The 69,777-nt window shown below is 47.7% G+C and overlaps 2 protein-coding genes across 2 annotated transcripts; both read right to left on the reverse strand.

The window, feature by feature from the left end:
• Positions 1-42,444: 42,444 nt before the first annotated feature.
• LOC138370050 (salivary glue protein Sgs-3-like) lies at positions 42,445-42,975 on the reverse strand. Its single transcript, XM_069333826.1, has one exon. The coding sequence runs from the start codon at positions 42,973-42,975 to the stop codon at positions 42,445-42,447; it is 531 nt and encodes a 176-aa protein (XP_069189927.1).
• A 10,629-nt stretch (positions 42,976-53,604) lies between these two features.
• Positions 53,605-54,294, reverse strand: LOC138370051 (cell surface glycoprotein 1-like). The gene has a single exon (XM_069333827.1). The coding sequence runs from the start codon at positions 54,292-54,294 to the stop codon at positions 53,605-53,607; it is 690 nt and encodes a 229-aa protein (XP_069189928.1).
• Between the last annotated feature and the right edge of the window lie 15,483 nt (positions 54,295-69,777).

The raw sequence follows: 69,777 nt of genomic DNA on the forward strand, positions 1-69,777 counted from the left end.
CCGCTTTCAGTACTTGGCATATGTTGGGTATAAAAAGTCATAATTTCAAACTGCGAATACGTGCAGAGAGCCAGAATTTGGCTCCAAAATATGGCTCAGGCCTCGAAATTGGAATGTTTGGGATATTTTAAAAACTGCAGGGGGGGTTTGGGACAAATGTGACCAAACGCCACTTTCCGTACTTAGCATATGTTGGGTATGAAAAGTCGTAATTTCAAATTGCGAATACGTGCAGAGAGCCAGAATTTGGCTCCAAAATATGGCTCCGGCCTCAAAATTGGGATGTTTGGGATATTTTGAAAACTGCAGGGGAGTTTGTGCAAAATGTGACTCACTACCGCTTTCAGTACTTGGCATATGTTGGGTACAAAAAGTCGTAATTTCAAACTGCGAAAAGGTGCAGAGAGCCAGAATTTGGCTCCAAAATATGGCTCATGCCTGGAAATTAGGATGTTTGGGATATTTTGAAAATTGCAGGGGGGATTGGGACAAATGTGACCAAACGCCGCTTTCAGTACTTGGCATATGTTGGGTATAAAAAAGTCGTAATTTCACACTCCGAATACGTGCAGAGAGCCAGAATTTGGCTCCAAAATATGGCTCAGGCCTCGAAATTGGGATATTTGGGATATTTCGAAAACTGCAGGGGAGTTTGTGCAAAATGTGACTCACTGCCGCTTTCAGTACTTGGCATATGTTGGGTATAAAAAGTCGTAATATCAAACTGCGAATACTTGCAGAGAGCCAGAATTTGGCTCCAAAATATGGCTCAGGCCTCGAAATTGGGATGTTTGGGATATTTTGTAAACTGCAGGGAGGTTTGGGACAAATGTGACCAAACGCCGCTTTCAGTACTTGGCATATGTTGGGTATAAAAATTCGTAATTTCAAACTGCGAATATGTGCAGAGAGCCAAAATTTAGCTCCAAAACATGGCTCAGGCCTCGAAATTTTGATATTTGGGATATTTTGAAAATTGCAGGGGAGTTTGTGCAAAATGTTACTCTCTGCCGCTTTCAGTACTCTGCATATGTTGGGTATAAAAAGTCGTAATTTCAAACTGCGAATACGTGCAGAGAGCCAAAATTTGGCTCCAAAATATGTCTCAGGCCTCGAAATTGGAATGTTTAAGATATTTTAAAAACTGCAGGGGGGTTTGGGACAAATGTGACCAAACGCCACTTTCAGTAGTTGGCATATGTTGGGTATGAAAAGTCGTAATTTCAAACTGCGAATACGTGCAGAGAGCCAGAATTTGGCTCCAAAATATGGCTCAGGCCTCGAAATTGGGATGTTTGGGATATTTTGAAAACTGCAGGGAGGTTTGGGACAAATGTAACCAAATGCCGCTTTCAGTAATTCGCATATGTTGGGAATAAAAAAGTCGTAATTTCAAACAGCGAATACATGCAGAGAGCCAAAATTTGGCTTCAAAATATGTCTCAGGCCTCGATTTTGGGATGTTTGGGATATTTTGAAAACTGCAAGGAAGTTTGTGCAAAATGTGACTCACTTCCGCTTTCAGTACTTTGCATATGTTTGGTATAAAAAGTCGTAATATCAAACTGCGAATACGTGCAGCAAGCCAGAATTAGGCTTCAAAATATGGCTCAGGCCTCGAAATTGGGATATTTGGGATATTTTGTAAACTGCAGGGAGGTATCGGACAAAAGTGACCAAACGCCGCTTTCAGTACTTGGCATATGTTGGTTATAAAAAGTCGTAATTACAAACTGCGAATACGTGCAGAGAGCCAGAATTTGGCTCCAAAATATGGCTCAGGCCTCGAAATGGGAATGTTTGGGATATTTAGAAAACTGCAGGGGGGGTTTGGGACAATTGTGACCAAACGCCACTTTCAGTACTTGGCATATGTTGGGTATAAAAAAGTCGTAATTTCACACTGCGAATACGTACAGAGAGCCAGAATTTGGCTCCAAAATATGGCTCAGGCCTCGAAATTGGGATATTTGGGATATTTCGAAAACTGCAGGTGAGTTTGTGCAAAATGCGACTCACTGCCGCTTTCAGTACTTGGCATATGTTGGGTATAAAAAGTCGTAATTTCAAACTGCGAATACATCCAGAGAGCCAGAATTTGACTCCAAAATATGGCTCAGGCCTCGAAATTGGTTTGTTTGGGATATTTTGAAAACTGCAGGGGGGTTTGGGACAAATGTGACCAAACGCCGCTATCAGTACTTGGCATATGTTGGGTATGAAAAGTCGTAATTTCAAACTGCGAATACGTGCAGAGAGCCAGAATTTGGCTCCAAAATATGGCTCAGGCCTTGAAATTGGGATGTTTGGGATATTTTGAAAACTGCAGGGGAGTTTGTGCAAAATGTGATTCACTGCCGCTTTCAGTACTTGGCATATGTTGGGTATAAAAAGTCGTAATATCAAACTGCGAATACTTGCAAAGAGCCAGAATTTGGCTCCAAAATATGGCTCAGGCCTCGAAATTGGGATGTTTGGGATATTTTGTAAACTGCAGGGAGGTTTGGGACAAATGTGACCAAATGCCGCTTGCAGTACTTGGCATATGTTGGGTATAAAAATTCGTAATTTCAAACTGCGAATATGTGCAGAGAGCCAAAATTTAGCTCCAAAACATGGCTCAGGCCTCGAAATTTTGATATTTGGGATATTTTGAAAATTGCAGGGGAGTTTGTGCAAAATGTGACTCTCTGCCGCTTTCAGTACTTGGCATATGTTGGGTATAAAAAGTCGTAATTTCAAACGGCGAATACGTGCAGAGAGCCAGAATTTGGCTCCAAAATATGGCTCAGGCCTCGAAATTGGGATGTTTGGGATATATTGAAAACTGCAGGGGAGTTGCGCAAAATGTGACTCACTGCCGCTTTCAGTACTAGGCATATGTTGGGTATAAAAAATCATAATATCAAACTGCGAATACGTGCAGAGAGCCAGAATTTGGCTCCAATATATGGCTCAGGCCTCGAAATTGGGATGTTTGAGATATTTTCAAAACTGCAGTGAGGTTTGGGACAAATGTGACCAAACGCTGCTTTCAGTACTTCGCATATGTTGGGTATAAAAAGTCGTAATTTCAAACTGCGAATACGTGCAGAGAGCCTGAATTTGGCTCTGGCCTCGAAATTGGGATGTTTGTGATATTTTGAAAACTGCAGGGGTGTTTGATGCAAATAGGACCAAACGCCGCTTTCAGTACTTGGCATATGTTCCGTATAAAAAGTCATAATTTCAAACTGCGAATACGTGCAGAGAGCTAGAATTTGGCTCTAAAATATGACTCAGGCCTCGAAATTGGGAAGTTTGGGATATTTTGAAAATTGCAGGGGAGTTTGGGACAAATATGACCAAACGCCGCTTTCAGTACTTTGCATATGTTGGGTATAAAAAGTCGTAATTTCAAACTTCTAATACGTGCAGAGAGCCTGATTTTTGGGTCCAAAATATGGCTTAGGCCTCGAAATTGGGATGTTTGGGATATTTTGAAAACTGCAGGGAGGTTTGGGACAAATGTAACCAAATGCCGCTTTCAGTAATTCGCATATGTTGGGAATAAAAAAGTCGTAATTTCAAACAGCGAATACATGCAGAGAGCCAAAATTTGGCTTCAAAATATGTCTCAGGCCTCGAAATTGGGATGTTTGGGATATTTTTAAAACTGCAAGGAAGTTTGTGCAAAATGTAACTCACTTCCGCTTTCAGTACTTTGCATATGTTTGGCATAAAAAGTCGTAATATCAAACTGCGAATACGTGCAGCAAGCCAGAATTAGGCTTCAAAATATGGCTCAGGCCTCGAAATTGGGATGTTTGGGATATTTTGTAAACTGCAGGGAGGTATGGGACAAAAGTGACCAAACGCCGCTTTCAGTACTTGGCATATGTTGGGTATAAAAAGTCATAATTTCAAACTGCGAATACGTGCAGAGAGCCAGAATTTGGCTCCAAAATATGGCTCAGGCCTCGAAATTGGAATGTTTGGGATATTTTAAAAACTGCAGGGGGGGTTTGGGACAAATGTGACCAAACGCCACTTTCCGTACTTAGCATATGTTGGGTATGAAAAGTCGTAATTTCAAATTGCGAATACGTGCAGAGAGCCAGAATTTGGCTCCAAAATATGGCTCCGGCCTCAAAATTGGGATGTTTGGGATATTTTGAAAACTGCAGGGGAGTTTGTGCAAAATGTGACTCACTACCGCTTTCAGTACTTGGCATATGTTGGGTACAAAAAGTCGTAATTTCAAACTGCGAATAGGTGCAGAGAGCCAGAATTTGGCTCCAAAATATGGCTCATGCCTGGAAATTAGGATGTTTGGGATATTTTGAAAATTGCAGGGGGGATTGGGACAAATGTGACCAAACGCCGCTTTCAGTACTTGGCATATGTTGGGTATAAAAAAGTCGTAATTTCACACTCCGAATACGTGCAGAGAGCCAGAATTTGGCTCCAAAATATGGCTCAGGCCTCGAAATTGGGATATTTGGGATATTTCGAAAACTGCAGGGGAGTTTGTGCAAAATGTGACTCACTGCCGATTTCAGTACTTGGCATATGTTGGGTATAAAAAGTCGTAATTTCACACTGCGAATACGTCCAGAGAGCCAGAATTTGACTCCAAAATATGGCTCAGGCCTCGAAATTGGTTTGTTTGGGATATTTTGAAAACTGCAGGGGGGTTTGGGACAAATGTGACCAAACGCCGTTTACAGTACTTGGCATATGTTGGGTATGAAAAGTCGTAATTTCAAACTGCGAATACGTGCAGAGAGCCTGAATTTGGCTCCAAAATATGGCTTAGGCCTCGAAATTGGGATGTTTGGGATATTTTGAAAACTGCAGGGAGGTTTGGGACAAATGTGACCAAACGCCGCTTTCAGTACTTGGCATATGTTGGGTATGAAATGTCGTAATTTCAAACTGCGAATACGTGCGGAGAGCCAGAATTTGGCTCCAAAATATGGCTCAGGCCTCGAAATTGGGATGTTTGGGATATTTTGAAAACTGCAGGGGAGTTTGTGCAAAATGTGACTCACTGCCGCTTTCAGTACTTGGCATATGTTGGGTATAAAAAGTCGTAATATCAAACTGCGAATACTTGCAGAGAGCCAGAATTTGGCTCCAAAATATGGCTCAGGCTTCGAAATTGGGATGTTTGGGATATTTTGTAAACTGCAGGAAGGTTTGGGACAAATGTGACCAAACGCCGCTTTCAGTACTTGGCATATGTTGGGTATAAAAATTCGTAATTTCAAACTGCGAATATGTGCAGAGAGCCAAAATTTAGCTCCAAAACATGGCTCAGGCCTCGAAATTTTGATATTTGGGATATTTTGAAAATTGCAGGGGAGTTTGTGCAAAATGTTACTCTCTGCCGCTTTCAGTACTTGGCATATGTGGGGTATAAAAAGTCGTAATTTCAAACTGCGAATACGTGCAGAGAGCCAAAATTTGGCTCCAAAATATGTCTCAGGCCTCGAAATTGGAATGTTTAAGATATTTTAAAAACTGCAGGGGGGTTTGGGACAAATGTGACCAAACGCCACTTTCAGTACTTGGCATATGTTGGGTATGAAAAGTCGTAATTTCAAACTGCGAATACGTGCAGAGAGCCAGAATTTGGCTCCAAAATATGGCTCAGGCCTCGAAATTGGGATGTTTGGGATATTTTGAAAACTGCAGGGAGGTTTGGGACAAATGTAACCAAATGCCGCTTTCAGTAATTCGCATATGTTGGGAATAAAAAAGTCGAAATTTCAAACAGCGAATACATGCAGAGAGCCAAAATTTGGCTTCAAAATATGTCTCAGGCCTCGATTTTGGGATGTTTGGGATATTTTGAAAACTGCAAGGAAGTTTGTGCAAAATGTGACTCACTTCCGCTTTCAGTACTTTGCATATGTTTGGTATAAAAAGTCGTAATATCAAACTGCGAATACGTGCAGCAAGCCAGAATTAGGCTTCAAAATATGGCTCAGGCCTCGAAATTGGGATATTTGGGATATTTTGTAAACTGCAGGGAGGTATCGGACAAAAGTGACCAAACGCCGCTTTCAGTACTTGGCATATGTTGGTTATAAAAAGTCGTAATTACAAACTGCGAATACGTGCAGAGAGCCAGAATTTGGCTCCAAAATATGGCTCAGGCCTCGAAATTGGAATGTTTGGGATATTTTAAAAACTGCAGGGGGGGTTTGGGACAAATGTGACCAAACGCCACTTTCCGTACTTAGCATATGTTGGGTATGAAAAGTCGTAATTTCAAATTGCGAATACGTGCAGAGAGCCAGAATTTGGCTCCAAAATATGGCTCCGGCCACAAAATTGGGATTTTTTGGATATTTTGAAAACTGCAGGGTAGTTTGTGCAAAATGTGACTCACTACCGCTTTCAGTACTTGGCATATGTTGGGTACAAAAAGTCGTAATTTCAAACTGCGAATAGGTGCAGAGAGCCAGAATTTGGCTCCAAAATATGGCTCATGCCTGGAAATTAGGATGTTTGGGATATTTTGAAAATTGCAGGGGGGATTGGGACAAATGTGACCAAACGCCGCTTTCAGTACTTGGCATATGTTGGGTATAAAAAAATCGTAATTTCACAGTCCGAATACGTGCAGAGAGCCAGAATTTGGCTCCAAAATATGGCTCAGGCCTCGAAATTGGGATATTTGGGATATTTCGAAAACTGCAGGGGAGTTTGTGCAAAATGTGACTCACTGCCGCTTTCAGTACTTGGCATATGTTGGGTATAAAAAGTCGTAATTTCATACTGCGAATACGTCCAGAGAGCCAGAATTTGACTCCAAAATATGGCTCAGGCCTCGAAATTGGTTTGTTTGGGATATTTTGAAAACTGCAGGGGGGTTTGGGACAAATGTGACCAAACGCCGTTTACAGTACTTGGCATATGTTGGGTATGAAAAGTCGTAATTTCAAACTGCGAATACGTGCAGAGAGCCTGAATTTGGCTCCAAAATATGGCTTAGGCCTCGAAATTGGGATGTTTGGGATATTTTGAAAACTGCAGGGAGGTTTGGGACAAATGTGACCAAACGCCGCTTTCAGTACTTGGCATATGTTGGGTATGAAATGTCGTAATTTCAAACTGCGAATACGTGCGGAGAGCCAGAATTTGGCTCCAAAATATGGCTCAGGCCTTGAAATTGGGATGTTTGGGATATTTTGAAAACTGCAGGGGAGTTTGTGCAAAATGTGACTCACTGCCGCTTTCAGTACTTGGCATATGTTGGGTATAAAAAGTCGTAATATCAAACTGCGAATACTTGCAGAGAGCCAGAATTTGGCTCCAAAATATGGCTCAGGCCTCGAAATTGGGATGTTTGGGATATTTTGTAAACTGCAGGGAGGTTTGGGACAAATGTGACCAAACGCCGCTTTCAGTACTTGGCATATGTTGGGTATAAAAATTCGTAATTTCAAACTGCGAATATGTGCAGAGAGCCAAAATTTAGCTCCAAAACATGGCTCAGGCCTCGAAATTTTGATATTTGGGATATTTTGAAAATTGCAGGGGAGTTTGTGCAAAATGTTACTCTCTGCCGCTTTCAGTACTTGGCATATGTTGGGTATAAAAAGTCGTAATTTCAAACTGCGAATACGTGCAGAGAGCCAAAATTTGGCTCCAAAATATGTCTCAGGCCTCGAAATTGGAATGTTTAAGATATTTTAAAAACTGCAGGGGGGTTTGGGACAAATGTGACCAAACGCCACTTTCAGTACTTGGCATATGTTGGGTATGAAAAGTCGTAATTTCAAACTGCGAATACGTGCAGAGAGCCAGAATTTGGCTCCAAAATATGGCTCATGCCTCGAAATTGGGATGTTTGGGATATTTTGAAAACTGCAGGGAGGTTTGGGACAAATGGAACCAAATGCCGCTTTCAGTAATTCGCATATGTTGGGAATAAAAAAGTCGTAATTTCAAACAGCGAATACATGCAGAGAGCCAAAATTTGGCTTCAAAATATGTCTCAGGCCTCGATTTTGGGATGTTTGGGATATTTTAAAAACTGCAGGGAGGTTTGGGACAAATGTGACCAAACGCCGCTTTCAGTACTTGGCATATGTTGGGTATAAAAATTCGTAATTTCAAACTGCCAATATGTGCAGAGAGCCAAAATTTAGCTCAAAAAACATGGCTCAGGCCTCGAAATTTTGATATTTGGGATATTTTGAAAATTGCAGGGGAGTTTGTGCAAAATGTGACTCTCTGCCGCTTTCAGTACTTGGCATATGTTGGGTATAAAAAGTCGTAATTTCAAACTGCGAATACGTGCAGAGAGCCAGAATTTGGCTCCAAAATATGGCTCAGGCCTCGAAATTGGGATGTTTGGGATATTTTGTAAACTGCAGGGAGGTATCGGACAAAAGTGACCAAACGCCGCTTTCAGTACTTGGCATATGTTGGTTATAAAAAGTCGTAATTTCAAACTGCGAATACGTGCAGAGAGCCAGAATTTGGCTCCAAAATATGGCTCAGGCCTCGAAATGGGAATGTTTGGGATATTTTGAAAACTGCAGGGGGGGTTTGGGACAATTGTGACCAAACGCCACTTTCAGTACTTGGCATAAGTTGGGTATAAAAAAGTCGTAATTTCACACTGCGAATACATACAGAGAGCCAGAATTTGGCTCCAAAATATGGCTCAGGCCTCGAAATTGGGATATTTGGGATATTTCGAAAACTGCAGGTGAGTTTGTGCAAAATGTGACTCACTGCCGCTTTCAGTACTTGGCATATGTTGGGTATAAAAAGTCGTAATTTCAAACTGCGAATACATCCAGAGAGCCAGAATTTGACTCCAAAATATGGCTCAGGCCTCGAAATTGGTTTGTTTGGGATATTTTGAAAACTGCAGGGGGGTTTGGGACAAATGTGACCAAACGCCGCTCTCAGTACTTGGCATATGTTGGGTATGAAAAGTCGTAATTTCAAACTGCGAATACGTGCAGAGAGCCAGAATTTGGCTCCAAAATATGGCTCAGGCCTTGAAATTGGGATGTTTGGGATATTTTGAAAACTGCAGGGGAGTTTGTGCAAAATGTGATTCACTGCCACTTTCAGTACTTGGCATATGTTGGGTATAAAAAGTCGTAATATCAAACTGCGAATACTTGCAGAGAGCCAGAATTTGGCTCCAAAATATGGCTCAGGCCTCGAAATTGGGATGTTTGGGATATTTTGTAAACTGCAGGGAGGTTTGGGACAAATGTGACCAAACGCCGCTTTCAGTACTTGGCATATGTTGGGTATAAAAATTCGTAATTTCAAACTGCCAATATGTGCAGAGAGCCAAAATTTAGCTCAAAAAACATGGCTCAGGCCTCGAAATTTTGATATTTGGGATATTTTGAAAATTGCAGGGGAGTTTGTGCAAAATGTGACTCTCTGCCGCTTTCAGTACTTGGCATATGTTGGGTATAAAAAGTCGTAATTTCAAACTGCGAATACGTGCAGAGAGCCAGAATTTGGCTCCAAAATATGGCTCAGGCCTCGAAATTGGGATGTTTGGGATATTTTGAAAACTGCAGTGGAGTTTGTTCAAAATGTGACTCACTGCCGCTTTCAGTACTTGGCATATGTTGTGTATAAAAAGTCGTAATATCAAACAGCGAATACGTGCAGAGAGCCTGAATTTGGCTCCAAAATATGGCTCAGGCCTCGATATTGAGATGTTTCTGATATTTTGAAAACTGCAAAGAGGTTTGGACAAATGTGACCAAACGCCGCTTTCAGTACTTCGCATATGTTGGGTATAAAAAAGTCATAATTTCAAACTGCGAATACGTGCAGAGAGCCAGAATTTGGCTCCAAAATATGGCTCAGGCCTCGAAATTGGGATGTTTGGGATATATTGAAAACTGCAGGGGAGTTTGAGCAAAATGTGACTCACTGCCGCTTTCAGTACTAGGCATATGTTGGGTATAAAAAATCATAATATCAAACTGCGAATACGTGCAGAGAGCCAGAATTTGGCTCCAATATATGGCTCAGGCCTCGAAATTGGGATGTTTGAGATATTTTCAAAACTGCAGTGAGGTTTGGGACAAATGTGACCAAACGCCGCTTTCAGTACTTCGCATATGTTGGGTATAAAAAGTCGTAATTTCAAACTGCGAATACGTGCAGAGAGCCTGAATTTGGCTCTGGCCTCGAAATTGGGATGTTTGTGATATTTTGAAAACTGCAGGGGTGTTTGATGCAAATAGGACCAAACGCCGCTTTCAGTACTTGGCATATGTTCCGTATAAAAAGTCATAATTTCAAACTGCGAATACGTGCAGAGAGCTAGAATTTGGCTCTAAAATATGACTCAGGCCTCGAAATTGGGAAGTTTGGGATATTTTGAAAATTGCAGGGGAGTTTGGGACAAATATGACCAAACGCCGCTTTCAGTACTTTGCATATGTTGGGTATAAAAAGTCGTAATTTCAAACTTCTAATACGTGCAGAGAGCCTGAATTTTGGTTCCAAAATATGGCTTAGGCCTCGAAATTGGGATGTTTGGGATATTTTGAAAACTGCAGGGAGGTTTGGGACAAATGTAACCAAATGCCGCTTTCAGTAATTCACATATGTTGGGAATAAAAAAGTCGTAATTTCAAACAGCGAATACATGCAGAGAGCCAAAATTTGGCTTCAAAATATGTCTCAGGCCTCGAAATTGGGATGTTTGGGATATTTTTAAAACTGCAAGGAAGTTTGTGCAAAATGTGACTCACTTCCGCTTTCAGTACTTTGCATATGTTTGGTATAAAAAGTCGTAATATCAAACTGCGAATACGTGCAGCAAGCCAGAATTTGGCTTCAAAATATGGCTCAGGCCTCGAAATTGGGATGTTTGGGATATTTTGTAAACTGCAGGGAGGTATGGGACAAAAGTGACCAAACGCCGCTTTCAGTACTTGGCATATGTTGGGTATAAAAATTCGTAATTTCAAACTGCGAATACGTGCAGAGAGCCAGAATTTGGCTCCAAAATATGGCTCAGGCCTCGAAATTGGAACGTTTGGGATATTTTGAAAACTGCAGGGGGGGTTTGGGACAAAAGTGACCAAACGCCACTTTCCGTACTTAGCATATGTTGGGTATGAAAAGTCGTAATTTCAAATTGCGAATACGTGCAGAGAGCCAGAATTTGGCTCCAAAATATGGCTCCGGCCTCAAAATTGGGATGTTTGGGATATTTTGGAAACTCCAGGGGAGTTTGTGCAAAATGTGACTCACTGCCGCTTTCAGTACTTGGCATATGTTGGGTACAAAAAGTCGTAATTTCAAACTGCGAATAGGTGCAGAGAGCCAGAATTTGGCTCCAAAATATGGCTCATGCCTCGAAATTAGGATGTTTGAGATATTTTGAAAATTGCAGGGGGGATTGGGACATATGTGACCAAACGCCGCTTTCAGTACTTGGCATATGTTGGGTATAGAAAAGTCGTAATTTCACACTCCGAATACGTGCAGAGAGCCAGAATTTGGCTCCAAAATATGGCTCAGGCCTCGAAATTGGGATATTTGGGATATTTCGAAAACTGCAGGGGAGTTTGTGCAAAATGTGACTCACTGCCGCTTTCAGTACTTTGCATATGTTGGGTATAAAAAGTCGTAATATCAAACTGCGAATACTTGCAGAGAGCCAGAATTTGGCTCCAAAATATGGCTCAGGCCTCGAAATTGGGATGTTTGGGATATTTTGTAAACTGCAGGGAGGTTTGGGACAAATGTGACCAAACGCCGCTTTCAGTACTTGGCATATGTTGGGTATAAAAATTAGTAATTTCAAACTGCGAATATGTGCAGAGAGCCAAAATTTAGCTCCAAAACATGGCTCAGGCCTCGAAATTTTGATATTTGGGATATTTTGAAAATTGCAGGGGAGTTTGTGCAAAACGTGACTCTCTGCCGCTTTCAGTACTTGGCATATGTTGGGTATAAAAAGTCGTAATTTCAAACTGCGAATATGTGCAGAGAGCCAAAATTTGGCTCCAAAATATGTCTCAGGCCTCGAAATTGGAATGTTTAAGATATTTTGAAAACTGCAGGGGGGTTTGGGACAAATGTGACCAAACGCCGCTTTCAGTACTTGGCATATGTTGTGTATAAAAAGTCGTAATATCAAACAGCGAATACGTGCAGAGAGCCTGAATTTGGCTCCAAAATATGGCTCAGGCCTCGATATTGAGATGTTTCTGATATTTTGAAAACTGCAAAGAGGTTTGGACAAATGTGACCAAACGCCGCTTTCAGTACTTCGCATATGTTGGGTATAAAAAGTCGTAATTTCAAACTGCGAATACGTGCAGAGAACCTGAATTTGGCTCTGGCCTCGAAATTGGGATGTTTGTGATATTTTGAAAACTGCAGGGGTGTTTGATGCAAATAGGACCAAACGCCGCTTTCAGTACTTGGCATATGTTCCGTATAAAAAGTCATAATTTCAAACTGCGAATACGTGCAGAGAGCTAGAATTTGGCTCTAAAATATGACTCAGGCCTCGAAATTGGGAAGTTTGGGATATTTTGAAAATTGCAGGGGAGTTTGGGACAAATATGACCAAACGCCGCTTTCAGTACTTTGCATATGTTGGGTATAAAAAGTCGTAATTTCAAACTTCTAATACGTGCAGAGAGCCTGAATTTTGGTTCCAAAATATGGCTTAGGCCTCGAAATTGGGATGTTTGGGATATTTTGAAAACTGCAGGGAGGTTTGGGACAAATGTAACCAAATGCCGCTTTCAGTAATTCGCATATGTTGGGAATAAAAAAGTCGTAATTTCAAACAGCGAATACATGCAGAGAGCCAAAATTTGGCTTCAAAATATGTCTCAGGCCTCGAAATTGGGATGTTTGGGATATTTTGAAAACTGCAAGGAAGTTTGTGCAAAATGTGACTCACTTCCGCTTTCAGTACTTTGCATACGTTTGGTATAAAAAGTCGTAATATCAAACTGCGAATACGTGCAGCAAGCCAGAATTTGGCTTCAAAATATGGCTCAGGCCTCGAAATTGGGATGTTTGGGATATTTTGTAAACTGCAGGGAGGTATGGGACAAAAGTGACCAAACGCCGCTTTCAGTACTTGGCATATGTTGGGTATAAAAATTCGTAATTTCAAACTGCGAATACGTGCAGAGAGCCAGAATTTGGCTCCAAAATATGGCTCAGGCCTCGAAATTGGAATGTTTGGGATATTTTCAAAACTGCAGGGGGGGTTTGGGACAAATGTGACCAAACGCCACTTTCCGTACTTAGCATATGTTGGGTATGAAAAGTCGTAATTTCAAATTGCGAATACGTGCAGAGAGCCAGAATTTGGCTCCAAAATATGGCTCCGGCCTCAAAATTGGGATGTTTGGGATATTTTGAAAACTGCAGGGGAGTTTGTGCAAAATGTGACTCACTGCCGCTTTCAGTACTTGGCATATGTTGGGTACAAAAAGTCGTAATTTCAAACTGCGAATAGGTGCAGAGAGCCAGAATTTGGCTCCAAAATATGGCTCATGCCTCGAAATTAGGATGTTTGGGATATTTTGAAAATTGCAGGGGGGATTGGGACAAATGTGACCAAACGCCGCTTTCAGTACTTGGCATATGTTGGGTATAAAAAAGTCGTAATTTCACACTCCGAATACGTGCAGAGAGCCAGAATTTGGCTCCAAAATATGGCTCAGGCCTCGAAATTGGGATATTTGGGATATTTCGAAAATTGCAGGGGAGTTTGTGCAAAATGTGACTCACTGCCGCTTTCAGTACTTGGCATATGTTGGGTATAAAAAGTCGTAATTTCAAACTGCAAATACGTCCAGAGAGCCAGAATTTGACTCCAAAATATGGCTCAGGCCTCGAAATTGGTTTGTTTGGGATATTTTGAAAACTGCAGGGGGGTTTGGGACAAATGTGACCAAACGCCGTTTACAGTACTTGGCACATGTTGGGTATGAAAAGTCGTAATTTCAAACTGCGAATACGTGCAGAGTGCCTGAATTTGGCTCCAAAATATGGCTTAGGCCTCGAAATTGGGATGTTTGGGATATTTTGAAAACTGCAGGGAGGTTTGGGACAAATGTGACCAAACGCCGCTTTCAGTACTTGGCATATGTTGGGTATGAAAAGTCGTAATTTCAAACTGCGAATACGTGCGGAGAGCCAGAATTTGGCTCCAAAATATGGCTCAGGCCTTGAAATTGGGATGTTTGGGATATTTTGAAAACTGCAGGGGAGTTTGTGCAAAATGTTACTCACTGCCGCTTTCAGTACTTGGCATATGTTGGGTATAAAAAGTCGTAATATCAAACTGCGAATACTTGCAGAGAGCCAGAATTTGGCTCCAAAATATGGCTCAGGCCTCGAAATTGGTATGTTTGGGATATTTTGTAAACTGCAGGCAGGTTTGGGACAAATGTGACCAAACGCCGCTTTCAGTACTTGGCATATGTTGGGTATAAAAATTCGTAATTTCAAACTGTGAATATGTGCAGAGAGCCAAAATTTAGCTCCAAAACATGGCTCAGGCCTCGAAATTTTGATATTTGGGATATTTTGAAAATTGCAGGGGAGTTTGTGCAAAATGTGACTCTCTGCCGCTTTCAGTACTTGGCATATGTTGGGTATAAAGTCGTAATTTCAAACTGCGAATACGTGCAGAGAGCCAAAATTTGGCTCCAAAATATGTCTCAGGGTCGAAATTGGAATGTTTAAGATATTTTGAAAACTGCAGGGGGGTTTGGGACAAATGTGACCAAACGCCGCTTGCAGTACTTGGCATATGTTAGGTATGAAAAGTCGTAATTTCAAACTGCGAATACGTGCAGAGAGCCAGAATTTGGCTCCAAAATATGGCTCAGGCCTCGAAATTGGGATGTTTGGGATATTTTGTAAACTGCAGGGAGGTATGGGACAAAAGTAACCAAACGCCGCTTTCAGTACTTGGCATATGTTGGGTATAAAAAGTCGTAATTTCAAACTGCGAATACGTGCAGAGAGCCAGAATTTGGCTCCAAAATATGGCTCATGCCTCGAAATTAGGATGTTTGGGATATTTTGAAAACTGCAGGGGGGTTTGGGACAAATGTGACCAAACGCCGTTTACAGTACTTGGCATATGTTGGGTATGAAAAGTCGTAATTTCAAACTGCGAATACGAGCAGAGAGCCTGAATTTGGCTCCAAAATATGGCTTAGGCCTCGAAATTGGGATATTTGGGATATTTCGAGAACTGCAGGGGAGTTTGTGCAAAATGTGACTCACTGCCGCTTTCAGTACTTGGCATATGTTGGGTATAAAAAGTCGTAATTTCAAACTGCGAATACGTCCAGAGAGCCAGAATTTGACTCCAAAATATGGCTCAGGCCTCGAAATTGGTTTGTTTGGGATATTTTGAAAACTGCAGGGGGGTTTGGGACAAATGTGACCAAACGCCGTTTACAGTACTTGGCATATGTTGGGTATGAAAAGTCGTAATTTCAAACTGCGAATACGTGCAGAGAGCCTGAATTTGGCTCCAAAATATGGCATAGGCCTCGAAATTAGGATGTTTGGGATATTTTGAAAACTGCAGGGAGGTTTGGGACAAATGTGACCAAACGCCGCTTTCAGTACTTGGAATATGTTGGGTATGAAAAGTCGTAATTTCAAACTGCGAATACGTGCGGAGAGCCAGAATTTGGCTCCAAAATATGGCTCAGGCCTTGAAATTGGGATGTTTGGGATATTTTGAAAACTGCAGGGGAGTTTGTGCAAAATGTGACTCACTGCCGCTTTCAGTACTTGGCATATGTTGGGTATAAAAAGTCGTAATATCAAACTGCGAATACTTGCAGAGAGCCATAATTTGGCTCCAAAATATGGCTCAGGCCTCGAAATTGGGATGTTTGGGATATTTTGTAAACTGCAGGGAGGTTTGGGACAAATGTGACCAAACGCCGCTTTCAGTACTTGGCATATGTTGGGTATAAAAATTCGTAATTTCAAACTGCGAATATGTGCAGAGAGCCAAAATTTAGCTCCAAAACATGGCTCAGGCCTCGAAATTTTGATATTTGGGATATTTTGAAAATTGCAGGGGAGTTTGTGCAAAATGTGACTCTCTGCCGCTATCAGTACTTGGCATATGTTGGGTATAAAAAGTCGTAATTTCAAACTGCGAATACGTGCAGAGAGCCAAAATTTGGCTCCAAAATATGTCTCAGGCCTCGAAATTGGAATGTTTAAGATATTTTGAAAACTGCAGGGGGGTTTGGGACAAATGTGACCAAACGCCGCTTCCAGTACTTGGCATATGTTGTGTATAAAAAGTCGTAATATCAAACTGCGAATACGTGCAGAGAGCCAGAATTTGGCTCCAAAATATGGCTCAGGCCTCGATATTGAGATGTTTCTGATATTTTGAAAACTGCAGGGAGGTTTGGACAAATGTGACCAAACGCCGCTTTCAGTACTTCGCATATGTTGGGTATAAAAAGGTCATAATTTCAAACTACGAATACGTGCAGTAAGCCAGAATTTGGCTCCAAAATATGGCTCAGGCCTCGAAATTGGGATGTTTGGGATATTTTGAAAACTGCAGGGGAGTTTGTGCAAAATGTGACTCACTGCCGCTTTCAGTACTAGGCATATGTTGGGTATAAAAAATCGTAATATCAAACTGCGAATACGTGCAGAGAGCCAGAATTTGGCTCCAATATATGGCTCAGGCCTCGAAATTGGGATGTTTGGGATATTTTCAAAACTGCAGTGAGGTTTGGGACAAATGTGACCAAACGCCGCTTTCAGTACTTCGCATATGTTGGGTATAAAAATCGTAATTCCAAACAGCGAATACGTGCAGAGAGCCAGAATTTGGCTCCAAAATATGGCTCAGGCCTCGAAATTGGGATATTAGCTCTTTCGCGCATTTGATGAGTTCTAGGTCGTCACCGAATTTTCTTACGTTTCCGCATAACAGACTACGCGTGTAGTCCTGCGAAAAAATATTTGTATAAATTCCATTTCCTAACCAATTTTGATGGGGATACTCTCAAATTGTTCGCCATGAAATTCCCGTTCTCCCTCACCGACCACATGGCATCTCGGCCTACCCGGTCACGTGGTCAGCCCATCGTTTTTTTGACACCCCAAGTGCCTACACTACGCTCCCCTCTCGCGGCAAACGTGACCTGTTTTACGCATTTATTTCTGTTCTCGTGTACCTACAACCCATTCAATACCTTCAACATGGATGCTGCACCAGGAACAAGCAGTGGAACGCAAAAAAGAGGTAGGAAATCGAAGAAAGATGACGAGATCGCCATGATTTACGATCTGTATCGTGGGGTCAAGCTCACTCCATCCAAGATTCCCGACCTTGTTGAAGCGTTTTCAGGGTCTTCGGATGATGATATTGAGGCTGACGAACCTGAATGTGACGTGCTATATGAGGTTTCCTCAACTGAGGAGGATAGTTCGAGTGAGAGTGAGGATGAGAGTGATGAAGAAGCCCTAGCCCCGCCACGCGGAAAGCGCACGTGTCCGGTACCAAAGAGGGCTAGGCTGGGTGATGAGTGGAATCGTAGCAATACTCCTCCCATCGTTGATGACTTTTCTGCAAACCCAGGCCTAACAATTCCACTACCTGCTACTCCATTGCAGTTTATACAATTATTTTTCACTAGAGCAGTGGTGGAATATTTAGCGTATGAAACCTATTTGTATACCACACACATCATACATCTGATGGCTGCCTCAGCAAGAAAAACATGGAAACCAGTGTCTGTGAAAGAAATGGCCCGATATTTGGCCCTGTGCCTACTGATGGGGATAGTGAAGCAGCCTACAATGAGGATGTACTAGCAGACGAATCAGATGTGGCATTGTCGATTCTTCAACTTGTTTCTGTCGTCTGCGCAGTTCCAACATATTTGTAAGTTCTTCCACATGTATAGCAAAAAAGGTGCTCCAGTGAATAATAGTGACAGATTGATAAAAGTTAGACCACTAATGGAATATTTTACCGAGAAATTTGCGTCTGTATATATCCCCAAAAAAGAATTGAGTCTCGATGAGGGTACAATGCCTTGGCGTGGCCGCCTCTCTTTCAAGGTCTATAATCCAAACAAGCCTGATAAATATGGTGTAAAATTTTATATGTTGGCCGATGGGACATCAGGCTACATATATAAATTTGATGTGTATTGTGGAATTGGAAAAACGACAGTGGAAACCGTCATGGGGTTGATGGCGCCCCTAGTCAACAAGGGTTATCATCTGTATATGAATAACTACTATAACTCAGTAAGCCTAACAGAAAAATTACGTGAAGTGGGTGTTTACACATGTTGCACACTTAGACTCCAACGTGGCGCCCCCAAAGTATCTGCAACCACAAGTTTCAATTGAAATCATTTCTATGACAATCTTCTATCACATTAGCATATAATAAAGGATCTGATTAAGCGGATTTACCAAAATATATTTAGTTTTACTAATACAAATAGTCAAAGTTCCCCCCCAAAATTATGCAAATGTATCAAGTTTATTACTAATTATAAAATCAATAAATGAACTTAGGAAAAAAGTTTCATACATACTAAAGAGACATAAACTTTAATATAAGGTGTAAGTTTCATGTAAATTGAATATAAAATGAAAGAGTGGAGATACGTTTAGTTACTTGAAAATAAATAATTAAAAAATGAAGTCTGAGATGCTGTCATCTGTGGACGAGGATGACATCAACCAATTTCCTACAAAATTGGCACCATCACAAATAGGCTTACGTGCAGTCAGGTGTATAAGTACCATGCAAATCGTCCGATAAACAAATAATTAATAACAAAAAATTGATTTTTTATATTTTTATTTTTTTAATAAAACTAATTATTAATTTTTGTATTATATGCTATTGTGATTGCTGAGAGTCATAGACATGATTTCAGTTGACACTTGTGTTTGATGTTAACTTTTTAACATTTTGGAAAACTGGTGACACATAATTCTATATTTTGTTTTCTCCCTTCCTATTTATGCTGAAGATGAAGACCAGATGAAGCCCTTTTCATGTACAACTAGTCAAAAAAGTTTGATTGAAATCGAACTAATTTTCATTTATTGCATATTTTCGGCATATTTTAAAGTTATGCCCTCCTTAAGTCAATACGTTACATCAACAATATAGAGATAGACTTAAGGCTCTCAGAACTGTAGTGGAGTACAGCCCTAAATGCGGTGTAAATATTAGAATAGTAAAAATTATGTACTTAGCATATATAAGGTCACTAATAGATTATCATGCACCAGTTTTGGTCCTGCAAAATGGCAAAAGTATTGATAGATTGGAAAAAATGCAAAATGAAGCACTCAGAATTATACTTGGCTGTCCTATAACTACCAAATTCCTCAATATTTGGAAATAGTTAAATATACCTAGCATTCAATATAGAATATTTGAAATCAGTCTTATGATGGGACTAAAGCTTCTGCATGATAACAAAAGCAACATTGTGTCAGTTGAACTGTTAGAACACACACACGCAATGGAATTAGCGAATCTAAATGGATTCAATTAACAGCCACACATATTAAAATGATAGGACTGCACGATGTTTATACAGATGAAAATGTACAGCACTTCCCTCCACCCTGGCAGATAGTACCTTTTGACATCGTGACGCCTGCATACCCCACCAAGAAAGTAATCACAAACAACCCTCATGCTCAGCTTGCTGCTAAATTAAGCACCACAGAACACATTCACAATATACAACCTCAAAACAACATCGCACAGACCATATACACTGACAGATTACTCAATACAACTACAGGAAGGACCGGTAGTGCGGTTATTGTTCATCAGCTCCATGGTAGCCCAATTCAAAGGAATATAAGAGTTAGTAACTGGGCATCCACAATGCAAGCTGAGTTGGTAGCGATACTGGTAGCACTCGAAATTATTGACAGCACTGAAGTAGATAGCTTAATTATTCTCGACTTCCTTTCCTGACTACGAGCAATAAATAGTTTGCAATCAAGTAATAACGTGCTTGTCTCAGAAGCCAGACATAGATATATAAGCATACCTAACAAGGTGGTAAATATAAAATTGTTGTGGATTCCTTCTCACATTGGCCTGCAGGAACATAATAAAGTTGACGCCCTTGCTAAGGTTGCAGTATTGAACGGATTCTTGAGCTATAAAGTCGGTCCATTAAAAGTGTCATTTAGACGAGAACTCCTGGATGAGTTTGAAGAAAGTTTAACTGTGTAAACTGGAACTAGCAGGTCCATTGTTTATCACAATGAAATGTATCAAGTAAAATATGTGTATGGCGCAAGTAACAACATCAGCAGACTAACAGACGTTGTCACAGCTCGAATAAAACGTGGCTACAAGTATCTCTAGCAGTTCGGCTTGTATAGGGATCTAGATGAAGTAAAGTGTAAAGTGAGTGGATAAAGACAGGGACACACACTCGAACACTATATCTTTGATTGTAGTAAAATGGAACCATTTAGAGACAAAACTAAACTCACGTTGTATGAAATAGCAACCTATCTTATTACTAAGGATAAAATACCTGAAATCCTTGCACTGTATCCATGTTTCGCTCTCAGTAGATAAACGACATATGAGATTAAGAAACAAGTAATGCATTGTGAAGACTAATATTAACAAACAGCAGCTCCCCTATGACTCTCTAATATCTCCATAGTTCGAACAATTATGTATTAGCGATAAGACCCACCATTAATGAATAATGACTTACAGTAAAAATATAGCTATTGAAATAGAACATTCTATGTAACTAGCTGGCATTGTAATTATAAAGGGTGAAGGATAGATGTGTGAAGGAAAATGTTAATGTAATAATCTCCGTTGAGGTCTGATAAAGATCTTTTGTGCTCTTTGTAATCCTTTTTGCGCTATGGCTCAGAGATGAGAATGGGGTTCGCAATAAACTAGCCGCCATCGGCGGCAACAATCAAATCACACTGTTCACCACTTTGAAACCTAGTTGAATGCTTCCAGAAACTAGAGGAGTATATCACGGCAAGGTTGTAGACTCCTTAAAGCCGACTGAGCCCATTTTATAGTAAATCCATGTGTTAGCTTTCAAATTGTAAGACTGGTGGAGTAGGCCCAATATGTCATTTCCCATAGAGTCCTCCCCACCATTCCCCACTCCACCATCCCCTCTTCCTTCCCACCATGCCTCACTCCCCTATCCCTTTGTCTTCCCCCACCATTCTCCATCCCCCATCCCTTGTCCAGATCATCCCAAACTACCCCGTCCCTTTGTCCTTCCCCACCATAACATCCTCCCTTGTCCCCTCGTCCTCCTCACCATCTATCACTTCCGTCCCCTCATCATCCCCACCATTCCCCACTACCTCGTCCGATGCCATCCCAAATGGTCTGATGTTCCCATCACTGAAATATAGGAAAAATAGTTAAAACAAAAATGAAAATATGAAAAAATATATAAATAAACTGTACACGCGAAATGAAGGGACTGGTAAACAACACAGCTCAATTCCAACACAATTCTCACAAAATAATTAAATCAAAATGAAAATAAATCAAAATCTATGAAAATTCAATTTATCAATGCAATCAGAAACATTGAAATTGAATTCTTACGTATCTAGTATAGCATGAGTGTTGCTCTTACACACAACAGATGGTGCTGTTTTTCAAGAAAAACATAGTTTTACCGGTCACAGGTGTGGCTTCTATACTTATACTTACGAAATGAACGGTATGGTAAACAACACAGCTCAATTCCAGCACAATGTCACACAAAATAATTCACTATAAATAAAACAAATTGAAATCTATGAAAATAAAATTTATCAATGCAATCGGAAACATAGAAATAGAATTCGTGACATATTTATTATAGCGTGCATTTTTCCATTATGTGCAACAGATGGCGCTGTTTTTCAAAAATGCATGTTGTTACCTGTCACAGGGGTGGCATCCATATAGGAGGTATATAAAAAGACGTGCCAATTCGAATGCAATATTGTGCCAAAATTTCAAAGCAATTAATGGAGAACTTTCGGAGATTACAGCGTGTGTTGCTCTTATGTCCAACAGATGGCGCTGTTTTTCAAAAAAAGCATGTTTTTTTCCTGTCACAGGTGAGGCATGTATATAGTAGATATATAAAATGGACGCGTCTATTCGAATGCTATGTTGTGTCAAAATTTCAACGCAATCGGTAAAGAAGTTTCGAAGATTTCCCTCGCATGAAAAACACATGAAAAACACAGTTTTTCAGAAAAAGCATGTTTTTTTTTAAGATGTCACAGACGTGACATCTATATAATATGTATATAAAAACCTACTCGGATGCGAATGGAACGTTGTGTGAAAATTTCAAAGCAATCGGTGAAGAACTTTCGGAGATTAGCGATTTTGAACAAACGAACATTTCCATTTTTATTTATATAGACTAACTGTACCCGCCACACGTTGCTGTGGCTCAGTTTGGTTAAATGGAAAAGAAAAAAAAAAGTAAGCGCACGTTTCTAATATGTTTAACTTCACAATGCTTGTGGGTATACAATATTTTTTGTTGTTCCATTGTCTGTGGAGATATAGAGATTGTCTGGTTTGCCGACTCTAGAACACTCAACATATAATTGTTCATGTGAGATGCCATCCGTGTCTAAATATAAACCGCACAATTCTAAAGATTGGCCCAGAGCTATGTTGATTTTAACTGTAAACACCAATCGAACTGGAAATTACAATCTCTTAAATTGAAATGGCATATCTGATGGAATCATAGGAATGCGAGGAATGAGGACATCTTCACCTTTGAAAGGTCCTGTCAAGATTGTTGCTTCTACGACGTTGCTGATTAAATTTTTTACTGCAAGGGGCGTGGCAATGCAAAGTTTTTTTCTGGTTGATATATCGCAACATGATAATTGGCACGCCGATTTTGAATTGCCGTATGTGTGATGGTATCCCTGGCAGATCAAGTGAATAAAAAAATTCTGTTGGATAATTAGCCGCTTCATCTGCTTCCTCAACAGTATCGATGGAATTGTATGTGACTGCCTCGCTTTGAATGTTAGATTGAACAATATTGTTAAGTTCGTAGACGTCTTTGTTCTTGGCCGCAAGAATAGCTTGTTCATTCAGCGAATCGTGATTCTTATAATTGGTTTGAATAATGGGAAATACTTTCTCAACCAATTCTACACTAAATTGTAAAAGTTATGTGGTAATGAAATTCGTCCTGAGGTCAGATCAACCGGCACGTTTCCGTTCTCAATTTCCAGAAATTGGTGTGAGAACATCTCAGCTGATGGATGATTTTGCAGCTGGACACGTGTATTTGTAGCTAATTTTAACGTTTTTACGTGGCGTCACAAAGTGGAGTATTTCAGGCAAGCATTTATTTCGTCTGCTGGTGTCGATCGAGGAATTACAGGTAATGTTTGCCTGAAATCTCCTGTAAATTATATTCATGTGTTCCCAAATGGTCCGATGTTTCAACGCCAATCTTGCAATGATCAATCTACCCAACTAAAATTTATTTACCCAAATAAAGAGCAACATTAAGCAAACTTGGAGAACAATTTCACAAATATTTGGATCAAAGAAGTCTTTAAATAACAAAGCGACTCTCCTGTCTAATAACGATGGTCAGCTTTCAGCCTCTGATTCTGCTATTGAGTTCAATAGGTTCTTCTCTTCCATTGGTTCATCCCTTGCTAATGATATTCCATCTTCCAGTACTGACATTAAGGACTATCTTACAGGTAACTATCCACAGTCTCTGTACCTAAAGCCTATTAATTCCACTGACGTCAATGAGATAATCCTTTCCCTTAAAACCAAGTCTGGTGCCCTTGAGGAGATACCAACTTTAATCTACAAAAAAGACTCCAGATCTTTAGCCCCTGCTATTGCTTTGCTCTTCAACAAGTCACTTGAACTCCAAACCTTTCCAGATATTCTAAAAAAAAGCGAGAGTAACGCCTGTCCACAAATGTGGTGATCTCACAGATGTTAACAACTACAGACCTATATCAATCCTGCCAAACTTGTCAACAAATTTTGAAAAACTAATCTATACGCAGCTTTACTCATATCTAGCCAAACTCAATATACTTAGCCCTTGCCAATATGGCTTCAGGCCCAAAAAAAGCACTAACGATGCACTTATTAGTATGCTTAACTCGATTCATACAGCTCTTGATAAAAATGAGTTCCCTGTTGGGTTATTTGTGGACCTGCGTAAAGCTTTCGATACTGTCAACCACCAAAACCTTCTTCTTAAATTACATCATTATGGTGTCAGAGGACACTCCCTACAATACCTCAAATCCTACCTTACTGACAGGCTCCAATGTGTTTCTGTGAATAATACAATTTCTCCCACCCTACCCATCAATATTGGTGTTCCCCAGGGCAGCATACTTGGCCCTCTCCTCTTTCTCATCTACATTAATGACCTTCCAAATGCCTCCCAACACCTCAAACCAATTCTATTTGCTGACGACACAACCTTCATTTACTCCAGTCCTGATCCCCTTGCTCTAAATGCCACAGTAAATACTGAGCTAAATAAAGTCCATCTGTGGCTAACTGCCAACAAACTCACCCTTAACATTGACAAAACTTTCTATATTCTGTTTGGCAATAAATCCTCTAATCAAATAAATCTCAAAATAAACAATACCCAAATTTGTAACAAATTAGATGGCAAATTCCTTGGCATTCTCATTGACCACAAGCTGAATTTCCAGGGACACATTCTAAACATATCAAAAAAAGTTTCAAAAACTGTGGGCATTCTTTCTAAGATCAGATATTATGTACCACGCCCTGCCCTGGTGACTCTCTATTACTCCCTTATCTATCCATATCTCAACTATGGTATTTGTGCTTGGGGCTCTACTACCCAAAATCACTTACGTCCTCTAATTACTCAACACAAAGCTGCTATTAGGACAATATCCAATTCTGGCCCCAGACATCACTCGGTACCCCTACTTAAATCTCTGAATATGTTAGACATTAAGTCACTGCACATTCTCTCATGTGTATTATACATATATAAATCGCTAAACTATAATGCCAATCCTGATCTCAAAAGCTTCATAGAAGGTTGTAACCGAACCCATGAGCACCACACCAGAAATAAATACAGTTTTGATATTCCTAGAGTACGACTTAATCAAACCAGAAATGCTCTACAAATCAAGGGGCCCAGAATGTGGAATGACCTTCCCAACCATGTTAAAGACTGTACCTCTCTCAACCAGTTTAAGTTAAAAACGAAGCTATACCTAATAAATTCCCCGTAACCTACCTTACCCCTCTGTTGTCAACCCATGAATGTTTTTTGTTTAGTTTTTTTGTTTTTCAAATCAACGCTGTTTGAATGTAATTTTCTGTAATAATTTGTAATTGTATTTGTGCTGCTTTTTCAACAATGTTCCCCCCTCTTTTACCTTTATTTTTATTTGTTCTCAACACACTTTATTCTTTTTACCCATTAGTTTTAAGCTTTAGTCATTAATGTTTTTCCTGCCCGAAACGCTTTGCGTAATAGTGGCTTTAGGCATTGTATGTACTAGCTCTATCTATAAAGCCAACAAACTTTGTAAAATCTCTTTATGTATGTACCTTACCTAAATAAAAAAATATTATTATTATTAATTATTATTAATCAAGAGCCTCGAGCGATTTTTTGTGGGCCATTGTGCATTCATCCCAAACAATAAGTTTACATTTCTGCAATACTTTTCCCATGCCGGATGCATTGGAAATGTTGCACGTGGGAGTTTCAATGAGTTGCATGTTCAATGGCAATTTCAAAGCTGATGTAGCAGTTCTTCCACCTGGTAGCAATGTCGCAGCTTTTCCGGACGATGCAAGAGCTATGGTTATGCCATTTTGAGATCGAAATGCTGCCAGAATCAATCTAATTAGGAAGGTTTACAGTTCCTCCTGGCGCATCTAAGATGATTTCTCTGAACCCGTTATTGACAGTTGGAATTGTTTGATTGTAAATGCCTTTTCGCTCATGCGTTAGCTTAGGAATATTTGATTACACATACGACAACAGATCACCAGTTTTGTAATTTTGTTCACGGCGCAATTCTACATCGAACGAAGCAGCAGGAGATCGATTCGATGAAGGCATTTCCAATTGATTTAGAACTTTGTTCGCGATTTCTAAGTACAAATCCTCAATCATTATCAACGCTTCGTTGTAGATTTCTGCTGTGAAATTCATGTTCATATTTGAATTTTCCTTGAGTATTTGACGGACAATATCTTCAGCCATGTGCGATATATAATTCTCCCATAACTCTGTTGGGGATGAAGTAGAGCAGGCGGTCAATATGATTGCAAACAATGCACGAATTTGATTTGGATGTGACGTGTTGGACGAGTTATTAATGCATACATCCCAGTGTCGGTCGTTCTCCAATAAATTCAGAGCGTTATATGCACTACAGAAAGTGGCATGTGTTACGTCGTTGACAAATCTCAATGGCTGGAAAGACGTTGGACCGGGCACATTTACCAATAGCATGCAAAGAAAGAAGCATTCATCTTGATTGGGATGCATGGCGTACAGTCTTCCTATCGTATTTTATCTGAATATGCTAGGTTATCCGTCGACCCGCTTTCCTTGTTTGTGTCGTTAAAATAATTTTCTACTGGCATTCAATGTGTAATACGCAGGCACTTCCGAATACAGCAGTGTTTTCGCAAACGCGTCATTTTGACATCACGTGAAGAAAGCAATTAACGTTGTTGCCGGTGGATTCATAGCTGTTTGTTGCACATTTGCAGCTGTGAAATAAACGTGTTGTCCATTTTGTTGTTTTCAAAACTAAGACAAAAAATACTAACGAAATATTTCCATTCAAACGCAGATCAATCGACACAGCTCAATTTTACCATCAATTGCATTGAAAAATAAGAACAGTTAAAAAAACGAAAAGAAAAGCAATGAAAAAATGAAAAAATATGCTATACCCACGAAATGAACAGTGTGGTAAAAAACACAGCTCAATTCCAACGCAATGTCAAACTAAATAATTAAATCAAAATGAAAATGAATCAAAATCTATGAAAATTAAAAAATGGCAACATACAAAAACATCGTGTGTTGCTCTACGTGCAACAAATGGCGCTATTTTTCAAACACGCATGTTTTTACGTGTCACAGGTGTACCATCTAAATAGTAAGTATGTAAACATGCACATATTCGAATGGAACGTTGTATCAAAATTTCAAAGCAATCGGTGAAGAACTTTTGGAGATTACAGAGTGTGTTGCTTTTACGTCCAATAGATGGGGCTCTTTTTAAAAAAAAACATGTTTTTTCCAGTCACAGGTGAGGCATGTATACAGTAGATATATAAAAACCCTCGCAAATTCGAATGCAATGTTGTGTCAAATTTTCAAAGCAATCGGTAATGAGGTTTCTAAGATTTCTCTCACATGAAAAACACACGAAAAACACAGCTTTAAAAAAAAACTTGTTTTCCCCGTCATCGACGAGGAAAACTATATAAAACATTAATCTATATAGAATGTATATAAAAACCCAAAACTCATCTCAAGATATTAAAAATATAACTTTATTCCGTGTTGATCCATATACAAGCCGAAATGCCAGGAGTATTATTAACTAAGTCGCACCCCGAGCTGTGATGCCTTCTGTGTGATTAATTGTCCTGAGGGCGGTGGGTGGTCCTGAGGGCGGTGGGTTGTCCTGAGGGCGGTGGGTTGTCCTGAGGGTGGTGGATTGTCCTGATGGCGGTGGGTTATCCTGAGGGTGGTGGATTGTCCTGAGGGCGGTGGGTTGTCCTGAGGGTGGTTTGTTGTCCTGATGGCGGTGGGTTATCCTGAGGGTGGTGGATTGTCCTGAGGGCGGAGGATTGTCCTGAGGGCGGTGAGTTGTCCTGAGGGTGGTGGATCATCCAGAGGGCGGTGGATTGTGTTGAGGGTGGTGGATTGTCCTGAGGGTAGTGGGTTGTCCTGACGATGGTGGGTTGTCCTAAAGGTAGTTGGTTGTCCTAAGAGCGGTGGATTGTCCTGAGGGTGGTCGGTTGTCCTGAGGGTGATGGATTGTCCCGATGGCGGTGGGTCGTCCTGAGGGTATTTGGTTGTCCTGAGGGCGGTGGGTCGTCTTGAGGGTAGTGGGTTGTCCTGAGGAATGTTTGTTTTCCTGAGGGCAGTGGGTTGTCCTGAGGGCAGTGGGTTGTCCTGAGGGCGGTTGGTTGTCCTGAGGGTGGTTGGTTGTCCTGAGATTGGTGGGTTGTCGTGAGGGTAGTTGGATGTCCTGGGAGTGGTTGGTTGTCCTGAGGGCGGTTGGTTGTCCTAAGGTCGGTTTGTTGTCCTGACAGTAGTTGATTGTCCTGAGGGCGGTTGGATGTCCTGAGGGAGGCTGGTTGTACTAAGGGTAGTGGGTTGTCCTGAGGGCAGTTTGTTGTCCTGAGGGCAGTTTGTTGTCCTGAGGGCAGTGGGCTGTCCGTAGGGTGGTTGATTGTCCTGAGGGCGGTGGGTTGTCCTGAGGGCGGATGGTTGTCCTGAGGGCGGTTGGTTGTCCTAAGGGTGGTTGCTTGTCCTGAGGGTAGTAACTTTTCCTGAGGGTAGTTGATTGTCCTGAGGGTATTGGGATGTCCTGAGGGCGGTTGGTTGTCCTGAGGACGGTTGGTTGTCCTGAAGGTGGTTGGTTGTCCCGAGGGTAGTTGGTTATCCTGAGGGCGGTGGGTTGTCCTGAGGGTGGTTGGCTGTCATAAGGGTGGTGGGTTGTTCTGTGGGTAGTGGGTTGTCTTGAGGGTAGTTTTTTGTCCTGAGGGTGGTAGGTTGTCCTGAGGGTAGTTTGTTGTCCTGAGGGTAGTGGATTGTCCTGAGGGTGGTAGGTTGTCCTGATTGCGGTAGGTTGTCCTGAGGGTGGTGGGTTGTCCTGAGGGAAGTTTGTTGTCCTGAGGGTAGTGGATTGTCCTGAGGGTTGTAGGTTGTCCTGATTGCGGTAGGTTGTCCTGAGGGTGGTGGGTTGTCCTCAGGGAAGTTGGTTGTCCTGAGGGCGGTGGGTTGTCCTGAGGGTAGTAGGTTATCCTGAGGGCGGTTAGTTATCCTGAGGGTGGTTGGTTGTCCTGAGGGCGGTGGGTTGTCCTGAGGGTAGTAGGTTATCCTGAGGGCGGTTTGATGTCCTGAGGGCAGTGGGTTGTCCTTAGGGTGGTTGATTGTCCTCAGGGCAGTTGGTTGTCCTGAGGGCGTGGTTTATCCTGAGGATGGTGGGTTGTACTGATTGTGGTTGGGTTTCCTGAGGGTAGTGGGTTGTCCTGAGGGTAGTTGGTTGTCCTGAGAGTAGTTCATTGTCCTGAAGGCGGTTGGTTGTCCTGAGGGTAGTGGGTTGTCCTGAGGGTATTGGGTTGTCCTGAGGGCGGTTGGTTGTCCTGAGGGCGGTGGGTTGTCCTGAGGGTAGTGCGTTGTCCTGAGGGGGGGTTGGTTGTCCTGAGGGCAGTGGGTTGTCCTGAGGGTAGTGCGTTGTCCTGAGGGTAGTTTTTTGTCCTGAGGGTGGTAGGTTGTCCTGAGGGTAGTTTGTTGTCCTGAGGGTAGTGGATTGTCCTGAGGGTGGTAGGTTGTCCTGATTGCGGTAGGTTGTCCTGAGGGTGGTGGGTTGTCCTGAGGAAAGTTTGTTGTCCTGAGGGTAGTGGATTGTCCTGAGGGTGGTGAGTTGTCCTGACGGTAGTTGGATGTCCTGAGAGTGGTAGGTTGTCCTGAGGGCGGTTAATTGTCCTGAAGTCGGTTTGTTGTCCTGACAGTAGTTGATTGTTCTGAGGGCGGTTGGATGTCCTGAGGGAGGCTGGTTGTACTGAGGGTAGTGGGTTGTCCTGAGGGCAGTTTGTTGTCCTGAGGGCATTGGGTTGTCCTTAGGGTGGTTGACTGTCCTGAGGGCGGTGGGTTGTCCTGAGGGTGGATGGTTGTCCTGAGGGTGGTTGGTTGTCCTGAGGGTGGTGGGTTGTCTTGAGGGTAGTTTGTTGTCCATGAGGGTAGAGGATTGTCCTGAGGGCGGTGGGTTGTCCTGAGGGTAGTAGGTTATCCTGAGGGCGGTTTGATGTCCTGAGGGCAGTGGGTTGTCCTTAGGGTGGTTGATTGTCCTCAGGGCAGTTGGTTGTCCTGAGGGCGTGGTTTATCCTGAGGATGGTGGGTTGTACTGATTGTGGTTGGGTTTCCTGAGGGTAGTGGGTTGTCCTGAGGGTAGTTGGTTGTCCTGGGGGCGGTTGGTTGTCCTGAGAGTTGTTCATTGTCCTGAAGGCGGTTGGTTGTCCTGAGGGTAGTGGGTTGTCCTGAGGGTATTGGGTTGTCCTGAGGGCGGTTGGTTGTCCTGAGGGCGGTGGGTCGTCCTGAGACTAGTGGGTTGTCCTGAGGGTAGTTGGTTGTCCTGAGGGCAGTGGGTTGTCCTGAGGGTAGTGCGTTGTCCTGAGGGGGGTTGGTTGTCTTGAGGGTGGTAGGTTGTCCTGAGGCTGGTTGGTTGTCCTGAGATTGGTGAGTTGTCCTGAGGGTAGTTGGATGTCCTGAGAGTGGTAGGTTGTCCTGAGGGCGGTTAATTGTCCTGAAGTCGGTTTGTTGTCCTGACAGTAGTTGATTGTTCTGAGGGCGGTTGGATGTCCTGAGAGAGGCTGGTTGTACTGAGGGTAGTGGGTTGTCCTGAGGGCAGTTTGTTGTCCTGAGGGCATTGGGTTGTCCTTAGGGTCGTTGACTGTCCTGAGGGCGGTGGGTTGTCCTGAGGGTGGATGGTTGTCCTGAGGGCGGTTGGTTGTCCTAAGGGTGGATGCTTGTCCTGAGGGTAGTAAGTTTTCCTGAGGGTAGTTGGTTGTTCTGAGGGTGGTGGGTTGTCCTGAGGGTATTGGGATGTCCTTAGGGCGGTTGGTTGTCCTGAGGACGGTTGGTTGTCCTGAAGGTGGTTGGTTGTCCTGAGGGTAGTTGGTTATCCTGAGGGCGGTGGGTTGTCCTGAGGGTGGTTGGCTGTCCTGAGGGTGGTTGGTTATCCTGAGGGTGGTTGGTTGTCGTGAGGGTAGATGGTTGTCCTGAGGGTGGTTGGTTGTCCTGAGGGTGGTGGGTTGTCTTGAGGGTAGTTGTTTATCCTGAGGGTGGTAGGTTGTCGTGAGGGTAGTTTGTTGTCCATGAGGGTAGAGGATTGTCCTGAGGGTGGTAGGTTGTCCTGAGGGTGGTAGGTTGTCTTGAGGGCGGTACGTTGTCCTGAGGGTGGTGGGTGTTCCTGAGGGAAGTTGGTTGTCCTGAGAGCAGTGGGTTTTCCTGAAGGTAGTAGGTTATCCTTAGGGCGGTTAGATGTCCTGAGGGAGGTTGGTTGTCCTGAGGGCTGTTGGTTGTACTGTGGGTAGTGGGTTGTCCTGAGGGCGGTTTGTTGTCCTGAGGGCAGTGGGTTGTCCTTAGGGTTGTTGATTGTTCTCAGGGTAGTTGGTTGTCCTCAGGGTGGATGGTTGTCCTGAGGGCGGTGGGTTGTCCTGAGGGCGTGGTTTGTCCTGAGGACGGTGGGTTGTACTGATTGTGGTTGGTTTTCCTGAGGGTAGTGGGTTTTCCTGAGGGTAGTTGGTTGTCCTGAGGGTGGTTGGTTGTTCTGAGAGTATTTTATTGTCCTCAGGGCAATTGGTTGTCCTGAGGGTAGTGGGTTGTCCTGAGGACGGTCGGTTGTACTGAGGGCGGTTGGTTGTCCTGGGGGAGGTCGGTTGTCCTGAGGGTGGTTGGTTGTCCTGAGGGTGGTGGGTTGTTTTGAGGGTGGTTGGTTGTCCTGAAGGCGGTGGATTGTCCTGAGGGCGGTTGGTTGTCCTGAGGGTGGTGGGTTGTTTTGAGGGTGGTGGGTTGTCCTGAGGGTGGTGGGTGGGCCTGAGGGCGGTTGGTTGTCCTGAAGTCGGTGGGTTGTCCTGAGGGCGGTGGGTTGTCCTGAGGGTGTTGGTTGTCCTGAGGGCGGTGGGTTGTCCTGAGTGCGGTTGGTTGTCCTGAGGGCGGATGGCTCTCCTGAGGGCGGTTGGTTGGCCTGCGGGTGGTTGGTTGTCATGAGGGTGGAAAGTTGTCCTGAGGGCGGTTGGTTATCCTGAAGGTGATTGGTTGTCCTGAGGGTAGTTGGTGGTCCTGAGAGTAGTTGGTTGTCCTGAGGGCGGTTGGTTGTGCTGAGGACGGTTGGTTGTCCTGAGCGCGGTGGGTCGTCCTGAGCCTAGTGGGTTGTCCTGAGGGTAGTTGGTTGTCCTGAGGGCAGTGGGTTGTCCTGAGGGTAGTGCGTTGTCCTGAGGACGGTTGGTTGTCCTGAGGGTGGTAGGTTGTCCTGAGGGTGGTGGGTTGTCCTGAAGCTAGTTGGTTGTCCAGAGGGTGGTGGGTTGTCCTGAGGGTAGTTGGTTGTCCTGAGGGAGTTGGTTGTCCTGAGGGCGGTGGGTTGTCCTGAGGGCAGTTGGATATCCTGAGGGTAGTGCTTTGTCCTTAGGGTAGTTGGGTGTCATGAGGGCGGTTGGTTGTCCTGAGAGTTTTTGGTTGTCATGAGGGTGGTGGGTTGTCCTGAGGCAAGTTGGTTGTCCTGAGGGTGGTGGGTTGTCCTGAAGGTAGTTGGTTGTCCTGAGGGCAGTAGGTTTTTCTGAGGGCGATTGGTTGTCCTGTGGGTGCTTGGTTGTCCTGAGAGTAGTTGGTTGTCCTGAGGGTGGTGGGTTGTCCTGAGGATAGTTGGTTGTCCTGAGGGCGGGTGGTTGTCCTGAGGGCGGTTGGTTGTCCTGTGGGTAGTGGGTTGTCCTGAGGGTAGCTGGTTGTCCTGAGGGTAGTTCATTGTCCTGATGGCAGTTGGTTGTCCTGAGGGTAGTGGGTTGTCCTGAGGGTAGAGGGTTGTCCTGAGGGCGGTGGGTTGTCCTGAGGGTGGTTAGCTGTCCTGAGGGTGGTTAGTTATCCTGAGGGTGGTTGGTTGTCGTGAGGGTAGTTGGTTGTCCTGAGGGTGGTTGGTTGTCCTGAGGGTGGTGGGTGTTCCTGAGGGAAGTTGGTTGTCCTGAGGGCGGTGGGTTTTCCTGAGGGTAGTAGGTTATCCTGAGGGCGGTTAGGTGTCCTGAGGATGGTTGGTTGTCCTGAGGGCTGTTGGTTGTACTGTGGGTAGTGGGTTTTCCTGAGGGCGGTTTGTTGTCCTGAGGGCAGTGGGTTGTCCTTAGGGTTGTTGATTGTCCTCAGGGTAGTTGGTTGTCCTCAGGGTGGATGGTTGTCCTGAGGGCGGTGGGTTGTCCTGAGGGCGTGGTTTGTCCTGAGGATGGTGGGTTGTACAAATTGTGGTTGGTTTTCCTGAGGGTTGTGGGTTGTCCTGAGGGTAGTTGGTTGTCCTGAGGGTGGTTGGTTGTCCTGAGAGTAGTTCATTGTCCTCAGGGCAATTGGTTGTCCTGAGGGCGGTGGGTTTTCCTGAGGGTAGTAGGTTATCCTGAGGGCGGTTAGGTGTCCTGAGGATGGTTGGTTGTCCTGAGGGCTGTTGGTTGTACTGTGGGTAGTGGGTTTTCCTGAGGGCGGTTTGTTGTCCTGAGGGCAGTGGGTTGTCCTTAGGGTTGTTGATTGTCCTCAGGGTAGTTGGTTGTCCTCAGGGTGGATGGTTGTCCTGAGGGCGGTGGGTTGTCCTGAGGGCGTGGTTTGTCCTGAGGATGGTGGGTTGTACAAATTGTGGTTGGTTTTCCTGAGGGTTGTGGGTTGTCCTGAGGGTAGTTGGTTGTCCTGAGGGTGGTTGGTTGTCCTGAGAGTAGTTCATTGTCCTCAGGGCAATTGGTTGTCCTGAGGGTAGTGGGTTGTCCTGAGGGCGGTCGGTTGTACTGAGGGCGGTTGGTTGTCCTGGGGGCGGTGGGTTGTTTTGAGTGTGGTTGGTTGTCCTGAAGGCGGTGGGTTGTCCTGAGGGCGGTTGGTTAACCTGAGGGTGGTGGGTTGTTTTGAGGGTGGAGGGTTGTCCTGAGGGTGGTGGGTGGGCCTGAAGGCGGTTGCTTGTCCTGAAGGCGGTGGGTTGTCCTGAGGGAGTTGGTTGTCCTGAGGGCGGTGGGTTGTCCTAAGGGCAGTTGGTTATCCTGAGGGTAGTGCTTTGTCATTAGGGTAATTGGGTGTCATGAGGGCGGTTGGTTGTCCTGAGAGTTTTTGGTGTCCTGAGGGTGGTGGGTTGTCCTGAGGCTAGTTGGTTGTCCTGAGGGTGGTGGGTTGTCCTGAGGGCGGTTGGTTGGCCTGCGGGTGGTTGTTGTCATGTGGGTGGAAAGTTGTCCTGAGGGCGGTTGGTTATCCTGAAGGTGATTGGTTGTCCTGAGGGTAGTTGGTTGTCCTGAGGGTAGTTGGTTGTCCTGAGGGCGGTTGGTTGTGCTGAGGACGGTTGGTTGTCCTGAGCGCGGTGGGTCGTCCTGAGACTAGTGGGTTGTCCTCATGGTAGTTGGTTGTCCTGAGGGCAGTGGGTTGTCCTGAGGGTAGTGCGTTGTCCTGAGGACGGTTGGTTGTCCTGAGGGTGGTAGGTTGTCCTGAGGGTGGTGGGTTGTCCTGAAGCTAGTTGGTTGTCCAGAGGGTGGTGGGTTGTCCTGAGGGTAGTTGGTTGTCCTGAGGGCAGTAGGTTGTCCTGAGGGAGTTGGTTGTCCTGAGGGCGGTGGGTTGTCCTGAGGGCAGTTGGTTATCCTGAGGGTAGTGCTTTGTCCTTAGGGTAGTTGGGTGTCATGAGGGCGGTTGGATGTCCTGAGAGTTTTTGGTTGTCCAGAGGGTGGTGGGTTGTCCTGAGGCTAGTTGGTTGTCCTTAGGGTAGTGGGTTGTCCCGAAGGTAGTTGGTTGTCCTGAGGGCAGTAGGTTTTCCTGAGGGCGATTGGTTGTCCTGTGGGTGCTTGGTGGTGCTGAGAGTAGTTGGTTGTCCTGAGGGTGGTGGGTTGTCCTGAGGATAGTTGGTTGTCCTGAGGGCGGGTGGTTGTCCTGAGGGCGGTTGGTTGTCCTGTGGGTAGTGGGTTGTCCTGAGGGTAGCTGGTTGTCCTGAGGGTAGTTCATTGTCCTGATGGCAGTTGGTTGTCCTGAGCGTAGTGGGTTGTCCTGAGGGTAGAGGGTTGTCCTGAGGGCGGTGGGTTGTCCTGAGGGTGGTTGGCTGTCCTGAGGGTGGTTAGTTATCCTGAGGGTGGTTGGTTGTCGTGAGGGTAGTTGGTTGTCCTGAGGGTGGTTGGTTGTCCTGAGGGTGGTGGGTTGTCTTGAGGGTAGTTGTTTGTCCTGAGGGTGGTAGGTTGTCCTGAGGGTAGTTTGTTGTCCATGAGGGTAGAGGATTGTCCTGAGGGTGGTAGGTTGTCCTGAGGGTGGTAGGTTGTCCTGAGGCGGTAGGTTGTCCTGAGGGTGGTGGGTTGTCCTGAGGGAAGTTGGTTGTCCTGAGGGCGGTGGGATGTCCTGAGGGTAGTAGGTTATCCTGAGGGCGGTTAAATGTCCTGTGGGTGGTTGGTTGTCCTGAGGGCTGTTGGTTGTACTGTGGGTAGTGGGTTGTCCTGAGGGCGGTTTGTTGTCCTGAGGGCAGTGGGTTCTCCTTAGGGTTGTTGTTTGTCCTCAGGGAAGTTGGTTGTCCTCAGGGTGTATGGTTGTCCTGAGGGCGGTGGGTTGTCCTGAGGGCGTGGTTTGTCCTGAGGATGGTGGGTTGTACTGATTGTGGTAGGTTTTCCTGAGGGTAGTGGGTTGTCCTGAGAGTAGTCGGTTGTCCTGAGGGTGGTTGGTTGTCCTGAGAGTAGTTCATTGTCCTTAGGGCGGTTGGTTGTCCTGTCGGTGGTTGGTTGTCCTGAGGGTAGTTGGTTGTCCTGAGGGCGGTGGGTTGTCCTGAGGGAGTTGGTTGTCCTGAGGGCGGTGGGTTGTCCTGAGGGGAGTTGGTTATCCTGAGGGCAGTGCTTTGTCCTTAGGGTAGTTGGGTGTCATGAGGGCGGTTGGTTGTCCTGAGAGTTTTTGGTTGTCCTGAGGGTGGTGGGTTATCCTGAGGCTAGTTGATTATCCTGAGGGTGGTGGGTTGTCCTGAAGGTAGTTGGTTGTCCTGAGGGCAGTAGGTTTTCCTGAGGGCGATTGGTTGTCCTGTGGGTGGTTGGTTGTCCTGAGGGTAGTTGGTTGTCCTGAGGTTGGTGGGTTGTCCTGAGGATAGTTGGTTGTCCTGAGAATAGTTCGTTGTCCTGAGGGCGGTTGGTTGTCCTGATGGCAGTTGGTTGTCCTGAGGGTAGTGGGTTGTCCTGAGGGAAGAGGGTTGTCCTGAGAGCGGTCGGTTGTCCTGAAGGTGGTTGGTTGTCATGAGGGCGGTTGGTTGTCCTGAGAGTTTTTGGTTGTCCTGAGGGTGGTGGGTTGTCCTGAGGCTAGTTGGTTGTCCTGAGGGTGGTGGGTTGTCCTGAGTGCGGTTGGTTGTCCTGAGGGCGGTTGGCTGTCCTGAGGGCGGTTGGTTGTCGTGAGGGTAGTTGGTTGTCCTGAGGGTGGTTGGTTGTCCTGAGGGTAGTTTATTGTCCATGAGGGGTAGAGGATTGTCCTGAGGGTGGTAGGTTGTCCTGAGGGTGGTAGGTTGTCCAAAGAGCGGTAGATTGTCCTGAGGGTGGTGGGTTGTCCTGAGGGAAGTTGGTTGTCCTGAAGGAGGTTTGTTGTCCTGAGGGCAGTGGGTTGTCCTTAGGGTTGTTGATTGTCCTCAGGGTAGTTGGTTGTCCTCAGGGTGGATGGATGTCCTGAGGGCGGTGGGTTGTCCTGAGGGCGTGGTTTGTCCTGAGGATGGTGGGTTTTACTGATTGTGGTTGGTTTTCCTCAGGGTAGTGGGTTGTCCTGAAAGTAGTTGGTTGTCCTGAGGGTGGTTGGTTGTCCTGAGAGTAGTTCATTGTCCTGAGGGCGGTTGGTTGTCCTGAGCGTAGTGGGTTGTCCTGAGGGCGGTCGGTTGTACTGAGGGCGGTTGGTTGTCCTGGGGACGGTCGGTTGTCCTGAGGGCGGTGGGTTGTCCTGAGGGCGTGGTTTGTCCTGAGGATGGTGGGTTGTACTGACTGTGGTTGGTTTTCCTCAGGGTAGTGGGTTGTCCTGAAAGTAGCTGGTTGTCCTGAGGGTGGTTGGTTGTCCTGAGAGTTGCTCATTGTCCTGAGGGCGGTTGGTTGTCCTGAGAGTAGTGGGTTGTCCTGAGGGCGTGGTTTGTCCTGAGGATGGTGGGTTGTACTGATTGTGGTTGGTTTTCCTCAGGGTAGTGGGTTGTCCTGAAAGTAGTTGGTTGTCCTGAGGGTGGTTGGTTGTCCTGAGAGTAGTTCATTGTCCTGAGGGTGGTAGGTTGTCCTGAGGGTGGTGGGTTGTCCTGAAGCTAGTTGGTTGTCCAGAGGGTGGTGGGTTGTCCTGAGGGTAGTTGGTTGTCCTGTGGGCAGTAGGTTGTCCTAAGGGAGTTGGTTGTCCTGAGGGCGGTGGGTTGTCCTGAGGGCAGTTGGTTATCCTGAGGGTAGTGCTTTGTCCTTAGGGTAGTTGGGTGTCATGAGGGCGGTTGGTTGTCCTGAGAGTTTTTGGTTGTCCTGAGGGTGGTGGGTTGTCCTGAGGCTAGTTGGTTGTCCTTAGGGTGGTGGGTTGTCCTGAAGGTAGTTGGTTGTCCTGAGGGCAGTAGGTTTTCCTGAGGGCGATTGGAATTGTCCTGTGGGTGCTTGGTTGTCCTGAGGGTAGTTGGTTGTCCTTAGGGTGGTGGGTTGTCCTGAGGATAGTTGGTTGTCCTGAGGGCGGGTGGTTGTCCTGAGGGCGGGTGGTTGTCCTGAGGGCGGTTGGTTGTCCTGTGGGTAGTGGGTTGTCCTGAGGGTAGCTGGTTGTCCTGAGGGTAGTTCATTGTCCTGATGCCAGTTGGTTGTCCTGAGGGTAGTGGGTTGTCCTGAGGGTATAGGGTTGTCCTGAGGGCGGTCGGTTGTCCTGAAGGTGGTTGGTTGTCCTGAGGGTGGTGGGTTGTCCTGAGGGTAGTTGGTTATCCTGAGGGCGGTGGGTTGTCCTGAGGGTGGTTGGCTGTCCTGAGGATGGTTAGTTATCCTGAGGGTGGTTGGTTGTCGTGAGGGTAGTTGGTTGTCCTGAGGGTGGTAGGTTGTCCTGAGGGTAGTTTGTTGTCCATGAGGGTAGAGGATTGTCCTGAGGGTGGTAGGTTGTCCTGAGGGTGGTAGGTTGTCCTGAGGCGGTAGGTTGTCCTGAGGGTGGTGGATTGTCCTGAGGGAAGTTGGTTGTCCTGAGGGCGGTGGGTTGTCCTGAGGGTAGTAGGTTATCCTGAGGGCGGTTAAATGTCCTGAGGGTGGTTGGTTGTCCTGAGGGCTATTCGTTGTACTGTAGGTAGTGGGTTGTCCTGAGGGCGGATTGTTGTCCTGAGGGCAGTGGGTTCTCCTTAGGGTTGTTGTTTGTCCTCAGGGAAGTTGGTTGTCCTCAGGGTGTATGGTTGTCCTGAGGGCGGTGGGTTGTCCTGAGGGCGTGGTTTGTCCTGAGGATGGTGGGTTGTACTGATTGTGGTAGGTTTTCCTGAGGGTAGTGGGTTGTCCTGAGAGTAGTTGGTTGTCCTGAGGGTGGTTGGTTGTCCTGAGAGTAGTTCATTGTCCTTAAGGCGGTTGGTTGTCCTGTCGGTGGTTGGTTGTCCTGAGGGTAGTTGGTTGTCCTGAGGGCGGTGGGTTGTCCTGAGGGAGTTGGTTGTCCTGAGGGCGGTGGGTTGTTCTGAGGGGAGTTGGTTATCCTGAGGGCAGTGCTTTGTCCTTAGGGTAGTTGGGTGTCATGAGAGCGGTTGGTTGTTCTGAGAGTTTTTGGTTGTCCTGAGGGTGGTGGGTTATCCTGAGGCTAGTTGATTATCCTGAGGGTGGTGGGTTGTCCTGAAGGTAGTTGGTTGTCCTGAGGGCAGTAGGTTTTCCTGAGGGCGATTGGTTGTCCTGTGGGTGGTTGGTTGTCCTGAGGGTAGTTGGTTGTCCTGAGGTTGGTGGGTTGTCCTGAGGATAGTTGGTTGTCCTGAGAATAGTTCGTTGTCCTGAGGGCGGTTGGTTGTCCTGATGGCAGTTGGTTGTCCTGAGGGTAGTGGGTTGTCCTGAGGGAAGAGGGTTGTCCTGAGAGCGGTCGGTTGTCCTGAAGGTGGTTGGTTGTCATGAGGGCGGTTGGTTGTCCTGAGAGTTTTTGGCTGTCCTGAGGGTGGTGGGTTGTCCTGAGGCTAGTTGGTTGTCCTGAGGGTGGTGGGTTGTCCTGAGTGCGGTTGGTTGTCCTGAGGGCGGTTGGCTGTCCTGAGGGCGGTTGGTTGTCGTGAGGGTAGTTGGTTGTCCTGAGGGTGGTTGGTTGTCCTGAGGGTAGTTTATTGTCCATGAGGGTAGAGGATTGTCCTGAGGGTGGTAGGTTGTCCTGAGGGTGGTAGGTTGTCCAAAGAGCGGTAGATTGTCCTGAGGGTGGTGGGTTGTCCTGAGGGAAGTTGGTTGTCCTGGGGCGGTTTGTTGTCCTGAGGGCAGTGGGTTGTCCTTAGGGTTGTTGATTGTCCTCAGGGTAGTTGGTTGTCCTCAGGGTGGATGGATGTCCTGAGGGCGGTGGATTGTCCTGAGGGCGTGGTTTGTCCTGAGGATGGTGGGTTTTACTGATTGTGGTTGGTTTTCCTCAGGGTAGTGGGTTGTCCTGAAAGTAGTTGGTTGTCCTGAGGGTGGTTGGTTGTCCTGAGAGTAGTTCATTGTCCTGAGGGCGGTTGGTTGTCCTGAGGGTAGTGGGTTGTCCTGAGGGCGGTCGGTTGTACTGAGGGCGGTTGGTTGTCCTGGGGACGGTCGGTTGTCCTGAGGGCGGTGGGTTGTCCTGAGGGCGTGGTTTGTCCTGAGGATGGTGGGTTGTACTGATTGTGGTTGGTTTTCCTCAGGGTAGTGGGTTGTCCTGAAAGTAGTTGGTTGTCCTGAGGGTGGTTGGTTGTCCTGAGAGTAGTTCATTGTCCTGAGGGCGGTTGGTTGTCCTGAGAGTAGTGGGTTGTCCTGAGGGCGTGGTTTGTCCTGAGGATGGTGGGTTGTACTGATTGTGGTTGGTTTTCCTCAGGGTAGTGGGTTGTCCTGAAAGTAGTTGGTTGTCCTGAGGGTGGTTGGTTGTCCTGAGAGTAGTTCATTGTCCTGAGGGTGGTAGGTTGTCCTGAGGGTGGTGGGTTGTCCTGAAGCTAGTTGGTTGTCCAGAGGGTGGTGGGTTGTCCTGAGGGTAGTTGGTTGTCCTGAGGGCAGTAGGTTGTCCTGAGGGAGTTGGTTGTCCTGAGGGCGGTGGGTTGTCCTGAGGACAGTTGGTTATCCTGAGGGTAGTGCTTTGTCCTTAGGGTAGTTGGGTGTCATGAGGGCGGTTGGTTGTCCTGAGAGTTTTTGGTTGTCCTGAGGGTGGTGGGTTGTCCTGAGGCTAGTTGGTTGTCCTTAGGGTGGTGGGTTGTCCTGAAGGTAGTTGGTTGTCCTGAGGGCAGTAGGTTTTCCTGAGGGCGATTGGTTGTCCTGTGGGTGCTTGGTTGTCCTGAGGGTAGTTGGTTGTCCTGAGGGTGGTGGGTTGTCCTGAGGATAGTTGGTTGTCCTGAGGGCGGGTGGTTGTCCTGAGGGCGGGTGGTTGTCCTGAGGGCGGGTGGTTGTCCTGTGGGTAGTGGGTTGTCCTGAGGGTAGCTGGTTGTCCTGAGGGTAGTTCATTGTCCTGATGCCAGTTGGTTGTCCTGAGGGTAGTGGGTTGTCCTGAGGGTATAGGGTTGTCCTGAGGGCGGTCGGTTGTCCTGAAGGTGGTTGGTTGTCCTGAGGGTGGTGGGTTGTTCTGAGGGTAGTTGGTTATCCTGAGGGCGGTGGGTTGTCCTGAGGGTGGTTGGCTGTCCTGAGGGTGGTTAGTTATCCTGAGGGTGGTTGGTTGTCGTGAGGGTAGTTGGTTGTCCTGAGGGTGGTTGGTTGTCCTGAGGGTGGTGGGTTGTCTTGAGGGTAGTTGTTTGTCCTGAGGGTGGTAGGTTGTCCTGAGGGTAGTTTGTTGTCCATGAGGGTAGAGGATTGTCCTGAGGGTGGTAGGTTGTCCTGAGGGTGGTAGGTTGTCCTGAGGGCGGTAGGTTGTCCTGAGGGTAGTAGGTTATCCTGAGGGCGGTTAAATGTCCTGAGGGTGGTTGGTTGTCCTGAGGGCTGTTGGTTGTACTGTGGGTATAGTGGGTTGTCCTGAGGGCGGGTTGTTGTCCTGAGGGCAGTGGGTTCTCCTTAGGGTTGTTGTTTGTCCACAGGGAAGTTGGTTGTCCTCAGGGTGTATATTTGTCCTGAGGGCGGTGGGTTGTCCTGAGGGCGTGGTTTGTCCTGAGGATGGTGGGTTGTACTGATTGTGGTAGTTTTTCCTGAGGGTAGTGGGTTGTCCAGAGAGTAGTTGGTTGTCCTAAGGGTCGTTGGTTGTCCTGAGAGTAGTTTATTGTCCTCAGGGAAATTGGTTGTCCTGAGGGTAGTGGGTTGTCCTGAGGGCGGTCGGTTGTACTGAGGGCGGTTGGTTGTCCTGGGGGAGGTCGGTTGTCCTGAGGGTGGTTGGTTGTCCTGAGGGTGGTGGGTTGTTTTGAGGGTGGTTGGTTGTCCTGAAGGCGGTGGGTTGTCCTGAGGGCGGTTGGTTGTCCTGAGGGTGGTGGGTTGTTTTGAGGGTGGTGGGTTGTCCTGAGGGTGGTGGGTGGGCCTGAGGGCGGTTGGTTGTCCTGAAGTCGGTGGGTTGTCCTGAGGGCGGTGGGTTGTCCTGAGGGTGTTGGTTGTCCTGAGGGCGGTGGGTTGTCCTAAGTGCGGTTGGTTGTCCTGAGGGCGGTTGGCTCTCCTGAGGGCGGTTGGTTGGCCTGCGGGTGGTTGGTTGTCATGAGGGTGGAAAGTTGTCCTGAGGGCGGTTGGTTATCCTGAAGGTGATTGGTTGTCCTGAGGATAGTTGGTGGTCCTGAGGGTAGTTGGTTGTCCTGAGGGCGGTTGGTTGTGCTGAGGACGGTTGGTTGTCCTGAGCGCGGTGGGTCGTCCTGAGCCTAGTGGGTTGTCCTGAGGGTAGTTGGTTGTCCTGAGGGCAGTGGGTTGTCCTGAGGGTAGTGCGTTGTCCTGAGGACGGTTGGTTGTCCTGAGGGTGGTAGGTTGTCCTGAGGGTGGTGGGTTGTCCTGAAGCTAGTTGGTTGTCCAGAGGGTGGTGGGTTGTCCTGAGGGTAGTTGGTTGTCCTGAGGGAGTTGGTTGTCCTGAGGGCGGTGGGTTGTCCTGAGGGCAGTTGGATATCCTGAGGGTAGTGCTTTGTCCTTAGGGTAGTTGGGTGTCATGAGGGCGGTTGGTTGTCCTGAGAGTTTTTGGTTGTCCTGAGGGTGGTGGGTTGTCCTGAGGCAAGTTGGTTGTCCTGAGGGCGGTGGGTTTTCCTGAGGGTAGTAGGTTATCCTGAGGGCGGTTAGGTGTCCTGAGGATGGTTCGTTGTCCTGAGGGCTGTTGGTTGTACTGTGGGTAGTGGGTTTTCCTGAGGGCGGTTTGTTGTCCTGAGGGCAGTGAGTTGTCCTTAGGGTTGTTGATTGTCCTCAGGGTAGTTGGTTGTCCTCAGGGTGGATGGTTGTCCTGAGGGCGGTGGGTTGTCCTGAGGGCGTGGTTTGTCCTGAGGATGGTGGGTTGTACAAATTGTGGTTGGTTTTCCTGAGGGTTGTGGGTTGTCCTGAGGGTAGTTGGTTGTCCTGAGGGTGGTTGGTTGTCCTGAGAGTAGTTCATTGTCCTCAGGGCGGTTGGTTGTCCTGAGGGTAGTGGGTTGTCCTGAGGGCGGTCGGTTGTACTGAGGGCGGTTGGTTGTCCTGGGGGCGGTGGGTTGCTTTGAGGTTGGTTGGTTGTCCTGAAGGCGGTGGGTTGTCCTGAGGGCGGTTGGTTGTCCTGAGGGTGGTGGGTTGTTTTGAGGGTGGTGGGTTGTTCTGAGGGTGGTGGGTGGGCCTGAGGGCGGTTGCTTGTCCTGAAGGCGGTGGGTTGTCCTGAGGGAGTTGGTTGTCCTGAGGGCGGTGGGTTGTCCTAAGGGCAGTTGGTTATCCTGAGGGTAGTGCTTTGTCATTAGGGTAATTGGGTGTCATGAGGGCGGTTGGTTGTCCTGAGAGTTTTTGGTTGTCCTGAGGGTGGTGGGTTGTCCTGAGGCTAGTTGGTTGTCCTGAGGGTGGTGGGTTGTCCTGAGGGCGGTTGGTTGGCCTGCGGGTGGTTGTTGTCATGTGGGTGGAAAGTTGTCCTGAGGGCGGTTGGTTATCCTGAAGGTGATTGGTTGTCCTGAGGGTAGTTGGTTGTCCTGAGGGTAGTTGGTTGTCCTGAGGGCGGTTGGTTGTGCTGAGGACGGTTGGTTGTCCTGAGCGCGGTGGGTCGTCCTGAGACTAGTGGGTTGTCCTCATGGTAGTTGGTTGTCCTGAGGGCAGTGGGTTGTCCTGAGGGTAGTGCGTTGTCCTGAGGACGGTTGGTTGTCCTGAGGGTGGTAGGTTGTCCTGAGGGTGGTGGGTTGTCCTGAAGCTAGTTGGTTGTCCAGAGGGTGGTGGGTTGTCTTGAGGGTAGTTGTTTGTCCTGAGGGTGGTAGGTTGTCCTGAGGGTAGTTTGTTGTCCATGAGGGTAGAGGATTGTCCTGAGGGTGGTAGGTTGTCCTGAGGGTGGTAGGTTGTCCTGAGGGCGGTAGGTTGTCCTGAGGGTAGTATGTTATCCTGAGGGCGGTTAAATGTCCTGAGGGTGGTTGGTTGTCCTGAGGGCTGTTGGTTGTACTGTGGGTAGTGGGTTGTCTTGAGGGCGGATTGTTGTCCTGAGGGCAGTGGGTTCTCCTTAGGGTTGTTGTTTGTCCTCAGGGAAGTTGGTTGTCCTCAAGGTGTATGGTTGTCCTGAGGGCGGTGGGTTGTCCTGAGGGCGTGGTTTGTCCTGAGGATGGTGGGTTGTACTGATTGTGGTAGGTTTTCCTGAGGGTAGTGGGTTGTCCTGAGAGTAGTTGGTTGTCCTTAGGGTGGGTGGTTGTCCTGAGAGTAGTTTATTGTCCTCAGGGCAATTGGTTGTCCTGAGGGTAGTGGGTTGTCCTGAGGGCGGTCGGTTGTACTGAGGGCGGTTGGTTGTCCTGGGGGAGGTCGGTTGTCCTGAGGGTGGTTGGTTGTCCTGAGGGTGGTGGGTTGTTTTGAGGGTGGTTCGTTGTCCTGAAGGCGGTGGGTTGTCCTGACGGCGGTTGGTTGTCCTGAGGGTGGTGGGTTGTTTTGAGGGTGGTGGGTTGTCCTGAGGGTGGTGGGTGGGCCTGAGGGCGGTTGGTTGTCCTGAAGTCGGTGGGTTGTCCTGAGGGCGGTGGGTTGTCCTGAGGGTGTTGGTTGTCCTGAGGGCGGTGGGTTGTCCTGAGTGCGGTTGGTTGTCCTGAGGGCGGTTGGCTCTCCTGAGGGCGGTTGGTTGGCCTGCGGGTGGTTGGTTGTCATGAGGGTGGAAAGTTGTCCTGAGGGCGGTTGGTTATCCTGAAGGTGATTGGTTGTCCTGAGGGTAGTTGGTGGTCCTGAAAGTAGTTGGTTGTCCTGAGGGCGGTTGGTTGTGCTGAGGACGGTTGGTTGTCCTGAGCGCGGTGGGTCGTCCTGAGCCTAGTGGGTTGTCCTGAGGGTAGTTGGTTGTCCTGAGGGCAGTGGGTTGTCCTGAGGGTAGTGCGTTGTCCTGAGGACGGTTGGTTGTCCTAGTGAGGGTGGTTGGTTGTCCTGAGGGCTGTTGGTTGTACTGTGGGTAGTGGGTTGTCCTGAGGGCGGTTTGTTGTCCTGAGGGCAGTGGGTTGTCCTTAGGGTTGTTGATTGTCCTCAGGGTAGTTGGTTGTCCTCAGGGTGGATGGATGTCCTGAAGGCGGTGGGTTGTCCTGAGGGCGTGGTTTGTCCTGAGGATGGTGGGTTTACTGATTGTGGTTGGTTTTCCTCAGGGTAGTGGGTTGTCCTGAAAGTAGTTGGTTGTCCTGAGGGTGGTTGGTTGTCCTGAGAGTAGTTCATTGTCCTGAGCGCGGTTGGTTGTCCTGAGGGTAGTGGGTTGTCCTGAGGGCGGTCGGTTGTTCTGAGGGCGGTTGGTTGTCCTGGGGACGGTCAGTTGTCCTGAGGGCGGTGGGTTGTCCTGAGGGCGTGGTTTGTCCTGAGGATGGTGGGTTGTACTGATTGTGGTTGGTTTTCCTCAGGGTAGTGGGTTGTCCTGAAAGTAGTTGGTTGTCCTGAGGGTGGTTGGTTGTCCTGAGAGTAGTTCATTGTCCTGAGGGCGGTTGGTTGTCCTGAGGGTAGTGGGTTGTCCTGAGGGCGTGGTTTGTCCTGAGGATGGTGGGTTGTACTGATTGTGGTTGGTTTTCCTCAGGGTAGTGGGTTGTCCTGATAGTTGGTTGTCCTGAGGGTGGTTGGTTGTCCTGAGAGTAGTTCATTGTCCTGAGGGTGGTAGGTTGTCCTGAGGGTGGTGGGTTGTCCTGAAGCTAGTTGGTTGTCCAGAGGGTGGTGGGTTGTCCTGAGGGTACTTGGTTGTCCTGAGGGCAGTAGGTTGTCCTGAGGGAGTTGGTTGTCCTGAGGGGGTGGGTTGTCCTGAGGGCAGTTGGTTATCCTGAGGGTAGTGCTTTGTCCTTAGGGTAGTTGGGTGTCATGAGGGCGGTTGGTTGTCCTGAGAGTTTTTGGTTGTCCTGAGGGTGGTGGGTTGTCCTGAGGCTAGTTGGTTGTCCTTAGGGTGGTGGGTTGTCCTGAAGGTAGTTGGTTGTCCTGAGGGCAGTAGGTTTTCCTGAGGGCGATTGGTTGTCCTGTGGGTGCTTGGTTGTCCTGAGGGTAGTTGGTTGTCCTGAGGGTGGTGGGTTGTCCTGAGGATAGTTGGTTGTCCTGAGGGCGGGTGGTTGTCCTGAGGGCGGTTGGTTGTCCTGTGGGTAGTGGGTTGTCCTGAGGGTAGCTGGTTGTCCTGAGGGTAGTTCATTGTCCTGATGCCAGTTGGTTGTCCTGAGGGTAGTGGGTTGTCCTGAGGGTATAGGGTTGTCCTGAGGGCGGTCGGTTGTCCTGAAGGTGGTTGGTTGTCCTGAGGGTGGCGGGTTGTCCTGAGGGTAGTTGGTTATCCTGAGGGCGGTGGGTTGTCCTGAGGGTGGTTGGCTGTCCTGAGGGTGGTTAGTTATCCTGAGGGTGGTTGGTTGTCGTGAGGGTAGTTGGTTGTCCTGAGGGTGGTTGGTTGTCCTGAGGGTGGTGGGTTGTCTTGAGGGTAGTTGTTTGTCCAGAGGGTGGTAGGTTGTCCTGAGGGTAGTTTGTTGTCCATGAGGGTAGAGGATTGTCCTGAGGGTGGTAGGTTGTCCTGAGGGTGGTAGGTTGTCCTGAGAGCGGTAGGTTGTCCTGAGGGTAGTAGGTTATCCTGAGGGCGGTTAAATGTCCTGAGGGTGGTTGGTTGTCCTGAGGGCTGTTGGTTGCACTGTGGGTAGTGGGTTGTCCTGAGTGCGGATTGTTGTCCTGAGGGCAGTGGGTTCTCCTTAGGGTTGTTGTTTGTCCTCAGGGAAGTTGGTTGTCCTCAGGGTGTATGGTTGTCCTGAGGGCGGTGGGTTGTCCTGAGGGTGTGGTTTGTCCTGAGGATGGTGGGTTGTACTGATTGTGGTAGGTTTTCCTGAGGGTAGTGGGTTGTCCTGAGAGTAGTTGGTTGTCCTGAGGGTGGTTGGTTGTCCTGAGAGTAGTTTATTGTCCTCAGGGCAATTGGTTGTCCTGAGGGTAGTGGGTTGTCCTGAGGGCGGTCGGTTGTACTGAGGGCGGTTGGTTGTCCTGGGGGAGGTCGGTTGTCCTGAGGGTGGTTGGTTGTCCTGAGGGTGGTGGGTTGTTTTGAGGGTGGTTGGTTGTCCTGAAGGCGGTGGGTTGTCCTGAGGGCGGTTGGTTGTCCTGAGGGTGGTGGGTTGTTTTGAGGGTGGTGGGTTGTCCTGAGGGTGGTGGGTGGGCCTGAGGGCGGTTGGTTGTCCTGATGTCGGTGGGTTCTCCTGAGGGCGGTGGGTTGTCCTGAGGGTGTTGGTTGTCCTGAGGGCGGTGGGTTGTCCTGAGTGCGGTTGGTTGTCCTGAGGGCGGTTGGCTCTCCTGAGGGCGGTTGGTTGGCCTGGGTGTGGTTGGTTGTCATGAGGGTGGAAAGTTGTCCTGAGGGCGGTTGGTTATCCTGAAGGTGATTGGTTGTCCTGAGGGTAGTTGGTGGTCCTGAAAGTAGTTGGTTGTCCTGAGGGCGGTTGGTTGTGCTGAGGACGGTTGGTTGTCCTGAGCGCGGTGGGTCGTCCTGAGCCTAGTGGGTTGTCCTGAGGGTAGTTGGTTGTCCTGAGGGCAGTGGGTTGTCCTGAGGGTAGTGCGTTGTCCTGAGGACGGTTGGTTGTCCTAGTGAGGGTGGTTGGTTGTCCTGAGGGCTGTTGGTTGTACTGTGGGTAGTGGGTTGTCCTGAGGGCGGTTTGTTGTCCTGAGGGCAGTGGGTTGTCCTTAGGGTTGTTGATTGTCCTCAGGGTAGTTGGTTGTCCTCAGGGTGGATGGATGTCCTGAGGGCGGTGGGTTGTCCTGAGGGCGTGGTTTGTCCTGAGGATGGTGGGTTTACTGATTGTGGTTGGTTTTCCTCAGGGTAGTGGGTTGTCCTGAAAGTAGTTGGTTGTCCTGAGGGTGGTTGGTTGTCCTGAGAGTAGTTCATTGTCCTGAGGGCGGTTGGTTGTCCTGAGGGTAGTGGGTTGTCCTGAGGGCGGTCGGTTGTACTGAGGGCGGTTGGTTGTCCTGGGGACTTTCGGTTGTCCTGAGGGCGGTGGGTTGTCCTGAGGGCGTGGTTTGTCCTGAGGATGGTGGGTTGTACTGATTGTGGTTGGTTTTCCTCAGGGTAGTGGGTTGTCCTGAAAGTAGTTGGTTGTCCTGAGGGTGGTTGGTTGTCCTGAGAGTAGTTCATTGTCCTGAGGGCGGTTGGTTGTCCTGAGGGTAGTGGGTTGTCCTGAGGGCGTGGTTTGTCCTGAGGATGGTGGGTTGTACTGATTGTGGTTGGTTTTCCTCAGGGTAGTGGGTTGTCCTGAAAGTAGTTGGTTGTCCTGAGGGTGGTTGGTTGTCCTGAGAGTAGTTCATTGTCCTTAGGGTGGTAGGTTGTTCTGAGGGTGGTGGGTTGTCCTGAAGCTAGTTGGTTGTCCAGAGGGTGGTGGGTTGTCCTGAGGGTACTTGGTTGTCCTGAGGGCAGTAGGTTGTCCTGAGGGAGTTGGTTGTCCTGAGGGCGGTGGGTTGTCCTGAGGGCAGTTGGTTATCCTGAGGGTAGTGCTTTGTCCTTAGGGTAGTTGGGTGTCATGAGGGCGGTTGGTTGTCCTGAGAGTTTTTGGTTGTCCTGAGGGTGGTGGGTTGTCCTGAGGCTAGTTGGTTGTCCTTAGGGTGGTGGGTTGTCCTGAAGGTAGTTGGTTGTCCTGAGGGCAGTAGGTTTTCCTGAGGGCGATTGGTTGTCCTGTGGGTGCTTGGTTGTCCTGAGGGTAGTTGGTTGTCCTGAGGGTGGTGGGTTGTCCTGAGGATAGTTGGTTGTCCTGAGGGCGGGTGGTTGTCCTGAGGGCGGTTGGTTGTCCTGTGGGTAGTGGGTTGTCCTGAGGGTAGCTGGTTGTCCTGTGGGTAGTTCATTGTCCTGATGCCAGTTGGTTGTCCTGAGGGTAGTGGATTGTCCTGAGGGTATAGGGTTGTCCTGAGGGCGGTCGGTTGTCCTGAAGGTGGTTGGTTGTCCTGAGGGTGGTGGGTTGTCCTGAGGGTAGTTGGTTATCCTGAGGGCGGTGGGTTGTCCTGAGGGTGGTTGGCTGTCCTGAGGGTGGTTAGTTATCCTGAGGGTGGTTGGTTGTCGTGAGGGTAGTTGGTTGTCCTGAGTGTGGTTGGTTGTCCTGAGGGTGGTGGGTTGTCTTGAGGGTAGTTGTTTGTCCTGAGGGTGGTAGGTTGTCCTGAGGGTAGTTTGTTGTCCATGAGGGTAGAGGATTGTCCTGAGGGTGGTAGGTTGTCCTGAGGGTGGTAGGTTGTCCTGAGGGCGGTAGGTTGTCCTGAGGGTAGTAGGTTATCCTGAGGGCGGTTAAATATCCTGAGGGTGGTTGGTTGTCCTGAGGGCTGTTGGTTGTACTGTGGGTAGTGGGTTGTCCTGAGGGCAGTGGGTTCTCCTTAGGGTTGTTGTTTGTCCTCAGGGAAGTTGGTTGTCCTCAGGGCGTATGGTTGTCCTGAGGGCGGTGGGTTGTCCTGAGGGTGTGGTTTGTCCTGAGGATGGTGGGTTGTACTGATTGTGGTAGGTTTTCCTGAGGGTAGTGGGTTGTCCTGAGAGTAGTTGGTTGTCCTGAGGGTGGTTGGTTGTCCTGAGAGTAGTTTATTGTCCTCAGGGAAATTGGTTGTCCTGAGGGTAGTGGGTTGTCCTGAGGGCGGTCGGTTGTACTGAGGGCGGTTGGTTGTCCTGGGGGAGGTCGGTTGTCCTGAGGGTGGTTGGTTGTCCTGAGGGTGGTGGGTTGTTTTGAGGGTGGTTGGTTGTCCTGAAGGCGGTGGGTTGTCCTGAGGGCGGTTGGTTGTCCTGAGGGTGGTGGGTTGTTTTGAGGGTGGTGGGTTGTCCTGAGGGTGGTGGGTGGGCCTGAGGGCGGTTGGTTGTCCTGAAGTCGGTGGGTTGTCCTGATGACGGTGGGTTGTCCTGAGGGTGTTGGTTGTCCTGAGGGCGGTGGGTTGTCCTGAGAGCTGTTGGTTGTCCTGAGGGCGGTTGGCTCTCTTGAGGGCGGTTGGTTGGCCTGCGGGTGGTTGGTTGTCATGAGGGTGGAAAGTTGTCCTGAGGGCGGTTGGTTATCCTGAAGGTGATTGGTTGTCCTGAGGGTAGTTGGTGGTCCTGAGGGTAGTTGGTTGTCCTGAGGGCGGTTGGTTGTGCTGAGGACGGTTGGTTGTCCTGAGCGCGGTGGGTCGTCCTGAGCCTAGTGGGTTGTCCTGAGGGTAGTTGGTTGTCCTGAGGGCAGTGGGTTGTCCTGAGGGTAGTGCGTTGTCCTGAGGACGGTTGGTTGTCCTGAGGGTGGTAGGTTGTCCTGAGGGTGGTGGGTGGTCCTGAAGCTAGTTGGTTGTCCAGAGGGTGGTGGGTTGTCCTGAGGGTAGTTGGTTGTCCTTAGGGAGTTGGTTGTCCTGAGGGCGGTGGGTAGTCCTGAGGGCAGTTGGATATCCTGAGGGTAGTGCTTTGTCCTTAGGGTAGTTGGGTGTCATGAGGGCGGTTGGTTGTCCTGAGAGTTTTTGGTTGTCCTGAGGGTGGTGGGTTGTCCTGAGGCAAGTTGGTTGTCCTGAGGGTGGTGGGTTGTCCTGAAGGTAGTTGGTTGTCCTGAGGGCAGTAGGTTTTTCTGAGGGCGATTGGTTGTCCTGTGGGTGCTTGGTTGTCCTGAGGGTAGTTGGTTGTCCTGAGGGTGGTGGGTTGTCCTGAGGATAGTTGGTTGTCCTGAGGGCGGGTGGTTGTCCTGAGGGCGGTTGGTTGTCCTGTGGGTAGTGGGTTGTCCTGAGGGTAGCTGGTTGTCCTGAGGGTAGTTCATTGTCCTGATAGCAGTTGGTTGTCCTGAGGGTAGTGGGTTGTCCTGAGGGTAGAGGGTTGTCCTGAGGGCTGTCGGTTGTCCTGAAGGTGGTTGGTTGTCCTGAGGGTGGTGGGTTGTCCTGTGGGTAGTTGGTTATCCTGAGGGCGGTGGGTTGTCCTGAGGGTGGTTAGCTGTCCTGAGGGTGGTTAGTTATCCTGAGGGTGGTTGGTTGTCGTGAGGGTAGTTGGTTGTCCTGAGGGTGGTTGGTTGTCCTGAGGGTGGTGGGTGTTCCTGAGGGAAGTTGGTTGTCCTGAGGGCGGTGGGTTTTCCTGAGGGTAGTAGGTTATCCTGAGGGCGGTTAGGTGTCCTGAGGATGGTTGGTTGTCCTGAGGGCTGTTGGTTGTACTGTGGGTAGTGGGTTTTCCTGAGGGCGGTTTGTTGTCCTGAGGGCAGTGGGTTGTCCTTAGGGTTGTTGATTGTCCTCAGGGTAGTTGGTTGTCCTCAGGGTGGATGGTTGTCCTGAGGGCGGTGGGTTGTCCTGAGATCGTGGTTTGTCCTGAGGATGGTGGGTTGTACAAATTGTGGTTGGTTTTCATGAGGGTTGTGGGTTGTCCTGAGGGTAGTTGGTTGTCCTGAGGGTGGTTGGTTGTCCTGAGAGTAGTTCATTGCCCTCAGGGCGGTTGGTTGTCCTGAGGGTAGTGGGTTGTCCTGAGGGCGGTCGGTTGTACTGAGGGCGGTTGGTTGTCCTGGGGGCGGTGGGTTGTTTTGAGGGTGGTTGGTTGTCCTGAAGGCGGTGGGTTGTCCTGAGGGCGGTTGGTTGTCCTGAGGGTGGTGGGTTGTCCTGAGGGAGTTGGTTGTCCTGAGGGCGGTGGGTTGTCCTAAGGGCAGTTGGTTATCCTGAGGGTAGTGTTTTGTCATTAGGGTAATTGGGTGTCATGAGGGCGGTTGGTTGTCCTGAGAGTTTTTGGTTGTCCTGAGGGTGGTGGGTTGTCCTGAGGCTAGTTGGTTGTCCTGAGGGTGGTGGGTTGTCCTGAGGGCGGTTGGTTGGCCTGCGGGTGGTTGTTGTCATGTGGGTGGAAAGTTGTCCTGAGGGTGGTTGGTTATCCTGAAGGTGATTGGTTGTCCTGAGGGTAGTTGGTTGTCCTGAGGGTAGTTGGTTGTCCTGAGGGCGGTTGGTTGTGCTGAGGACGGTTGGTTGTCCTGAGCGCGGTGGGTCGTCCTGAGACTAGTGGGTTGTCCTCATGGTAGTTGGTTGTCCTGAGGGCAGTGGGTTGTCCTGAGGGTAGTGCGTTGTCCTGAGGACGGTTGGTTGTCCTGAGGGTGGTAGGTTGTCCTGAGGGTGGTGGGTTGTCCTGAAGCTAGTTGGTTGTCCAGAGGGTGGTGGGTTGTCCTGAGGGTAGTTGGTTGTCCTGAGGGCAGTAGGTTGTCCTGAGGGCGGTGGGTTGTCCTGAGGGCAGTTGGTTATCCTGAGGGTAGTGCTTTGTCCTTAGGGTAGTTGGGTGTCATGAGGGCGGTTGGTTGTCCTGAGAGTTTTTGGTTGTCCAGAGGGTGGTGGGTTGTCCTGAGGCTAGTTGGTTGTCCTTAGGGTGGTGGTTGTCCTGAAGGTAGTTGGTTGTCCTGAGGGCAGTAGGTTTTCCTGAGGGCGATTGGTTGTCCTGTGGGTGCTTGGTGGTCCTGAGAGAAGTTGGTTGTCCTGAGGGTGGTGGGTTGTCCTGAGGATAGTTGGTTGTCCTGAGGGCGGGTGGTTGTCCTGAGGGCGGTTGGTTGTCCTGTGGGTAGTGGGTTGTCCTGAGGGTAGCTGGTTGTCCTGAGGGTAGTTCATTGTCCTGATGGCAGTTGGTTGTCCTGAGCGTAGTGGGTTGTCCTGAGGGTAGAGGGTTGTCCTGAGGGCGGTGGGTTGTCCTGAGGGTGGTTGGCTGTCCTGAGGGTGGTTAGTTATCCTGAGGGTGGTTGGTTGTCGTGAGGGTAGTTGGTTGTCCTGAGGGTGGTTGGTTGTCCTGAGGGTGGTGGGTTGTCTTGAGGGTAGTTTTTGTCCTGAGGGTGGTAGGTTGTCCTGAGGGTAGTTTGTTGTCCATGAGGGTAGAGGATTGTCCTGAGGGTGGTAGGTTGTCCTGAGGGTGGTAGGTTGTCCTGAGGCGGTAGGTTGTCCTGAGGGTGGTGGGTTGTCCTGAGGGTAGTAGGTTATCCTGAGGGCGGTTAAATGTCCTGAGGGTGGTTGGTTGTCCTGAGGGCTGTCGGTTGTACTGTGGGTAGTGGGTTGTCCTGAAGGCGGTTTGTTGTCCTGAGGGCAGTGGGTTCTCCTTAGGGTTGTTGTTTGTCCTCAGGGAAGTTGGTTGTCCTCAGGGTGTATGGTTGTCCTGAGGGCGGTGGGTTGTCCTGAGGGCGTGGTTTGTCCTGAGGATGGTGGGTTGTACTGATTGTTGTAGGTTTTCCTGAGGGTAGTGGGTTGTCCTGAGAGTAGTTGGTTGTCCTGAGGGTGGTTGGTTGTCCTGAGAGTAGTTCATTGTCCTTAGGGCGGTTGGTTGTCCTGTCGGTGGTTGGTTGTCCTGAGGGTAGTTGGTTGTCCTGAGGGCGGTGGGTTGTCCTGAGGGAGTTGGTTGTCCTGAGGGCGGTGGGTTGTCCTGAGGGGAGTTGGTTATCCTGAGGGCTGTGCTTTGTCCTTAGGGTAGTTGGGTGTCATGAGGGCGGTTGGTTGTCCTGAGAGTTTTTGGTTGTCCTGAGGGTGGTGGGTTATCCTGAGGCTAGTTGATTATCCTGAGGGTGGTGGGTTGTCCTGAAGGTAGTTGGTTGTCCTGAGGGCAGTAGGTTTTCCTGAGGGCGATTGGTTGTCCTGTGGGTGGTTGGTTGTCCTGAGGGTAGTTGGTTGTCCTGAGGTTGGTGGGTTGTCCTGAGGATAGTTGGTTGTCCTGAGGATAGTTGATTGTCCTGAGGGCGGTTGGTTGTCCTGATGGCAGTTGGTTGTCCTGAGGGTAGTGGGTTGTCCTAAGGGAAGAGGGTTGTCCTGAGAGCGGTCGGTTGTCCTGAAGGTGGTTGGCTGTCATGAGGGCGGTTGGTTGTCCTGAGAGTTTTTGGTTGTCCTGAGGGTGGTGGGTTGTCCTGAGGCTAGTTGGTTGTCCTGAGGGTGGTGGGTTGTCCTGAGTGCGGTTGGTTGTCCTGAGGGCGGTTGGCTGTCCTGAGGGCGGTTGGTTGTCGTGAGGGTAGTTAGTTGTCCTGAGGGTGGTTGGTTGTCCTGAGGGTAGTTTATTGTCCATGAGGGTAGAGGATTGTCCTGAGGGTGGTAGGTTGTCCTGAGGGTGGTAGGTTGTCCAAAGGGCGGTAGATTGTCCTGAGGGTGGTGGGTTGTCCTGAGGGAAGTTGGTTGTCCTGAGGGCGGTGGGTTGTCCTAGTGAGGGTGGTTGGTTGTCCTGAGGGCTGTTGGTTGTACTGTGGGTAGTGGGTTTTCCTGAGGGCGGTTTGTTGTCCTGAGGGCAGTGGGTTGTCCTTAGGGTTGTTGATTGTCCTCAGGGTAGTTGGTTGTCCTCCGGGTGGATGGATGTCCTGAGGGCGGTGGGTTGTCCTGAGGGCGTGGTTTGTCCTGAGGATGGTGGGTTTCACTGATTGTGGTTGGTTTTCCTCAGGGTAGTGGGTTGTCCTGAAAGTAGTTGGTTGTCCTGAGGGTGGTTGGTTGTCCTGAGAGTAGTTCATTGTCCTGAGGGCGGTTGGTTGTCCTGAGGGTAGTGGGTTGTCCTGAGGGCGTTCGGTTGTACTGAGGGCGGTTGGTTGTCCTGGGGACGGTCGGTTGTCCTGAGGGCGGTTGGTTGTCCTGAGGGCGTGGTTTGTCCTGAGGATGGTGGGTTGTACTGATTGTGGTTGGTTTTCCTCAGGGTAGTGGGTTGTCCTGAAAGTAGTTGGTTGTCCTGAGGGTGGTTTGTTGTCCTGAGAGTAGTTCATTGTCCTGAGGGCGGTTGGTTGTCCTGAGGGTAGTGGGTTGTCCTGAGGGCGTGGTTTGTCTTGAGGATGGTGGGTTGTACTGATTGTGGTTGGTTTTCCTCAGGGTAGTGGGTTGTCCTGAAAGTAGTTGGTTGTCCTGAGGGTGGTTGGTTGTCCTGAGAGTAGTTCATTGTCCTGAGGGTGGTAGGTTGTCCTGAGGGTGGTGGGTTGTCCTGAAGCTAGTTGGTTGTCCAGAGGGTGGTGGGTTGTCCTGAGGGTAGTTGGTTGTCCTGAGGGCAGTAGGTTGTCCTGAGGGAGTTGGTTGTCCTGAGGGCGGTGAATTGTCCTGAGGGCAGTTGGTTATCCTGAGGGTAGTGCTTTGTCCTTAGGGTAGTTGGGTGTCATGAGGGCGGTTGGTTGTCCTGAGAGTTTTTGGTTGTCCTGAGGGTGGTGGGTTGTCCTGAGGCTAGTTGGTTGTCCTTAGGGTGGTGGGTTGTCCTGAAGGTAGTTGGTTGTCCTGAGGGCAGTAGGTTTTCCTGAGGGCAATTGGTTGTCCTGTGGGTGCTTGGTTGTCCTGAGGGTAGTTGGTTGTCCTGAGGGTGGTGGGTTGTCCTGAGGATAGTTGGTTGTCCTGAGGGCGGGTGGTTGTCCTGAGGGCGGTTGGTTGTCCTGTGGGTAGTGGGTTGTCCTGAGGGTAGCTGGTTGTCCTTGAGGGTAGTTCATTGTCCTGATGCCAGTTGGTTGTCCTGAGGGTAGTGGGTTGTCCTGAGGGTATAGGGTTGTCCTGAGGGCGGTCGGTTGTCCTGAAGGTGGTTGGTTGTCCTGAGGGTGGTGGGTTGTCCTGAGGGTAGTTGGTTATCCTGAGGGCAGTGGGTTGTCCTGAGGGTGGTTGGCTGTCCTGAGGGTGGTTAGTTATCCTGAGGGTGGTTGGTTGTCGTGAGGGTAGTTGGTTGTCCTGAGGGTGGTTGGTTGTCCTGAGGGTGGTGGGTTGTCTTGAGGGTAGTTGTTTGTCCTGAGGGTGGTAGGTTGTCCTGAGGGTAGTTTGTTGTCCATGAGGGTAGAGGATTGTCCTGAGGGTGGTAGGTTGTCCTGAGGGTGGTAGGTTGTCCTGAGGGCGGTAGGTTGTCCTGAGGGTAGTAGGTTATCCTGAGGGCGGTTAAATGTCCTGAGGGTGGTTGGTTGTCCTGAGGGCTGTTGGTTGTACTGTGGGTAGTGGGTTGTCCTGAGGGCGGATTGTTGTCCTGAGGGCAGTGGGTTCTCCTTAGGGTTGTTGTTTGTCCTCAGGGAAGTTGGTTGTCCTCATGGTGTATGGTTGTCCTGAGGGCGGTGGGTTGTCCTGAGGGCGTGGTTTGTCCTGAGGATGGTGGGTTGTACTGATTGTGGTAGGTTTTCCTGAGGGTAGTGGGTTGTCCTGAGAGTAGTTGGTTGTCCTGAGGGTGGTTGGTTGTCCTGAGAGTAGTTCATTCTCCTTAGGGCGGTTGGTTGTCCTGAGGGTAGTTGGTGTCCTGAGGGCGGTGGGTTGTCCTGAGGGAGTTGGTTGTCCTGAGGGCGGTGGGTTGTCCTGAGGGGAGTTGGTTATCCTGAGGGCAGTGCTTTGTCCTTAGGGAAGTTGGGTGTCATGAGGGCGGTTGGTTGTCCTGAGAGTTTTTGGTTGTCCTGAGGGTGGTGGGTTGTCCTGAGGCTAGTTGATTATCCTGAGGGTGGTGGGTTGTCCTGAAGGTAGTTGGTTGTCCTGAGGGCAGTAGGTTTTCCTGAGGGCGATTGGTTGTCCTGTGGGTGGTTGGTTGTCCTGAGGGTAGTTGATTGTCCTGAGGGCGGTGGGTTGTCCTGAGGGTAGTAGGTTATCCTGAGGGCGGTTAAATGTCCTGAGGGTGGTTGGTTGTCCTGAGGGCTGTTGGTTGTACTGTGGGTAGTGGGTTGTCCTGAGGGCGGATTGTTGTCCTGAGGGCAGTGGGTTCTCCTTAGGGTTGTCGTTTGTCCTCAGGGAAGTTGGTTGTCCTCAGGGTGTATGGTTGTCCTGAGGGCGGTGGGTTGTCCTGAGGGCGTGGTTTGTCCTGAGGATGGTGGGTTGTACTGATTGTGGTAGGTTTTCCTGAGGGTAGTGGGTTGTCCTGAGAGTAGTTGGTTGTCCTGAGGGTGGTTGGTTGTCCTGAGAGTAGTTCATTGTCCTTAGGGCGGTTGGTTGTCCTGTCGGTGGTTGGTTGTCCTGAGGGTAGTTGGTTGTCCTGAGGGCGGTGGGTTGTCCTGAGGGAGTTGGTTGTCCAGAGGGCGGTGGGTTGTCCTGAGGTTAGTTGGTTATCCTGAGGGCAGTGCTTTGTCCTTAGGGTAGTTGGGTGTCATGAGGGCGATTGGTTGTCCTGAGAGTTTTTGGTTGTCCTGAGGGTGGTGGGTTGTCCTGAGGCTAGTTGATTATCCTGAGGGTGGTGGGTTGTCCTGAAGGTAGTTGGTTGTCCTGAGGGCAGTAGGTTTTCCTGAGGGCGATTGGTTGTCCTGTGGGTGGTTGGTTGTCCTGAGGGTAGTTGGTTGTCCTGAGGTTGGTGGGTTGTCCTGAGGATAGTTGGTTGTCATGAGGGCGGTTGGTTGTCCTGAGGGCGGTTGGTTGTCCTGTGGGTAGTGGGTTGTCCTGAGGGTAGATGGTTGTCCTGAGGGTAGTTCTTTGTCCTGATGGCAGTTGGTTGTTCTGAGGGTAGTGGGTTGTCCTGAGGGTAGAGGGTTGTCCTGAGAGGGGTCGGTTGTCCTGAAGGTGGTTGGTTGTCCTGAGGGTGGTGGGTTATCCTGAGGGTAGTTGGTTATCCTGAGGGCGGTGGGTTGTCCTGAGGGTGGTTGGCTGTCCAAAGGGTGGTTCGTTATCCTGTGGGTGGTTGGTTGTCGTCAGGGTAGTTGGTTGTCCTGAGGGTGGTTGGTTGTCCAGAGGGTGGTGGGTTGTCTTGAGGGTAGTTGTTTGTCCTGAGGGTAGTTTGTTGTCCATGAGGGTAGAGGATTGTCCTGAGCGTGGTGGGTTGTCCTGAGGGAAGTTGGTTGTCCTAAGGGCGGTGGGCTGTCCTGAGGGTGGTTGGTTGTCCTGAGGGCTGTTGGTTGTACTGTGGGTAGTGGGTTGTCCTGAGGGCGGTTTGTTGTCCTGAGGGCAGTGGGTTGTCCTTAGGGTTGTTGATTGTCCTCAGGGAAGTTAGTTGTCCTCAAGGTTGATGGTTGTCCTGAGGGCGGTGGGTTGTCCTGAGGGCGTGGTTTGTCCTGAGGATGGTGGGTTGTACTGATTGTGGTTGGTTTTCCTCAGGGTAGTGGGTTGTCCTGAAAGTAGTTGGTTGTCCTGAGGGTGGTTGGTTGTCCTGAGAGTAGTTCATTGTCCTGAGGGCGGTTGGTTGTCCTGAGGGTAGTGGGTTGTCCTGAGGGCGGTCGGTTGTACTGAGGGCGGTTGGTTGTCCTGGGGGCGGTTGGTTGTCCTGAGGGTGGTTGGTTGTCCTGAGGGTGGTGGGTTGTTTTGAGGGTGGTTGGTTGTCCTGAAGGCGGTGGGTTGTCCTCAGGGCGGTTGGTTGTCCTGAGGGTGGTGGGTTATTTTGAGGGTGGTGGGTTGTCCTGAGGGTGGTGGGTGGGCCTGAGGGCAGTTGGTTGTCCTGAAGGCGGTGGGTTGTCCTGAGGGAGTTGGTTGTCATGAGGACGGTGGGTTGTCCTGAGGGCAGTTGGTTATCCTGAGGGTAGTGCTTTGTCCTTAGGGTAGTTGGGTGTCATGAGGGCGGTTGGTTGTCCTGAGAGTTTTTGGTTGTCCTGAGGGTGGTGGGTTGTCTTGAGGCTAGTTGGTTGTCCTGAGGGTGGTGGGTTGTCCTGAGTGCGGTTGGTTGTCCTGAGGGCGGTTGGCTGTCCTGAGGGCGGTTGATTGTCGTGAGGGTGGTTGGTTGTCCTGAGGGTAGTTTGTTGTCCTGAGGGTGGTAGGTTGTCCAAAGGGCGGTAGATTGTCCTGAGGGCGGTGGGTTGTCCTGAGGGTGGTTGGTTGTCCTGAGGGCTGTTGGTTGTACTGTGGGTAGTGGGTTGTCCTGAGGGCGGTTTGTTGTCCTGAGGGCAGTGGGTTGTCCTTAGGGTTGTTGATTGTTCTCAGGGTAGTTGGTTGTCCTCAGGGTGGATGGTTGTCCTGAGGGCGGTGGGTTGTCCTGCGGGTGGTTGGTTGTCTTGAGGGTGGAAAGTGGTCCTGAGGGTGGTTGGTTATCCTGTAGGTGATTGGTTGTCCTGAGGGTAGTTGGTTGTCCTGAGGGTAATTGGTTGTCCTGAGGGCGGTTGGTTGTGCTGAGGACGGTTGGTTGTCCTGAGCGCGGTGGGTCGTCCTGAGACTAGTGGGTTGTCCTGAGGGTAGTTGGTTGTCCTGAGGGCAGTGGGTTGTCCTGAGGGTAGTGCGTTGTCCTGAGGACGGTTGGTTGTCCTGAGGGTGGTAGGTTGTCGTGAGGGTGGTGGGTTGTCCTGAAGCTAGTTGGTTGTCCTGAGGGTTGTGGGTTGTCCTGAGGGTAGTTGGTTGTCCTGAGGGCAGTAGGTTGTCCTGAGGGCGATTAGTTGTCCTGTCGGTGGTTGGTTGTCTTGAGGGTAGTTGGTTGTCCTGAGGGCGGTGGGTTGTCCTGACGGAGTTGGTTGTCCTGAGGGCGGTGGGTTGTCCTGAGGGCAGTTGGTTACCCTGAGGGTAGTGCTTTGTCCTTAAGGTAGTTGGGTGTCATGAGGGCGGTTGGTTGTCCTGAGAGTTTTTGGTTGTCCTGAGGGTGGTGGGTTGTCCTGAGGCTAGTTGGTTGTCCTGAGGGTGGTGGGTTGTCCTGAAGGTAGTTGGTTGTCCTGACGGCAGTAGGTTTTCCTGAGGGTGATTGGTTGTCCTGTGGGTGGTTGGTTGTCCTGAGGATAGTTGGTTGTCCTGAGGGCGGTTGGTTGTCCTGAGGGCTGTTGGTTGTCCTGTGGGTAGTGGGATGTCCTGAGGGTAGCTGGTTGTCCTGAGGGTAGTTCATTGTCCTGAAGGCAGTTGGTTGTCCGGAGGGTAGTGGGTTGTCCTGAGGGTAGAGGGTTGTCCTGAAGGCGGTCGGTTGTCCTGAAGGTGGTTGGTTGTCCTGAGGGTGGTGGGTTGTTTTGAGGGTGGTTGGTTGTCCTGAGGGCGGTGGGTTGTCCTGAGGGCGGTTGGTTGTCGAGAGGGTGGTTGGTTGCCTGAGGGTGGTTCGTTGTCCTAAGAATGGTAGGTTGTCCTGAGGCTAGTTGGTTGCCCTGAGGTTGGTGGGTTTTCCTGAGGGTGGTGGGTTGTCCTGAGGGTGGTGGGTTGTCCTGAGGGCGGTTGGTTGTCCTGAGGGTAGTGGTTTGTCCTTAGGGTAGTTGGTTGTCTGAAGGGCGGTTGGTTGTCCTGAGGGTGGTTGGTTGTCTTGAGAATGGTAGGTTGTCCTGAGACTAGTTGGTTGTCTTGAGGGTGGTGGGTTGTCCTGAGGGCGGTTGATTGTCCTGAGGGTGGTTTGTTGTCCTGAGGGTGGTGGCTGTCCTGAGGGTGGTAAGTTCTCCTGAGGGCAGTTGGTTGTCCTGAGGGTGATTAGTTGTCCTGAGGGTGGTTGGTTGTCCTGAGGGGAGTTGGTTGTCCTGAGGGCGGTTGGTTGTCCTGAGGGCGGTGGGTCGTTCTGAGACTAGTGGGTTGTCCTGAGGGCGGTTGGTTGTGCAGGGGGCGGTTGGTTGTCAAGAGGGCGCTGGGTCATTCTGAGACTAGTGGGTTGTCCTGAGGGTAGTTGTTCAAGGGTTTATTGCACAATCAACTACAAAAGGTGATTCGGTGCTTTTAAAATGCTAAGCTAACCTAAATACGTAAATACATAGATACGCAGATTTACGTATGCCCTACATAAAGTGCTCGATCTGTCTTTTACATAGAGTCATTAATGTGTATTTACAAAGGTGAAATGTAATTATTATCAGCTTTTATATATACTTTATACACATACATATACATACACACACACATATACGCACATATACATATATATATATATATATATATATATATATATATATATATATATATATATATATATATATATATATATATATATATATATATATATACACACACACACACGCATTCACATACATGTGTCTCTTTTACTCAGGGTGAGATAGCTGATAAAGAAACTAGTGTGCAATTAAGCACTTAATCACTGAAGGTGATTAAGGTGCTTTTACAAGCTTAGGTTATATAGTTTCATCACATACATACATTGTATAATTAATACATTACATGGTCAATCTTTGGTACAAGTCCAATATACCATCAAGTGTTCAAGGTACTCATGTAGTAATTACAGAATTCAGCATACCTTAGCCCAGGAGGGCGAAAGTCATTCAGTATGGGACATTCTACAATATAATGTTCAACAGAGTGCATGTTTTCTATTTCATAAAGTTGACACATTGTGTACTCGACATTTGGGTTTTGAGAAAGCTGCCAGATACGTGTATATCCCAGGCTTATTCTGGTCACTATAATATCACATTGCCGGGTTCTTGTTCTATTAGTCCCATATGTGAATGTCTCCTCACGATATCTATCATAATATTTAATGCTACAACTTTCAGGTTTTTGCGAATTTGTTAGGTCGGTGAGATCTTCATTACATATTTGTTTAAGTATTCTCTTTGTCATTGCTAATGAAACACCCATATCAATATCAACCATGAAGGTACTGGTAGTTCTGGTTTGCGTCACATCCTCTCCCGTTTCTCTCTCCTCTATGACCGTCTCTCTTGTCATGTTTTAGTTTCTGCTTCAGATTCATGTCCCTGAACCCGTTCGTATATTTCCAGTCCAGCTTTCTTTTGCAAAATATATTTTATCGGCCATTATGACCCATATAAATATCTCAACAAATTAATGTGAACGCTCATATATTTTCTTTTCATAAATATTTGAGTCTGAAGCTGCTATCAGCATATGAGAATATTTCTTTGTACAGCATCCGATTCTCTCTATTTTACCTTAACACGCTTTTTATTATTGTCTCTCGTGTTTCTCCTCCGGTTGTGATAGCCATCAAATTATCGGTATTCGTCCTTCAGCTTGCATTATCTGCCATTATTCAGGCGTTACCACCCACGTGTCTAACAAACTGCTTCATTTGTAACTGTTTCCTGTGTTCGACTTGTGTGTTTCTGCAACAGATGTCTCCACCTGTCCTCTCACATGTTGACGTTATTTATTGAAACTTTTGTTTGTTTTCCGTAATGTTATTACCCGTTGATCTTTCCCGCCAAGTTTATTCGTTATTCTATCTAGCTTCTTCCTTTCCAACTTTCTGACTAATGTGTCTGTTTATAATTTTGGTTTTTCTTTGTCTAAGAGCCCAAGAGCCTTACTCTAATTATTGTTTGAGTGATTTTTTTTACTAACTCTCAATTTCCATTTTCCGTTTATTTATCTTCATCTTTTCTCCATCCTCCATCTCATCTCCCAGTTGTCTGACATCACCTCCGTCTTCTGTAACCTATTTGTAAAGATTGAGTAATTTATATACAAATGTTATTATTAAGTGTGTATTTACTATTTGTATTAACTATTTGTGTCTGCAGAATCTAGGTATTAGCTCCTGGACCCCCGCCTTTCTAAAAAAATCTATTTTTCCTCTATTATATCTACCACATACAGTTCTCTCTAACACGCAAACAACTTTCTGAGAAACAACTTTCTGGGGATGCGTGTGCAAACACACGCATCCCCAGAAAGTAGTCTGTAGCAGCTGTCAAACTTCCATGTATCTATTTATAGCTAGGTGTACAGGTGCAACAGGGTGAAAGAAACTGTCCGTTTATTTCCCCCTCCGCCGGAATCAAACTCGGGCCTTTAGTACTACGACCCCCGTGCACTGTCCACTCACCCGTGAGGCCCCACTTCAGCGCCGTGTGTGTGTGTGTGTATTCACCTAGTTGAATAATCAATCTGAAGGTGTGTGTGTGTGTGTTTGCGTGTATGTGTGTGTGTGTGTGTGTGTGTGTGTGTGTGTGTGTGTGTGTGTGTGTGTGTGTGTGTGTGTGTGTGTGTGTGTGTGTGTGTGTGTGTGTGTGTGTGTGTGTGTGTGTGTGTGTGTGTGTGTGTGTGTGTGTGTGTGTGTGTGTGTGTGTGTGTGTCTGTGTGAATACTCGCGCAATTTTACTCACCAATTTGAGGCTGCAGGGCTTTGCTCTTTTGTCCCCGCCTTTCATGCCAGTGGTCGTCTAATGCATTGACTCCTAACCTATTTTTCTATATTTAATTTGAAATTGTAATTGGAGTTCATATCAACAACCTACTCACTTAGTTTATTTTATTTTCATAACACTACGCTCAAAAAACACATTCTAACGCCTCTGTCTCATCTGTTTATCTATGCGCTGTCTAAGCTTCTATCTACGCTCTCTTGTTCTATTGATATTTTGAACATTTCCTCTTTTTCCCACCCTGTCTATAACAAATTGTCTCGCTCTCGTATATTGTAGCAACATTAGGTTCAACTCCTTCAGTCTTCCTTCATACATAACCTCTCGTAATTCTGGGACGTTTCTTTGCAATCCTCTTCATATTTTTTAGGTTTCTTCCCCATCCACTTGGGCTACACGGTAGAGCGATGGTCTCGCTTCATGTAGGTCGGCGTTCGATTCCCGACCGTCCAAGTGGTTGGACACCATTCCTTTCCCCCGTTCCATCCCAGATCCTTATACAGACCCCTTCACTCTATATAGTCGTTATGGCTTGGCTTTGTTCCTTGGTATTTCCTTTCTTTCTTGTGAGCCTTTTGAGACGGGTGCTACGCGATGGGACGGCATACCCTAGGAATGGTCTCCCGTAGGTGGTGAACAGTGATCTGAATGTCTCCTAATTTAGATTCGTGATTGCTGTCCACTTTTACCAGTGATGAGGATGGTGCTGAAGTTATAAATTTTATTCGTGCCTCCTGAATTAGCCTTGGCGTTATAGTTACACTTTGACTTTTTTTCTTTAGTCGTTCACGGGAGGATGTTTCTTTTCATTACATACCATCCTGCTGGTCCCCTTTCCACTGTCTTCCAGTTTTATCACCTTACAATTGCTGGTGTTGAAAACCAATAGCCATTTCTGTGACCAACTCTGAAACGTACCTGGGTCACCTTAGACGTTTCAAATCCCTCTTTCTGTCTATTTATCTCATTACTTTTGAATCATCTGCGAACATCAACATATGAGATTTAACCACAATTGTTAAGCCATTCACATTTATGAGAAATTGTTTAGGTCTAACAACCGATCCTTGGAGGACTCCGCTTGTTAACTGTGTTTAGTCCAACTTTTTGCCTCTTACTTTGACTTTCTGGCTTCTTTCATGCAGATACTGACTCACCCATTTCAGTGGTATTCCACTTAGTTTATGAAGTAGTGTTTTATTCAAAACTATCAAAATCTTTTTGGCACCCCAAAAATATGTCTATTCTTCTCTGCCTTACCTTTTTTCTTCATTTTATCAGTATGATGGCAGGGACTGACTTCCCTTCCACAAAGTTGTTTTGGTATTTGTTTACATATCTATTCCCCTCTCTCCTGTTCAATTATTTTTATGTTGTCCACGAACTCCAATAAATTACTAATAATTGTTTTATATTGTCTTAGAGTTCTAATACAGTGGTAAGATAAAATTCATGTACTTAGTGTTTAACAAGCCTCTTCCTAATCATTCTCGCTAATATCTTGCTTTAGTTAATTATCTGTGATACTGGTCTCACATTAGTTCTGATTTCTTATATTTACGCAATTCATTTACCATTTTCAACTCTCATGTAGTTCCTTTATGATTAAAGGTTAACTTCTGATAGAAGGTCGGTATATATCTCCTCTATTAAGTCATTTACATTGAATACGAATATGATTGGCTTCAATACTGGCTACAGTGGGACGAGACTTAATTTTATTTATTTATATATGCAAGAGTTATTACATTCTTGTAAAGCCACTAGCAGGCATAACGTTTCGGGCAGGTCTTTAATCCTAATTTCCCACGGAATTCGACCCGCTAAATCGTTAAACAACCAGGTACCCGTTCAGTGCTGAGTGAAAAGAGGCTACAGTTAAATATTGGCGCCCAGTCAATCATCCCCGGCCATGATACGAACCAAGGCCAAAGCGCTCGCGAAGCGCCAATCAAGTCCTTTACCACTGCGCAATGGGAACTGCTGGTAACCTCCCGCCACTCCATTCTCTCCTCTTGAAATAATAGTATCTCTGTAACTATGTGGCCGATCGTATCAGTAAGTAGTGATGGAGCCCCAGGAAGCCTCTTTTGTACTATTTTTCAGAGTCCGGAAAAATTAAGCAAAAAATAAAACAAATATTCCTAGGCCTAGTATGGCACATTTATGTGCTATGTTAGGCCTCAGTGTCCTAATGAAACAAACTAAAATGGATTGGTTATGTTTCATTACCAACATAAATATAAACACTTTTCAGGTTTTTCTAAATTACGTAATACAAAAGCCTACTTTCTGGTGGCTCACCGAGACATAATTATACGTTAAAAAAATACAGTTACTATAGGTACTTTCGTTTTAAGAGGCTGGGCTGGCCACTCTGAGATCTCTCCTACTCTCTTGTCCGCTCAAGTTCCTTGTGCGACAATCTTGCCTGTTTCTTCATTTTGTGCACTACGTTAGAGACTATCGTAGGCTTTTTGACATTCCATAAGCATACAATCCGCCCATCGGACTCAATCCTGTCTGATTTCAGTTACCTAGGGGCCTCGTAGCCTGGTGGATAGCGGGGGCCTCGTAGCCTGGTGGATAGCGGGGGCCTCGTAGCCTGGTGGATAGCGCGCAGGACTCGTAATTCTGTGGCGCGGGTTCGATTCCCGCACGAGGCAGAAACAAATGGGCAAAGTTTCTTTCACCCTGAATGCCCCTGTTACCTAGCAGTAAATAGGTACCTGGGAGTTAAGTCAGCTGTCACGGGCTGCTTCCTGGGGGTGGAGTCCTGGTCGAGGACCGGGCCGCGGGGACACTAAAAGCCCCGAAATCATCTCAAGATAACCTCAAGATAACCCAGTCGAGGCAGGATTTGCAATTCCCAGAACCCTCGCTGGTGGAGTGTTGCGAAGGCCACTCTTTCCAGATGTTTCACTACCCGTGTTCTTATGGTCTTTCCCATTACTTTGTAAAGGACACGGGTCTATAGTTAAATGCCTATTATGCGTTTCCGTTTGTTATATATTTGAACTGTATTTATTGTCTTCCAACTCTGATAGTTCTCTAATTTCAAGTAACTTGAAGTGCATACGGTAAACGGTCAGCATAAAAGCCTCTGATCCTCCTAATATTCTTGGTGATGTCTATTCACACTAACATGCAAACGATTAGTCACAATAACGTGGCTGAAGATATGATGACTAATCCACACACGAGAAGATAAGGAGACGACGACGTTGCGGTCCGTCCTGGACCATTATGAAGTCGACTGTGGTTCAGGACAATCGACTTGACAATGGTCCAGGACGGACATGGAAACGTCGTCGCCTCCTCATCTTCTGGTGTGTGGTTTAGTCTTTATCTCATACTGACTTGGTGGTCTTCAGCACCAGCAGGTGTCTAATAACTTCATATCTGGCAGTCAAAGTTCTCCAACTCTGCTTGGTTCGAGACCATCTCGTTCGCCTCGGGAATTTCTCCTTCCTCCATTGTAGAGATATGAAATCTCCTGTTGAGGTCCTTAAAAACTTATCTGTCATTCTCAGTGAATGAGTTCTCTCTTCTATCCTCTGTGTCATCAATTTTTAAGCAGGATTGGCTCCTATTGTGACAACCAACGGCTCCCATGAATTTTGAAATGTGGGTTTGATTGTCCGTAGAGTGTTTCCAACTTTATTCAACGCGTAATTTTCCCTCCTCTGTGTTGGACAAACTTGAAGTAGTACAGAATGAGGCCATGAGGATAATTCTTGGTGCCCCAAGATGCACAAGAATCATCAACATGAGGGAAGAACTGAAGCTTCCAACCATACTAGAGAGAATAATGCAAGTTAACACTACCTTTTGCCTTAAAGTCATGAGAGATCCTACATCTCCTGCATTGCTCAGAGACAAATTATTTAGTGCTGTTAACACCCTTTTGACTGGTGCCGACATACCAACTCACTCCTTTTATGATAATTGGCTGAGAAACAATGCTTACAATCTCATTAAACTTAACATTCCTTTTAAGTGCAATCTACCTGTCTCTGATATTCCTCTTTATCTGTACCCCTCCATTCAAGTATCATACACACCTGTCACCAAGAAAGATAATGAGAATCTTGCTCTACTCAAAGCTGTCACTCTTGAAACAATTGACTCCTCCATCTAGAGTCTAAGATCTCACGAGCACTGTGTCTACACCGACGGCTCAGTGCAGTCTTCTACTGGACGGACTGCAGCGGCATGTAGGTTTTATAGGAATAATATTTGCACAAAGACTGTCAGTGTCAGGTTAAACAACTGGCTGACCTCCACACAAGCAGAACTAGCAGCATTACATTTAGCAACCAGCACATTAAAAAACATTGGACGAGGAATAATATTCTGCGATTCAAAGTCTGCTCTTCAAGCAATCGAAAACTTCTCTTGGAAGATCGACAGCAAGAACCTCATACTCCCCATTATAAATGACCTAATTGATGCACAGAGTAAAGGGTCTCGAATCTCCTTTGTATGGATACCTTCACACATAAATATAACCCATCATAATGAAACAGACATTGCAGCCAAATTAGCGTGTAACAAGTTTGAAGTTGAATTAGATCTAGGTATCCCCATCTCTGCTGTCAAAACTGTATTGGTCCAAACATTCAGATCTGATAGGAAAGAACTTACTGACTCCCAACGACCTGAAAGTACTAGTATAAAAAGCTATGATTTGTTCAGATCTGAAACCTACATCTATGGACAGCACAAAACGTCCACTAGACAGTGCGACACAGTGGTTGCAAGGATCAGGTTGGGTTACCGTTACCTGTGGCAGGTGGCTGCAGGTGACGGGTCTCCCAATCCTGAGCACTCCAGTTGCAAACTCTGTGAGCAGGAACTACGGCATGATCTCCCGCACTACATCACTGAATGCCCAGTTATTAGACCTTTCAGACCAGTTGGCATGAGGTACCTGGAGCTTTGCAATTACTTTATTCACTCTCGTATTCTTGAAGATATCCTCACAGTATACCCAAAATTTGCCAGTGCAGGCTATTAAACACATGGCTCTGTATGACTAACCATCCTGCGAGATGGGGACTTGTATTACCACTGCTACCTTATTCAATCCTGTGGTGTTGATATCCTCAAAATGCATCCGGAGTCTGCCAGTGCAGACCGCTTATCACATGCCTCTGTATGACTAACCATCCTGTGTGATGGGGATTTTTTTTAGCATCACCTAGTTAGCTTTTTTTTGACACACTGTACTCCACTTCATATAGTCAAGGGTAGCTGCACTAATGCAGATGTACCTAATATGTTAATAAAAAAAAAAAGTTACTCGAGCATGTTTCTCTCACCTGGAGAGAGAACAGGAAGGGTAAAGGGAGAGAAAAAGGGCAGTGGGAGGTAGAATGGGAGGCGGGGTAGAGAGAGAGAGTGTCCTGGGCCCTGCTGAATACACCCCATCTATTAATTAATAAGTTCTTTTCTGCGTCACTTCGTTTCTGCAACCACAACACGCAGGAACCGGAAAGCAAATCACATCCATACACCCAAACCCACAGGCATAAACACCAGAACACGTAGGAACCGAGTGGAATAATAACAGTCATTTTTTAGAACGCCCATATTTCTCAGTTTAATCATCCAACGGATACTTCGCAACGGACGCATCCCAAATTTGCCACTCCCATTCGTTAGGGCAGACGGTTCCACGACGATGCGGGCGCACAATGAACTCCGGAAACACTATGGCAGGTAGATACCAGGGCGGAGGCAGCTGCCCCCGAGCAGAAGAATCTAAGACGCAAGCTGAGACTAGAGAGGCGGCAATACCTGTGTCCACGAAACAGGGAACCTCCGAAGACGAAGGCTGAGGCTTGAGAGATGGCAACGCCGCCTCTGACAAAACAGGAGGCGGGGTCACGGAACCCACCAGGCGAGCATCCTTATTTCTGACCAACACCAACCCACCAGGCTCACCAACATCCTCGGCAGGAAGAACCACCCCCTATGGGGAACCAGAACAAACAGATGTGGGCGATGCATCCGAAGCAGGAACCAAATTGCCCGCCCTGGCCCCCCACCCCTACAACAGGGTCCATGCGACCTGCTGGCACCAAAGCAGTTGCCTGCTCCCCAACATCGCACTCCACAGAGGAAGAGCCCTCAGAGTCCTCAATATCACATTCTTCAGCCCAAGCACGAGAGGGTGACATACGAGAACGCTTCGACACAGGTCGCTGATCATTCGAACTGTCTCCACCAGCAGGAGGCACCTGAGGAGAGCCCTCTGCCGACCGCACCTAGGCGTGTAAGGCACGACCCCGAAGCACAACAACCTCGATAACTTGGGGCAAAAATCCACACCCCACAGGCGACACTGAAACTGAAGACAGGGCAGCCAGAGCTGGCAGAAGATCAGGCACAGAAGACACGAAGGGGCAGGCACAGAAGACGGAGGGGCAGAAGAAGGCACAGAAGATGGAGGGGCAGGGGCAGGCGCAGCAGACGGAGAGGGAGCATCCAGAAGAACAACTACAGCACCATGAACACCAGGAGCAGGCTCACCATCCGACACAGGGCGCGGAACACCAGCCATGGGTCCATTCACAAATGTATCCACCGGGTCCTCCTACGCAATCAACAGCAGAAAATCGTCCTCACGAAAGAGATTTACTAGGGGGACGACAGCCGCCGAGCAAGCAGCAGCCAGATGACCCGACAGCCCACAGCGAAAACAGGTGCGAGGCTAATGGACATAGTATACCCGAATGTAAAACCCCCTAAGCCGCACTGAGGACGGGATATCCATCCGCAGCCGCATACCCATGAGTGCAGATGCTAGTCTGGATGCCCTTATGCTTCCCAAAGGAATCCATATTGAGCCGCACTCTCAAGACAGCCCCAAACTGCCCAAAATAACGCCGTAGCAGTTCCTCCAGGAATTCAAGGGACGTCCCATGCACGCTGACATAGGTGATGGCCCCACTACGGTCCGAGACAACAACTGTATCAGTAGTGTCTGGCAGGGGGCAAGGACTGCCTCTCATAACGTCATAGAAACACCCCTGTAGTCTGTTACCTATCGTACGCACAGCTCGTATATCGGGTACAGTGTTAATATTAATAATCTAGGGGAAAAATTTGTATCTATATATGATATACCAAGGTGCCCCGTGATATGGTACAAGAAAGAAAAAACAATAATACCTAACACCAGGTTAAAACATAGGCAAAATATATATATATATATATATATATATATATATATATATATATATATATATATATATATATATATATATATATATATATATATATATATATGAATGAAAACTCACACCCCAGATG

Source organism: Procambarus clarkii, chromosome 30 (genome assembly GCF_040958095.1).
Source record: "Procambarus clarkii isolate CNS0578487 chromosome 30, FALCON_Pclarkii_2.0, whole genome shotgun sequence".
NCBI classification, from domain to species: domain Eukaryota; kingdom Metazoa; phylum Arthropoda; class Malacostraca; order Decapoda; family Cambaridae; genus Procambarus; species Procambarus clarkii.

Bases quoted from the DNA above. Each gene is read 5' to 3' on its own strand.
- LOC138370050 (XM_069333826.1), bottom strand. From the start codon at position 42,975: ATGACAAAGCACTACCCTCAGGATAACCAACTGCCCTTAGGACAACCC.
- LOC138370051 (XM_069333827.1), bottom strand. From the start codon at position 54,294: ATGAACTACTCTCAGGACAACAAACCACCCTCAGGACAACCAACTACT.